General features: G+C 42.5%; 2 protein-coding genes across 3 annotated transcripts; one reads left to right on the forward strand and one right to left on the reverse strand.

Moving 5' to 3' along the window:
- Nucleotides 1-1,294: 1,294 nt before the first annotated feature.
- RFFL (ring finger and FYVE like domain containing E3 ubiquitin protein ligase) lies at nt 1,295-44,674 on the reverse strand. Its single transcript, XM_075264926.1, has 7 exons — nt 44,566-44,674; nt 21,463-21,638; nt 19,617-19,952; nt 16,123-16,200; nt 15,569-15,779; nt 6,777-6,794; nt 1,295-1,990 (listed from the first exon to the last, which is right to left on the reverse strand). Exons 2-7 carry the CDS (start codon nt 21,628-21,630, stop codon nt 1,812-1,814), a joined length of 990 nt encoding a protein of 329 aa, XP_075121027.1. The 5' UTR covers nt 21,631-21,638; nt 44,566-44,674; the 3' UTR covers nt 1,295-1,811.
- Nucleotides 44,675-52,364: 7,690 nt separating this feature from the next.
- On the forward strand, nt 52,365-54,272 carry NUPR2 (nuclear protein 2, transcriptional regulator). 2 transcript variants are annotated; one of them, XM_075264837.1, is made up of 2 exons: nt 52,365-52,716; nt 53,999-54,272. In XM_075264837.1, the coding sequence occupies exon 1, from the start codon at nt 52,464-52,466 to the stop codon at nt 52,692-52,694; it is 231 nt and encodes a 76-aa protein (XP_075120938.1). In that variant the 5' UTR covers nt 52,365-52,463; the 3' UTR covers nt 52,695-52,716; nt 53,999-54,272. The 2 variants fall into 2 exon arrangements, with proteins under 2 accessions (XP_075120938.1, XP_075120937.1); XM_075264836.1 differs by having other exon boundaries at nt 52,367-52,716; nt 53,912-54,272.
- Nucleotides 54,273-72,089: the final 17,817 nt, after the last annotated feature.

Raw genomic sequence — 72,089 nt, forward strand, 5'->3', positions numbered from 1 at the left:
AGATACTAACTTCTTATGTAATTTATATTAGGAAATGTTTATTACAATGCAACCCTATTCTTTCACATTTCCTGATGTTTCCCTTACTTGAAGGGGCTCTATCAGCAAAATTATGCTGTAAGAGTCCCACATATGCCTGAATAGGCTATTCAGGCACTGCTAATGTTATTTTAACCACACACATCCCCCCCCCACACACACACACACACACACACGTTTTAAAATAATATTGCTGTCACACCTTCTTCTTTCAGCAACGCCATCCTGTCTCTTCCATACCTTGATCTTCTGTTCTTCCAGAATGAAGAGGTTCGCGAGCGTACTGTGCAAGGGGAACTTAGTACTACAAAAATGGCCCCGGAGCATGCACTGGATTTGAGCCAATCCCGCCGGAATAACAGAATATCAAGGAGAGTAAGAGCCAGGACAGGAGGGTGTCGCTGGAAGTAGAAAGAAGATGAAGGCGTGACAGCAGATGACATCCACCAGTGCATGAACCACTCACCGTGCACGGTAAGTATAATTTGCATATTCGTTTTTAGGGTATTATTTTAACCCCCCCCCCCCCCCTCCCAGTTTTAAAATAAGATTAGCGGTGCCTGAATAGCCTTTTTAAAGGCTATTCAGGCATATGTGGGGCTCATACAGTATAATTTTGCTGATAGAGCCCTTTAAAGGCATGGTCTTGACTCCTTGGTGGAAGAAAATAGAACTTCTCTCTTTAGTCCCTTGGTGATCCAGTGCAAGTGCTCAGTCGGTCTTTGCGTACAACCTGAGAGCAATGATAAGGTGTACAAGCACGTGATTGTTGCAGCGAGTCACTGGTCTCAGTAGTTACACTAATACTTACTGCCATAAACGAGCAGTAAGACAGTAGTATGAAATATTACCGCTAAGTGTGCTGACTGGCTGCAGTAGTCACATGCTGGTACAATATTATACAGGGTGTTAACAGGATTGGGCTACATTAGAGGGGAAAAAAAAAAAAGGCACATACTGTGTTTTGCAAATCAGTGTACATTCGAATAAACCTAGTCACATAATTACCAGCTTTAACAAAATATTAAAATATCAGATCTGTTTAAAAGTATTTTTTCTAGGTTTGTGCTTAGCAAAAAACATCTTTAACAATATATATATAAAGCAGCATGAGACAGGAAGATAATTATTCTTCAGGTATTAGCTTCATACACTGAACGGTCTTACTGCTGAATAGTGTTTTCCATACAGTTCTTAAAGAGCACAAAAAAGGTACTCTTGGCTTAAAAAAGAAAAAACAAAAAAAAAAAAAAAAAACACCACTTCAAAATGAAGGGCATATTACATCTTACACTGCAAATATAAGGTAAAAATAAGTCATTAAAAGAGAATTAGACTCTCATCAGCGATTACTCACCTAATTAAAAAGAAAGTCCAACTAAGCCAAATATTACCCTTTGGTATCCAAAAACATGACGTAAAAAAATGTACCACTTTCTATTCAAGAGCATTTATGGTCTATCACAAATCATTTTAGGAATAAAAACACACTGTAAGAAAGCTTAGCCAACAACAAAATGGCTTAGGCAAAAGTGTCAAGGCACTAGCTACTTGATCATGTCAAAATGAGTTGCATATTTAAATTGTACCATAAAGGTTGGTTTGCACTCATACTTGGATAAAACTCTCAGGTACAAGTGCCACAAAAATTTCCAGAAAATAAAAAATAAAATGAAGATTCCACATAAGTCTGTGCACCATTAATTCTTGTTTCATCCAGTATTGATTGATATCATTTATGCTACATTATAGCTCAACAATGTCCCTCTAAATCAGGATCGGAAGACGTGTACAGCCCTCACTACGTACTGTCGACAGATTGGGCATTCACTCATACGCTTGCCACACTTTGTGCAGGTCACCATGTGACCACATTCTAGAAGTACACAGTCAATGGGGGAATCCATGCAGACCTTGCATAAGTTTTCTTCACCAGCCGGTCCGAATTTGCCTGTAAGACAACAAGTACATGGAGCCAATATTAAAGCAAACAGTCACATGCTGCATCGTGAAGAATCACACTGACCATTGTAGGTTAAAAAATGTAAAAGAATTATGGGGTGTAGATTTTGGAAGAGGCACATAGAAGGTAGGTGAAGTCACAGTAACAAGGAAGACTGTTTATCACAGGGTTGCTCAAGTTTTAAGAGTGGTTTATATTGTATAGGAGTATTACCATATTACCAACATACAATGCAATACAATGATCATTGGGACAGTCTACCTTTCCTCTGCCAGAATTAGCTGTACAATAACCAATAAAGTTTATCCAAAACAATGTAACATTGGAGAAGCAAAAACAAACACATACCTAAAGTCATGTTGATAAGATAAGATTAAGGTGGAGCCAGATACAACACACAGGGAGGAAATAGTGCTAAAGCCCAGCGCCAACATTAGCACTATTCCCTCCCTGTGTTTTGTATCTGGGTTCATCTTATCTTATATTTATCCACATGATTTTAGGTATGTGTTTGTTTTTGCTTTTCCAATGTTACTTTTTGATTATTGATTATTGTGGTCTATAACTTAACATCCTTCACATACAATTAGTGGGATTCATAGTTGTTCTATCTGCTAACTGACCCTACTCCCCAACCCATCATACTTGCCCATCTTCCTGCCTTCCTTCCTGAGCATGGGAGATCCTTCTGTTCTTATCCTTTTCTCGTCTACAGACACCTGCACAATAGAGCAGGAGTGCCAGCTCTATTGTACAGGCATGGGATGCTGGCTTATTCTCCTCTTCATGTCTGCAGGCACTGACAGAAGTGAAGGAAGACTTGAGATGCCAGCAAACAGCTCCATTGCGCAGGCACCAGCAGAACTCAAGGGAGTGACGATTCATGCTCAGAAGATCACATGAAGACAGGCAAGTATGATGGGGTGGGGGGTGGTATTGGTGACACTCCATTTCTGAAGACAAGGACATGAAACATCACTGGATAATTAGAAAATGTGCCTGGGGCAGTAACATGACCACCCCAAGGATATGGGTAAATGATTTTTTTTTTTTTTTTCTTTTTTTTTTTTTATATAAATATAGACGTGAAAAAGCAACAAAAAAAATCTTAGAAATATACAATACAGACCAAAAGTTTGGACACCTTCTCATTCAAAGAGTTTTCTGTATTTTCATGACTATGAAAATTATAGATTCACACTGAAGGCATCAAAACTATGAATTAACATGTGGAACTATATACTTAAAAAATTGTGAAACAACTGAAAATATGTCTTATATTCTCAGTTCTTCAAAGTAGCCACCTTTTGCTTTGATTCATGCTTTGCACACTCTTGGCATTCTCTTGATGAGCTCCAAGAGGTAGTCACCGGAAATGGTTTTCACTTTACAGGTATGCCCTGTCAGGTTTAATAAGTGGGATTTCTGGCCTTAGGACCATCAGTTGTGTTGCGCAGAAGTCAGGTGGATACACAGCTGATAGTCCTACTGAATAGACTATTAGAATTTGTATTACGGCAAGAAAAAAAAGCAGCTAAGAAAGATTAGTGACCGTCATTACTTTAAGAAATGAAGGTCAGTCAGTCCGAAAAATTGGGAAAACTTTGAAAGTGTCCCCAAGTGCCGTTTGAAAAAAACCCATCAAGCGCTACCAAGAGACACATGATGACCGCCCCAGGAAAGGAAGACCAAGAGTCACCTCTGCTGCGGAGGATAAGTTCATCCGAGTCACCAGCCTCAGAAATCGCAGGTTAACAGCAGCTCAGATTAGAGACCAGGTCAATGCCACAGAGTTCTAGCAGCAGACACATCTCTACAACAACTGTTAAGAGGAGACTTTGTGCAGCAAACCTTCATGGTAAAATAGCTGCTAGAAAACCACTGCTAAGGACAGGCAACAAACAGAAGAGACTTGTTTGGGCTAAAGAACACAAGGAATGGACATTAGACCAGTGGAAATCTGTGCTTTGGTCTGAAGAGTCCAAATTTGAGATCTTTGGTTCCAACCACTGTGTCTTTGTGCGACGCAGAAAAGGTGAACGGATGGGCTCTACATGCCTGGTTCTCACCGTGAAGCATGGAGGAAGAGGTGTGATTGTGTGGGGGTGCTTTACTGGTGACACTGTTGGGGATTTATTTCAAAATTGAAGGCATACTGAACCAGCATGGCTACCACAGCATCTTGCAGCGGCATGCTATTCCATCCGGTTTGCGTTTAGTTGGACCATCATTTATTTTTCAGCAGGACAATGACCCCAAACACCTCCAAGCTGTGTAAGGGCTATTTGACCAAGAAGGAGAGTGATGGGGTGCTACGCCAGATGACCTGGCCTCCACAGTCACCAGACCTGAACCCAATCGAGATGGTTTGGGGTGAGCTGGACCGCAGAGTCAAGGCAAAAGGGCCAACAAGTGCTAAGCATCTCTGGGAACTCCTTCAAGACTGTTGGAAGACCATTTGCGGTGACTACCTCTTGAAGCTCATCAAGAGTATTTTTCCAATCCACTGAACACACTGGCTGATTGACCAATCCCACATGACCCCATTTAGAATTCTGGCAGAGGAAATCTGGCCCTACAAAATCAGGATTTTCCTTAGTAAAAATTTTCATGGCCAGGAAAACTATTTCTAAACGATGGATGGAGGCAAGACCCCGCCCCTCAACTCTCCTCATGGAAGTGTACTGTAAATACCTGTTGATACAGGATGGTATAACAATTTCTGAAGTTAGGCATATATATATATATATATATATATATATATATATATATATATATATATATATATATATATATATACACACATACACACAAAGAAATGGAGTGTTAGATGCAAAATCGATGGAAAACAGAACATGTAAATAAACAGTTTAAAAAAACATATCAGTTCACAGGAAAGTTCTCTGGGTTTATAGCTTCTTTGATTAGTGACGCGTCTAGTGGTTGTAAAAGGCCATAAAACCCTGTGCCCGATTTAACCCCCGTTGGAGAGTGTTAAAGGTCGTCATAAGTTTAAACTCCCATATGCGGCGATCTTTTCTGTGCCTAAAATTCCCTCTTAGTACCAGGATCTTCATATCCTGGGTCATATTATGATTTTCATTGCAGAAGTGTTTTGGCACAGGGAGGTCCAGTCTCTGTTCTCTAATCGTATGTCTGTGTGAGTTCATCCTCATCCTAAGTGACTGTCCTGTCTCACCTACATACAGGCCCTCAGGACACTTAGTACACAATATTAAATACACTACATTAGGTGTGCTGCAGGTGAAGTTACCTGGGATCTTGTAGTGTCGATCAGAGTTCTGGATCTTTATTTTGTCCGTAGACAGTATGTGGGGGCAGGTTTTACACCTCTTATGTCCACATGGAAATGTTTCTTTGTTAGTTGGAGGTGACAGTGAGCTGCTAATCATATTCCTGAGGTTTGGTGGCTGTCTATAGCACAGGAGAGGGGGTTCTGGAAATATGGATTTTAGATGGTGGTCTTTTTGCAGTAGTGGATGTAATTTGCATGTAATTCCTCTAAGCCTCTCCAGGTGGGGGTTATATGTGACAACCAGGGGCACCCGATTGTTCTCCTGTTTGGTATTGTATTTTAATAACTCCGATCTTGGTATTCTCGTGGCCCTGTTAATTTTTCTCTGTGTATATATATATATATATATATATATATATATATATATATATATACACACCTAACTTCAGAAATTGTGTTATACCATCCTGATGAAGAGACCTCTATAGTAGTCTCGAAAGCTCGATATGTCATCCAAAAAACTTTTTAAGTTAGCCATTAAAAAAAAAAGGTATCAACTACTGAGGGCTTCTCTCAAAAAATTTCTTTCATAGCTAACACGGTACAAGGATATTTTTTCAGTGACTTTCCAATTTGCTCTGAGTAACCATGCTAGTAGCCAAGGACCCCTGGAAAACTAAGGCTCTATTCAGAACACAATTTCTTACATTCATTTAACGAACACAAAAAATACAGAAGCCAAAACAGACATAAATGGATAAAAACGGATAGCCATCTGTGACACAAACCGCAACGTTATTTTGGAAAAAAAAACAAACAAAAAAAAAAAACAACCACACAACACACCACACACACACCGCGTGCAGAAACTGATCGGCTTTTTTTTCTTTTTAACATTGATGTCTATGTAAACTGATCACTGTTAGTATGCATTGGTTCGCAACTATTTTTGTTGCCTTTAAAACAGAGGTAAAAAAAAAAAAGCAAAAAACCATGAAGTGAATACAGCCTAAGATAGGTATTCAGGATGACATATGTCACCATGACATTATACGATACTATACTTCCATTAGGTATAAGGTGTTACTCAAATGCCAATATACCTTGCTGATGGTTGACAATGGACGGAGACCAAGTTTAATGAAATATTTCGCTAAAGCAGACATTCGCCAGCATACACATATCTACCTGCTTTATACTGCAGTATTAGGCAATACATACATAGCACAGATTATATAGATGGCGATACATATGTTGCAGCTATTAACAACCAATGTATGTCTTACATGCACATGCTCAAGCACAATTCCATGTGAGCTTAAGTGAATCTTTCTGCCCCCCTAATCTTCCTGAAATACATACTTGCGTATGACAACAAGAGCCCTTACGGCTCAGCACCAGCTATATGACACAGCTAGGCATGACATTAAATTGCCCTCACTAATCCTCCTTAAGGGATACGGAGTCAGTTCATAAGGTGACAGTGACACTGCAGATTAGGTATGATTGGGTTCTTACCTTCTTCTGCCATGGTAACTAAGAAGGGAGAAAAAAAAAATACATTACACAAATTGCAGCATTCGTAATCCAAAGCAATTTCTTCAAAGTTGAAAAGTAGTCAAGTCATAATTTGGAAACCCACTGTACAGCTTACAGCTCTTAGACACTCTTAACTCTTAGTTAACATTAAGACTCCTGGTATGCCATACAGAATTACTGTATGGGGTCATATAATCAATTAAATAATGGAAAAGTAGATCATATACAGAGATGAGAGAAAGCATGCAATTAAATGTTACAAATTGATTCCTTATTAGAGATGAGCGAACACTAAAATGTTCGAGGTTCGAAATTCGATTCGAACAGCCGCTCACTGTTCGAGTGTTCGAATGGGTTTCGAACCCCATTATAGTCTATGGGGAACATAAACTCGTTAAGGGGGAAACCCAAATTCGTGTCTGGAGGGTCACCAAGTCCACTATGACACCCCAGGAAATGATACCAACACCCTGGAATGACACTGGGACAGCAGGGGAAGCATGTCTGGGGGCATAAAAGTCACTTTATTTCATGGAAATCCCTGTCAGTTTGCGATTTTCGCAAGCTAACTTTTCCCCATAGAAATGCATTGGCCAGTGCTGATTGGCCAGAGTACGGAACTCGACCAATCAGCGCTGGCTCTGCTGGAGGAGGCGGAGTCTAAGATCGCTCCACACCAGTCTCCATTCAGGTCCGACCTTAGACTCCGCCTCCTCCGGCAGAGCCAGCGCTGATTGGCCGAAGGCTGGCCAATGCATTCCTATGCGAATGCAGACTTAGCAGTGCTGAGTCAGTTTTGCTCAACTACACATCTGATGCACACTCGGCACTGCTACATCAGATGTAGCAATCTGATGTAGCAGAGCCGAGGGTGCACTAGAACCCCTGTGCAAACTCAGTTCACGCTAATAGAATGCATTGGCCAGCGCTGATTGGCCAATGCATTCTATTAGCCCGATGAAGTAGAGCTGAATGTGTGTGCTAAGCACACACATTCAGCACTGCTTCATCACGCCAATACAATGCATTAGCCAGTGCTGATTGGCCAGAGTACGGAATTCGGCCAATCAGCGCTGGCTCTGCTGGAGGAGGCGGAGTCTAAGGTCGGACCTGAATGGAGACTGGTGTGGAGCGATCTTAGACTCCGCCTCCTCCAGCAGAGCCAGCGCTGATTGGCCGAATTCCGTACTCTGGCCAATCAGCACTGGCTAATGCATTGTATTGGCGTGATGAAGCAGTGCTGAATGTGTGTGCTTAGCACACACATTCAGCTCTACTTCATCGGGCTAATAGAATGCATTGGCCAATCAGCGCTGGCCAATGCATTCTATTAGCGTGAACCGAGTTTGCACAGGGGTTCTAGTGCACCCTCGGCTCTGCTACATCAGATTGCTACATCTGATGTAGCAGTGCCGAGTGTGCATCAGATGTGTAGTTGAGCAAAACTGACTCAGCGCTGCTAAGTCTCTGCATTTGCATAGGAATGCATTGGCCAGCCTTCGGCCAATCAGCGCTGGCTCTGCCGGAGGAGGCGGAGTCTAAGGTCGGACCTGAATGGAGACTGGTGTGGAGCGATCTTAGACTCCGCCTCCTCCAGCAGAGCCAGCGCTGATTGGTCGAGTTCCGTACTCTGGCCAATCAGCGCTGGCCAATGCATTCTATTAGCCCGATGAAGTAGAGCTGAATGTGTGTGCTTAGCACACACATTCAGCTCTACTTCATCAGGCTAATAGAATACATTGGCCAATCAGCGCTGGCCAATGCATTCTATTAGCTTGATGAAGCAGAGTGTGCACAAGGGTTCAAGCGCACCCTCGGCTCTGATGTAGCAGAGCCGAGGCTGCACAAGGGTTCAAGCGCACCCTCGGCTCTGATGTAGGAGAGCCGAGGGTGCGCTTGAACCCTTGTGCAGCCTCGGCTCTGCTACATCAGAGCCGAGGGTGCGCTTGAACCCTTGTGCACACTCTGCTTCATCAAGCTAATAGAATGCATTGGCCAGCACTGATTGGCCAGAGTACGGAATTCGGCCAATCAGCGCTGGCCAATGCATCCCTATGGGAAAAAGTTTATCTCACAAAAATCACAATTACACACCCGATAGAGCCCCAAAAAGTTATTTTTAATAACATTCCCCCCTAAATAAAGGTTATCCCTAGCTATCCCTGCCTGTACAGCTATCCCTGTCTCATAGTCACAAAGTTCACATTCTCATATGACCCGGATTTGAAATCCACTATTCGTCTAAAATGGAGGTCACCTGATTTCGGCAGCCAATGACTTTTTCCAATTTTTTTCAATGCCCCCGGTGTCGTAGTTCCTGTCCCACCTCCCCTGCGCTGTTATTGGTGCAAAAAAGGCGCCAGGGAAGGTGGGAGGGGAATCGAATTTTGGCGCACTTTACCACGTGGTGTTCGATTCGATTCGAACATGGCGAACACCCTGATATCCGATCGAACATGTGTTCGATAGAACACTGTTCGCTCATCTCTATTCCTTATAGATAATTCCTTGCTGCGCTCTCAATAGGAATACAGAGAGGCTACACAAAGATTTAGAACTGCTCCTATTACAGCAGTTGAACAAGATTAAATAAACATGGCTCATTTCTTCCAGATGGAGGAACTGGGCGCTGGAAAAGTTCTTTGGTGCAATGAGGGCGGTACTGTTGCACCAAACAGCTAATGAACATATCAGGTAAACAGCTAATATATCAGCAAGAGGAATTGATCAGGATGCAGAGAAAAGACTTAATTTATGTGAACCCCGACTATTTGACTGTGCTTCTAGTCACTTCAATAGGGATTGTTCTAGGGACTTTGGGATAGGGATTTTTTTTTATTTTTTTTTTATGTAGATTGTGAGCCCCACATTAGGGTTCACAATGTACATTTTCCCTATCAGTATATCTTTGGAGTATGGGATGGAATGGGATAGGGATTTTGCTTAAGCCAGTTGGCCTGCTAGCCCTTACTGAGACTTGGATCCAGCAGTCAGATACGGCCTCCCCTGCTGCTCTGTGTCATGGTGGCCTACAATTCGCACACACCTCTAGGCCTGATAATAAGCAGGGTGGTGGGGTAGGATTACTTCTGTCACCGCAGTGCATTTTTCAGTCCATTCCCCCGGTCCCCTCACTTACATTCTCCTCATTTGAAGTCCATGCTATCAGACTTTTCCGCCCACTCTCCTTACGTGTAGCCGTGATCTACCGTCCACCTGGCTCACCCTACCAATTTTTGGACCACTTTGCTTCTTGGCTTCCCCACTTCTTATCCAGTGAAATTCCTACCCTTATTATGGGTGACTTTAACATCCCTATTGCCCCCCCTCACTCCCCGGCTGCCTCACAGTTTCTCTCATTAACCACTTCTCTTGGTCTCTCACAATGTTCTTCTTCCGCCATATAGATGGTAACACGATTGATCTAGTCTTCCATCGACTCCTCACAGTCTCTAAATTTACTAACTCTTCTCTGCCGCTCTCTGACCACAATCTTCTATCTCTCACCATCAGTGCTCTCTCCCCTTCACAAGACGCCCCTACCCATCACACATATAGGAACTTGCGTGCTATTGACACCCAGCACCTCTCAGATACTCTACAGTCCTCCCTGTCCCCCATCTCTTCAATCTCCTGTCCCAATCTGGCCACCAGTCACTATAATGAAACCCTCAAAAATGCATTGGATGAGGTTGCTCCCCCCTCCACTCGTAAAGTCCCACATAGGAGGCAGCAACCCTGGCACACGCCACAGACACGATTTCTCCAGCGATGCTCTAGGTGTGCCGAACGTCTCTGGAGAAAATCACGCTCACCTGCAGATTTCCTCCACTTCAAGTTTATGCTTAAAACACATAGCTCTGCCCTTTACCTCGCCAAACAAGACTATTTCACCGCCCTCATCTCTTCTCTCCCCAGCAACCCTAAAAGGCTTTTTGAAACCTTTCACTCCTTACTCACACCCAAGGTACAGACGCCATTCACAGACCTTAGTGCTGATGACCTGGCCATGTATTTCCATGATAAAATTGATAAGATCCGTCAGGAAATTACTGCCCAAGCCCCAGGTGGCATTGACTCCCACACCTACGATAGTACTGATCCCCTCACCAGCCGCACCTCAGACTGTCCATTCTCATCTTTTGAACCTATTACAGAAGAGGAAGTCTCCCAGCTACTTTCTTCATCTCGCCCCACAACCTGCAGTAGTGACCCCTTCCCCTCACACCTTCTCCAATCTCTGTCCCCTGCTGTCACTACTTACCTTACTAAAATATTTAACCTCTCTCTCTCTCTTCTGGAATCTTCCCATCCTCCTTCAAGCATGCTGTTATAACCCCTCTACTGAAAAAACCCTCCCTGGACCCATCCTGTGCTGCTAACTATCGACCCGTCTCTAACCTCCCCTTCATCTCTAAACTTTTGGAACGCCTGGTTTATTCTCGGTTAATCCGTTATCTCTCTGCTAGACCCCTTACAATCTGGTTTCCGCGCTATGCACTCTACTGAAACAGCTCTCACAAAAGTCTCTAATGATCTACTAAAGGCTAAATCCAATGGTGACTTCTCTCTTCTTATTCTTCTGGACCTCTCTGCAGCTTTTGACACTGTTGACCATCAACTTCTCCTCACTATGCTCCGCTCAGTCGGCCTCATGGACACTGCGCTCTCCTGGTTCTCCTCTTATCTCTCAGACCGCACTTTCAGTGTATCATTCGCGGGCTCTGTTTCCTCCCCTCTTTCCCTTGCTGTTGGGGTTCCTCAGGGCTCGGTCCTCGGCCCCCTGCTCTTTTCTCTCTACAGAGCCCCCATTGGACAAACCATCGCCAGATTTGGCTTCAGGTACCATCTTTATGCTGATGACACCCAATTATACACATCTTCCCGTGACATCACCCCTGCACTAATACAGAACACCAGTGACTGTCTCTCTGCTGTCTCTAATATCATGTCCTCACTCTATCTGAAACTAAATCTCTCTAAGACTGAACTACTACTGTTTCCACCATCTAACAGATCTGTCCCTGATATATCCATTGCAGTCTCAGGCCTTACTATAACTCCTAGTGAAAATAGATTTTGCTGCACACACTGTTTTGTGATCAAAGGAATATAGAGATTTATTTTACAATATAGTTAACGCCTTTTGACACAATGCAAAATATTGGCATAGAAAGACAGGCTAGATCAATTGGATATGACGTTTCGGTCCTTAGACCTTCCTCAGACGCGATCTAGGAGCAATAAACACAGGTATATATCAATGACATGTCAAATATAGTGTCATAGTACAAGCAGAGTACATAAACATAAATTTGCCAAGAAGTAACAACAGAGAACTATATAACAAAAGGCAAAGGAATTAAAATAAAAGAATAGAGAACAGAAGTAAGCCAGATAAATCTAAGAGACAAGATGTGATGAGGACAAAACACAGGAGGTAACTATGATGTCAAGAAATAGGATAGAGAACAAGCCAGCGTGTAAATAAGGGAGAGGATGAGCATGGAAAATAGCCAGAGGTATGGAGAGCTGAATATATGGAACACTGAAAGGTGGAGGTGTAAAGGGGATGAAGTCTTACCTAGTGTGGTAGCAGGATCAGTATAAGTGTCAAGGCATGAACAGTACTGTGGAAAAGTGGGGTTTAAATAGTGTGAGCCCGCCCAGAGCCAAAGGTCAGAACCCGGAAGTGATGTATTAAAGATGGCGATGTGTTCCACAGTGGAACGCAAGGAAGAAAAGGAGGAGAGAAGGGTATGTATGAATAATGGAGGATAAGAGAGCCAAGAATATATGAAAATCAGGAGGTAAAGGGCAGGTTGAAATGGAAAATTAAGGGTATAAACCAGAATAGGCTGACATAGAGGCTATGGTATGTGATAACCTAGAGGGATGCCGACAGGAACGGACATCAGCGGAAGTGAGGTATGTGTTCCACTGATGTGTTCCACCAGGGCCAAGGTAAGAAACCAGAAGTGATGTAATAAAGATGGCGATGTGTTCCACAGTGGAATGCAAGGGAGGGAGGGAAAGAGGGAGGGAGGGAGGGAAAGAGGGAGGGAGGGAGGGAAAGAGGGAGGGAGGGAGGGAAAGAGGGAGGGAGGGAGGGAAAGAGGGAGGGAGGGAGGGAAAGAGGGAGGGAGGGAGGGAGGGAGGGAAAGAGGGAGGGAGGGAAAGAGGGAGGGAGGGAGGGAGGGAAAGAGGGAGGGAGGGAGGGAGGGAGGGAGGGAAAGAGGGAGGGAGGGAGGGAGGGAGGGAGGGACGGACGCACGCACACACACTAGAAGGAAATGAAAGTGAAATAAATAAAATATAGAAAGAGAATATAGAGAAAAGACCTTAACAAACATACAAACAAATTACATGGTGGGGATAAATGGCATAGGGCAAATAGTCTAAAAAAAAATAATTTTTAAACAATAAAAATACCAATACAAGAAATGACAGAAATGACAACCCTTCGCCGGCAATGGGTATAGTACAGATACGGTAGCATAAGATAGCTTCCCCCTTGTTTTTTCTTGTATTGGTATTTTTATTGTTTAAAAATTAATTTTTTTTAGACTATTTGCCCTATGCCATTTATCCCCACCATGTAATTTGTTTGTATGTTTGTTAAGGTCTTTTCTCTATAATTCTCTTTCTATATTTTATTTATTTCACTTTCATTTCCTTCTATACAATCAGCCTGTGTGTGGTTTTTTTTTTTGTTTTTTTTTCTCCCCTCTTTCCTTTACTTCCTTGCATTCCACTGTGGAACACATCGCCATCTTTATTACATCACTTCTGGTTTCTTACCTTGGCCCTGGTGGAACACATCAGTGGAACACATACCTCACTTCCGCTGATGTCAGTTCCTGTCGGCATCCCTCTAGGTTATCACATACCATAGCCTCTATGTCAGCCTATTCTGGTTTATACCCTTAATTTTCCATTTCAACCTGCCCTTTACCCCCTGATTTTCATATATTCTTGGCTCTCTTATCCTCCATTATTCATACATACCCTTCTCTCCTCCTTTTCTTCCTTGCGTTCCACTGTGGAACACATCGCCATCTTTAATACATCACTTCCGGGTTCTGACCTTTGGCTCTGGGCGGGCTCACACTATTTAAACCCCACTTTTCCACAGTACTGTTCATGCCTTGACACTTATACTGATCCTGCTACCACACTAGGTAAGACTTCATCCCCTTTACACCTCCACCTTTCAGTGTTCCATATATTCAGCTCTCCATACCTCTGGCTATTTTCCATGCTCATCCTCTCCCTTATTTACACGCTGGCTTGTTCTCTATCCTATTTCTTGACATCATAGTTACCTCCTGTGTTTTGTCCTCATCACATCTTGTCTCTTAGATTTATCTGGCTTACTTCTGTTCTCTATTCTTTTATTTTAATTCCTTTGCCTTTTGTTATATAGTTCTCTGTTGTTACTTCTTGGCAAATTTATGTTTATGTACTCTGCTTGTACTATGACGCTATATTTGACATGTCATTGATATATACCTGTGTTTATTGCTCCTAGATCGCGTCTGAGGAAGGTCTAAGGACCGAAACGTCATATCCAATTGATCTAGCCTGTCTTTCTATGCCAATATTTTGCATTGTGTCAAAAGGCGTTAACTATATTGTAAAATAAATCTCTATATTCCTTTGATCACAAAACAGTGTGTGCAGCAAAATCTATTTTCACTAGTATATTTGGGTCGAAGGACCTTTTTTCGCTAGCACCACATATAATTTTAGAGTGTGCGGTACCATTGACTTTTTTGTTACTATAACTCCTAGGAAGCATGCCCGCTGCCTCGGGGTCATATTTGACGCAGACCTTTCCTTCACCCCTCATATTGAATCACTCGCACGTTCATGTCACCTCCACCTCAAAAACATCTCCAGAATACGTCCTTTCCTTACCAGAGATACACTAAAGACACTTATTGTCTCTCTGATTCATTCTCGCCTTGACTACTGTAACTCCTTACTAATCGGTCTTCCCCTCACTAAACTCTCCCCTCTACAATCTATTCTGAATGCAGCGGCCAGGCTCATCTATCAGGCTAGACGCTACAGTGATGCCTCTGGTCTGTGCCAGTCACTGCATTGGCTGCCTATTCATTATAGAATAAAATGTAAAGTTATTACTCTCATCCACAAGGCTCTCCATAATGCCGCACCTCCCTACATTTCTTCCCTCATCTCTGTCCACCGCCCAACCCGTGCTCTCCGCTCACTCAATGACCTAACACTTACATCCTCTATTATCAGAACCTCCCACGCTCGTATACAAGACTTCTCCCGAGCTGCACCACTTCGCTGGAATGCTCTACCCCGGACAATTAGATTAACTCCCAACTTCTACAGTTTCAAATGCAAACTAAAGACACATCTTTTCAGACAGGCCTATCACAATTCCTAATGCTAACCCTTCCGTTCTTGATGCCTTTTCAGCCTAACATAGTTGTCCAAGCTCTATCCACATGTTAAAGGACACGACTAGTGACTGCTCACAAAGTTTTGTTTGTGTAATGACTGTAACCTCTATTACAAAATTGTCCGAACACTGTATAAGCAATGCCGCCCCTGCTACCTCTTGTGTCACCCCCTCTACCTCAGATTGTAAGCTCTTTTGAGCAGGGCCCTCAGTCCCATTGTGTGAAATGACGTTCTTTGTTATGTATGTCTGTATCTGAACCCTATAAATTGTACAGTGCTGCGGAATATGTTGGCGCTATATAAATAAAATGTATTATTATTATTATTATTACCTTTTTGTTGAAGATCCTTCTGGCTGTGGTATAATCTGGTTACACGTTCCATTAGTTCCCACTTTTCACAGCAGCCCTTGTAATCCACAAAGTTTCTGGCCAAAATCTCCTTTAACTGACGCACAGACAAGAATTCAATGTCCTCCACGCTGTTGATGTCTGAGAGTGAGGCTCTTTTTCCAGGCACAAGTACCTCTTCTGAGTCTGTGGACTGAGAATAGGAGAATGAATTAGACTATATTCACATGAACGTCAAAAACTGCTTCACATGGACATTTTCTTGAGTTAGTTGGACCATAGGGCATGTTTTGTCTATCTTCATGGATCAGTCTATATAATGAAGTCAATCCATGAAAACATACCACAGTTGCAAAATAGCATATGTTTTCAGTTTTCATATGAAATGTAGCCTTACCAAGAAGAGTCAATGTAATTTATAAAAAAAAAAAAAAAAAAAAAAAAAAAAAATTTCCAGTGCACCCACTTGCTCTTAATATAACCCTGAAACTGTGGTTTCTAAAAACAAGTTTGTTACAAAGGTTAAAACACGCTACCTCATCCTCTTCTTCAGGATGTTCATCTGTCACTACTTGTGGCTCATCTTCTGGTATTGAGGATGTGTCTTGGTTTGTCTACATTAGCAAAAAGAGAAAACATTATCATGTGCAGTTATTCTACTGATTTACAGACAAAAGGCTGCAATAAATGTTGAAGCATACCTCCAATTATAAAAATCTGCATACATGAATAGAACAGGTTAACAAACTTTGTAATAAATCTTATCAAAGAAATCAGTTTCCTTTTGCATTTCTCAGGTTGAGTTACTTATCACATAGAAGTCTACGGAGAGGACAGGGAAGGAGGCGCGGGCTAGAAAGACACAAATAACTGCAGCTGCTATACTCCTAGTCCATGAATGATATAACTCCTGACACTACTATCGTTCAAGATAAAACTACCTTTATACATAATGATGCAATAAATCAATTAAAAGCCACCTCCTCTCGTCTCCCCTTTATATAGACTTCTATGTCCGAGGCGAGTATGGAGAAAGATTCCATACCATTAAACAGGATGAATGAAAATAAGGAGGAAAGAAGCCCAATAAGTTGAGAAGGAGACATTTTTAATAAGGTATATTACAAAGCTTCTGATATTCAACTGTACTATTAATTTAAGAAAATATTAGGAGGTACATGTCAAAGTGTGACATATATGTACATATAATGACAACTTCTGAAAAAAAAGCACACTTTTTTTCTGATTTCAGCCATACCCTTTATCAAACAATTCATTCCTCTAAGTAGGGAAGATTATCCCATGAGTGGTAAGTCTCATGCATATTTAATTTGAGGAGACATACTCTTACTTTTGGCTCTGGTGGACCATGACTATATAATAGTTATATCACCCGCCTGGATATGATACATACCACATCTGGGATTTGTATTTCAGGGCACAATTATACTTCTTGGGCAACTAGGTAGCCTCCAAGATTGATATTATTCTTATTACTTGGGCTCATTGTGGTTTCATGTTAAGTTTAATAAAAGTTACGTTTTATTCTATTTCCTTACTACAGGGAACCAATCCCTTCTGTGATACATGTTCCTCTGATATGCCTCATAGATATGTATTAATAAATGGACAGCTGGTGCTACTTCAACGGCAGAGTTTTTTTTAGGCACACACTGATCTTTGAAGGGGTTATTGTGACTGGTGCATTCTGTGTCTTATCTACATTTACATGACAGATGTGATCTTCAGTGTGCTAATAAGGAAGTCTCAGCATATTATAGGAAGTAAAATATCGATGGTACAGTGCTCTAGAGATTTCTGGTTCTAGTGTAGTAGGGTTCTCCAACCCAATGCACCCAAGAGAAGAAACCACAGTATGCGCTCTTTAGTAATGCAAATTATCAGATTTTTTGGACAATTTACATATATTAAGGAATATATTATTCCTGTTCCAGGATGTAAGCATAGCCACCGTCCAGCATGTGAGAATTCAAAAAGACAGTAACCAGAATCGCATGCAATGTTTCAGTGCAATTATCACCTTTATTAAGCGAACATTAGTATGTAAATTAGAACCATCACATGGTTCTAATTTGATGATATTCCGAAGTCTACTCTTATTCAAGATGTCTAATTAATATAACAATACGAAAATACAAACATTAATACATAACATTCTATTACTCCACAGATTTTGCCTGACAAGTGTCAACTTGACCGAAACGTTGCACATTAATATGGTTACTGTCTCACTGAAGTATCTCCCAGATCGTGGATGGTGGCTAGGCTTATATCCTCTGGAACATTACATGATCTATGCCTTACACAAATATATGTGAATTGTTCAATAAATCCAACTGATAATCCACAGTACAGGTCATCAGTATGTAATCAGTCAGACCCGCAACGATCATTTGTTGCAGCAGCCTCTGGACAAGCAGTATATGCAGAACTGCTCCTATTCAAGTAAAAGTGGTGCTGCAGTTCACCAAAATCACTATTATGCAGTGGATGGGGCTTCTGCGCAGTACCTATTACTTGAATAGGAGCAGAGCTGTAAGCATCAAATATCCACTAGCAGCTTCCAACAACCGAAGGTAATTGTAACAGGTGATTTGTGCTGTGACCCCAACACATCACAAACCGATGACCCCGGATAAGAACTAAACAAGTGCTTCTATTATTTCAGTTTGGAAGCATGCTATTTGCATGAGCTTTACAGGCTAAACCCTCTCTCCAAATGGTCACTAAAACCAAGGAGTGTCTCTATGTGGTGGCCAGACTTCAGTCAATACACAGAACTGCCTGCTTCCTGTTCTATTCTATGTGGTTTCACTATTGGGGTGTCAATAGGACCACCACCAATCTGATGATAACCGATTTTTAGGAATTCCAGATTATACAAGGAAAAGGAATTTTAGATTTTTAGCTTCATGCACCTTTGCAGGAAATTAAAAGGACAATCATACAGATAAGCACTTCACATTAAAAGTGCTTGAATTTGGTATTCTGCAAATCATCTTTATGTAGTGTACAGTCAAAGGGAACCTGTCAGTTAGATTTGGGACACAAAACCACCGATCGGTCCTTATAGACCAGGGGTTAAGTGTCCTGTTTTAAAACCATCCATGCCCCCAATTTAAAAAAAAATAAATAAACCTTTATATTCACATAGAGAAGAGTCTGAAGAATCCCCTCTGGTGCTCCAGGCCCCTACGCAGCTCTTCAATGAAGCTGAGGCATCACTGGGCAAGTGCCAGGTGTACGGGACATGCGCACTGAAGAGAAGGTGTAGTCCTCTGACTTCAGTAAAGAACTGTGCTGGCGCGAGGAGAGTGACTATAAAGCTTTTTTATTTTTATTGTGAGCACAGATGGCTCTATTACAGGGTGATTTCGGAGACTAAAACACCCGGTCCATAAGGGCCTGTATGTGGTTTTGTGTCCCAAATCACTGACAGATTCAGTGTAAGGGAAAACTGGCAGCACCCCACGTGGCATCCTGCAGCTAAAAGGCGCTGACTGTTTTGGAAATCACTACGTGGCTGCACAGCAGTTTTTACTGCAAAGTGGGCATGGGATTTGCTAGAATACCATCCACTATGCTGACTGTAAAACATCACAATTGTTCAGTTTATGCCAAGTGAGGCCCCGACCTAAAGAGGTTTTCCTTAGGATAGCGCATCAGCATCAGAGTGGTGGAATTCGGACACCCGGCACCCCCATGATGAACTGTTTTATGAGGCTGCACTGTTCAGATGAGCACTGTGGCCTCTTCACTACTTACCAAGTAGTGAAAAGTATATAAGTAACACTGCAGGTAAAGTCATTAATATTTTAGATCTGAAAACCCTTTTATGGCTTTGTACATATATGCAGTATGGTTTCCATACAGAATGAGGGCCCTGTCACAGTTCAGTTATGACTGAAAGAACAGAGCTGGATACTGGAGTATTCTTGCCTTCCTGGATACTGGAAAGCTTTAGGGAACTTCAAAAAAGTAGACACAGGGGGTTCATCTGATCACTTACTGTTGGAATGTTTTGTTCTGTATGTACTTGACTTGAACCTGTCATTTGGCTGTTCTGATTAGATGAAAATGATGGAACGTTTGTCACATCTGGATAGGAAACAGGCCTCAGAGATAATACTAGTTGGACCAGGTCTTCTTTCTCTCGGCACAAGTCTGTGGGTATATCTCTCATTGATAAATAGTCCCGAAGATCTTTTATTTTGAGTTTGAGTAACTCCTCACGAATGAAAGAAGTGGCTCGTATCCTCCGGCATAGTTGACAAAGAGATAGACCATCACTTAATTGTGTTAGACATCCTATGCAGAACTCATTTCTACAGTCCATGCAGGGGCTCTAAAAAACAAACAAACAAACAAAAATAAATAAATAAATAAAAAAAAATAAAAAAAAGCGTTCATGAGGTTAATATATTAAACATAATAAAACTATAAGTAAGCCTATATAAAAGCTGATGAAATCAATTGCAAGACAGGCACTAGTACAGCGATACGTTCTGTTACTTTCATTGTATGCAGCCGCATTGCTAGGATATTGTTTACAACAAAGCATATGAAAGAACCATGCTCTATTTAACAAGGTTGAGGATGAACAAACAGTAACCTGATTGTTGAAGTGACACCACTTTGACTGTGACAGTTAAACAATACATGGTTGATGTGACAACTTGGTCAGCAGATCACAAAGCAAACAAAGAAGTGTTTCTGTAGAGAAAGCCATATACTTTTGGATACAGCACAGAATTGTTTTCAGAAAGATTTCATTTTCTAGGGACAAAGGTTTTATTTTTCTAGGCCACAATATATTATAAGCATGGGAGGTGTATTCCTATCAGAAAGAATCTGTTAGGAAGAAATAAGTCTTTAGTTGAAAGCAAAATAAGCATTACCATGATGGACAAATACCATTTCCAGAATTATTTATGAATAATAGAATTAAAATATTAGTATTCCAAGGGAGCCAGTCACCAGGGTGAAGCATATTAAATCAAACACAGTTCAGGTCAGGCTCACCGAGTCCAACACCTTTTCCCTCTGATGAACAATGTTGCCTTGATATTCATTTATTCCACAATATGTAAATGAGCAGTCTGAAACACTGAAGGCAGCTCCATTGCTCCAAACTGCTATCCCCACAGTTCTCTAATACACTGACACAAATGGGAGTTTGTCACTTAAAGAAGGGAGGGATTGCATATTAGAGCAATGGAGCCGCCTTCGCTCCTCCAAATTACTTATTTGAATATTGAGAAATACATGAATATCTTGGCATAACATTTTGTGTGAAAAACAGCAGGACATTTGGTTGAGCCTGAACTATATAACAGTGTTGCCAGGTAAAACTATTTATTCTGGTGACAGATTGACTTTCAATTCCTCAAGTGTATTAATTTAGCAGTCATTTTTATTTGACAATTTTTTTCTAGCTTTGCAAGGAGAATAGTTTTCACAACATCAACTGTGGTATAAAAAAAAACAAACAAAAAAAAAAAAACACAGGAACTTTTCTTCAAGTTATCACTCACTTTGCAAATCATTGAGGAGGATATGTGCCTAGACTGTCACATTTCTTTATAATAGAGGGGTGGGTTTATGATCAGTTAGCTGTGTAATCACTTGACCATCAAATGACTATGTGACCTAAAATTTGACTAGCATCATGGACACCTTTTTATTGGAGCATAATAGAGACCCTTCTAACAAAAAAAACAAAAAAAAAACAAAAAACAAACCATCATGTCTATCAGGTGGCTCCTTTATAGAAATGTGTGACCTGTTTGTATGTGCCTGTATTCTTCTCAGTGTGTACACTGAGCTTTAATGAGTGAGGATAGTTAAGTGCTTACTTTTCTACTGGTGCTTTGTAGTCTGGTACCACAAGCTTTGCAGGTAATTTCTGAAACTGGAGGAGACGTTCGGACGTTCTGATTGGGGCGATCATGTGTTCTTGTACTCTGCTGGAAGTCTTCAGGCTCAGCATCTACACACAACCAGTTACAGCACGCAGCCCACATAATCACACCTGCTAAAAAGAAATTATAAGTATGTTAAAAACAAGTGTGTTTTGTGAGATTTCCCTTTAAATAGAAGTTAACTATATTCCCATAAAAACCATAAAATCTAAATATCCAAAACCAATTATATATAGTAGGATACGCATAACAGAAGTTCCCCAAATTTCTCTCTCAAGTGTGAAATAACAAATGCGAATACTTAAAGTGAAAGTGTATGTTCCTCTTTAAACATGGGATTAATCTACATGACAGTAAATAGGGTAAATCCTTTGCGTTATAGGTTTCTTCTGTTGATTCTGTATTATATCTCAAAGCTGTAGCCTCCCATCATTCCTTGCTGACTCAATGTCTGCTTAAGACATGCCATGGTGATTTAAAAGTATAGTCTTTCCACCTTTAATAAATCCCAATGACCATCTTGGTTCACGGATGGGATACAGAAGGGTGCTGTACACAGTGTTCCGGGTGCAGCACTTTTGTGATGTGGATGCTGATGCTTTACTTACAAGTCATTGAAACACTGGCCTATTATCAGCTATTTCTCATTAGTGGCAATGCTGTAACTGCCCATAAAGAAAGAACCCAGAATTAATCAGAGTTTCATATTTCGCAAGTAGAAGCAGCAGCAGCTACATCACACAGTGCCGCTACGCTGTGGCCAGAACACTACAAGGTCGCACCCATCCTTAGCAATTACCTAGAATTTAATGTGTTGGAAGGAAGAAAAATGAGTAAGCGCATAGCTCTAAGTGACTGTCAAAAGCCAAATCATGGCTTGACAATCGGGTCAGAACATCTCTATAGCAAGTCTAGTGGGGTGTTCCGCATTTTTCGGGTTGAAACCCGGCGGACTCCATTACAGTCTATGGGGTCCACAGGTTTCCGTAGGTAACCACTTTTTAAGCAGATTAGGTTTCAGTTTTTCGGGTGCACACGCTGACCCAAAGATCGGAAGAGTATTTAAGGGAGTGGGTGGTTATCAAACTTTGGGTTTTTAAGTCTGGAAGGAAAAAAAACAAAAACAAAAAACCCGACAGCTCAAATGCGACCCCATTGAAATGTAGAAATAGAACAATGGAGGGTGCACAGATCTTTCTAATGATCTTTTTACACTTTTTTGTATTTATTTTTAAGAGCAGTAAGACTGACTTCGTGCCACAACATGTGATTGTTGATTTTCATGTGCAAGAGGAACCTGGATGCCTTTCTATAATAAGCATTATGTGCAGGAAGTGTACAACATAACTATTTGTGATTATTAGATATGGTAATGACGTTTACATTACAGTAACAATCATAGTGCACTCTGTGAACCAGATTGGCCTAGCAAGACCATTGACCCGTTTTACTTTTCATAGAAGGATTTGTGGAAGGACTGATCTTTTTTCCAGTCATGAAGAGTTACAATAATGATTGACTTAGTAAAGTAATCAGTAATCTGCAAGTCTTTACATGTTGAGATGACTAATCAAAGGACATAAACCCACTAACATCTTGGTACCAGACTCACAGACAATTTAGTGTAACAGAAGTAATGTATATCTTATACTGTAAGGTACACCTGGTCAAATGTTTGGTTATAGGGAGCCTGGCAACAAGATCAGCTTTTTCAGGAATATACAAATTAGCCACAAGTGCTATTTGAGTCATGTCTATCAGGTTGAAGTAGCAGAACTCTTACAGGCCCTTGTCCCTCTTGCCTTCTCATATACCACCTTCCTGCCTCCAGCCCGGTCTCAGATACACTGCAGCACTTCATAATTCTGGCATAGATCTCCAGCAATGCCACAGGTGACTTTACAGCACATGCACCAGAATTAGAAAGCCCTGCAATTTGAGGCAGGGCTGGAGGCGGGAAGTAGGGGCCTGAGCAGGCAGGGACATTTAAAGGGGATCTATCATTGGGAAAAGTCATTTTTAGCTAAGCACATACTTGCATAGACTTTAGAAAGGCTATTCCACGCATACCTTTTGTAATTCAGTTTTCGAATAAGTCCATTTTTAGTCACATGCTAATTAGCCTTCTCCGAGCACCCGGAAGGGTCTGTGAGCGCCCTCTACTAATCTCTGATGTGTCAGAGCAGAGAGATGAGTCATCAGCACAGCAGCCTCTCTGCTCTCATACACAGAGCAGACGGTGCCCACAGACACTTCCGGAGTGCAGGGAGAAGGCTAATTAGCATAGGAATAAAAAAAAAATAAAAATGGATTTATTCAAAAACTACTGAGGCAATTTACATACAAAAGCTGTATGTGTGAAATAGCCTTTCTAAAGGCTATGCATGCATGTGCTTAGCTAAAGATGACTTTTCCCAATGATAGAGCCCCTTTAAATGGTGGAAGACAATCCCAGCACTTCCACCTGATAAAAACGCCCAAATAGTACCAGATTGCTAAAGCGCTAGATTTCTGTGCATAGGAGCATTGATTTGAATAAAAAAATGGTATTGTTTGAATGGGTGTGGAATGTTGTATAGGATGGTGGGGTTTAGATTAGTACGGCTTATTCTGCGATGTTCCTTTTAAGTTATGTTACATATAGTCACAAGAAGAAGCTTTAGTGGCGTGTAAAGCCAGTTGAAAAATGTAACATTGGTCTCAAACTAAATAGCAGTCTTGGTTATACCTTTTAAAGGGGCTCTATCACTAGGAAAAGTCATTTTTAACTAATCACACCTTTGCATAGCCTTTAGAAAGTCTATTTCACACCTACCTATAGTATGTAGATTGCCTCAGTGGTTCCTGAATAAGTCCGTTTTTATTCATATGCTAATTAGTCTGGTGCACGATAGATCGTGCACACCTCTCTCTATTGTTTTCTATGGGAGACTGCTGCTGATGATGACTCAGCTTCCTGTTTGCTTCACACACATAGAAGATAATAGGAGAGAGGAGGCTGCTGGGAACTCCCTGAGCTGGCTGGAAGCTCATTAGCATATGAATAAAAACAGACTTATTCAGAAACCACTGAGGCAATCTACATACTAAAGGTAAGTGTGGAATAGCCTTTCTAAAGCCTATGCAAGGATGTGTTTAGATAAAAATGACTTTTCCCAGTGATCAAGCCCCTTTAAAGGCTAACAAATAAAAGAGGTTACAAGCTTTCGAGATTACTTAGGTCATGTGAGTGAGCTTGGCAGTATATATATATATATATATATATATATATATATATATATATATATATATATTTAATATTACAGCACTTTGAGGATATGAATTTATATTATTTTAAATCTATTTTCTTATACCATTCCTGATATAAAGACCCGAGTACTCACCTTGTAACATCTTTCAGTTAGTCATTAAACATTACCAAGGTTGCTACGTTGTGTTCATTAATGAGAGCAATATGACATTTAGTCACAGTGACTAAACAGTTTGCAAAGTACAAGCAGCCTCATCATGACTAATTGTGTAAGAAACAGCAAAAGAGAAGTGGAGCATGGGAAATACAATAAAATAAGCCCTGTGCACATAATACAAGTCAGAAAGGCCAGGTAATAGCAACCTAGTTTCACTTTCCCTAGAACCTCTTATCTCTCACGACCAATAAATGCAGTAGTAAGTTTTAAGGGTAATAACCGATTAACACAAATTGCCATTTCAGGCAGTGTCAAGCACTGGAATCAGCCTACAGTGTTAGTAAATATCTTGCAATGGAACAATCTCAGGAGATCTACATCCTGCATTGTCAAATGACTCAGCAACATAGTCATCAGCTTCTAAGTCAGTCACAATACCCAGTAAGTAGGACTGAGACATGGCCTCATTTTTCAAAACTGACATGTATCACTTTATATGGTAATAACTTTAAGACACTATAACTTACACAAGTGATTGAGTCACACAAAAAAAATCTCATTGTAAACACTAACCAATATTTTGGTTTTTATTTATATTAAAACAAAGTGAAATTCTCTGAGCCATACCACCAATTACATTATTATCTATGATATCTCTGCTTTATATCATATCAGCATCATCTTTTAATTGTCGTTTCATTTATTTTGGGCATTAGAAAGCTTACAAGAGCAATTCTCCAGATTTACAAGGAAATTTCAGTTCTGAAGGGGATTATAAAGGCCTATATACTGTATTAGAAACCCCCATGAATCACCCCAATTTCAAAACACACCCCTTATTTAATTAAAAACAGCATTTGGGAAGTTTGTGAACACAGTATTTCATAGGAATTAAAATAATATGGTGGTGACACTTCAATTTTTTCAATGCTACATTCATTTAGCCCTAAAATTAACCTTTTAATAAAATTAGAAGAGAAAATGAAGCAACTAGGCACAGAAAACCCCCAGATGTGGGTGTAAACTGGTGTTCGGGTACACTGCAGCGCACTGCACCCCTGCGTGTTTTAAGAGCAGATTTCAGCAGCAGTTTTCAAATGCCAGGTGTCATTTGAAGAGCCCTATAGAGTACCAATACAATGGAAGCCCTCCAAAATTCATTAAGGTGTCTAGTGAGTATTTTGACCCCACAGCTGTTTCACAGATTTTATTAGCAATGAGATGTGTATATGAGAAATTACTAAAAAGTCACTTTATTCCCATAGTTTTCATTTTCACAAGGGGTTAAAAAGGAGAAAGCTCCCACAGGTTGTTAAACAACTGCTCCTGAACACTGCAATATCCCATATGTGGTTGACTGCTTTATCGGTACATAGTGTGGCTAATTGATTTTGAGGGCAGATTTTGCTGGAATAGTTTTCAGGTGCCATGTTGTATTTTCAGATCCCCTAAATTACCAGAACAATGGAAGCTCTCCCAAAAGTGAACCCATTTTAGAAACTACACCCAGCCAAGAAATAATTCTCAAGGTGTATTATTTTGAACCCAAGAGTGCTTCCCAAAAATGAATGAACAAAGTGGAAATTGAAATCTTTGAAGAAATATGTAATCTCAGTGCTCAATATGTTACTATGGGTGGAAGAAAGTTCTTTATGTAGGTGTAAATAATATGAGCACACAGCAGGGCTCCGTAGGGAAAGAGCACTGTGCCTTTTAGCTTTAGGAGTATCGATCTAAGGGACTTTCTGGATGTCATGTTGTATTAACAAAGCCCTGGAGGTGCCAGTAAATTGAAATTCCAAAGAGACCCCATTTTGTAAGGGCTATTTTAGGGTCTCATAACATGGCTTCCATAAATTGTAGTAGAAACTATTAGTGTTGCCATCAAAAAGTTGTACAAATTATGTACTTTATACACAGCTTTAATTGTGAGTGATCAGTTTAAGGGTGCATTCACACTGAGTAAACGCTGGCTTATTTTGTAGAGTAAAATTACACTTGTAAATTTTGCTATCCCATTGACTTCAATGACATTTTACAGGCGTATTTTTACAGGCGTATTTTTTACAGGCGTATTTTTTACTGGCGTATTTTTACACTTGTAAAAAAATATCATTGAAGTCAATGGGATAGCAAAATTTACAAGTGTAATTTTACTCTACAAAATAAGCTAGCGTTTACTCAGTGTGAATGCACCCTAAAGGAGTTGTGCAGGACTTCAAAAAACAAGGCTGCTTTCTTCTTCATAGGGGACCTCATGTCCATTAATCACATGGCAATGCCACATCTCCGTACCATTTAGAACGGAGCTGCGGCATGTGACCATTTCGGACTGAGCTGCAGCATGGCCATGTGACCAACGGACATTATGTCACTTTTAGGAGAAGAAAGCAGCCATTTTTGAAGTCTTGCACAACCTCTTGAAAAAAAACTAAGAATTTCCACCTGAACCTTATGCCAACAATAAATGCTGAATAACCCCCTAATTTCTACCATTAAGTTAGGCTTACAAGTACATACAACCTGTCTGGTTTATCTTTCTGAATAATAATTAACCCTCTATTTACAAAAAAGTTTATGATCAGAGCTAGTTGTGTCATCTCCACTTCCCAGTCAATACATGCCTTTGAAACAGTTGCTAAGGTAATCACCAAAAATGTGACTTCTGATCCTGAAGGCCCCAAATAACCTTGTGCTAAACCAGCAAATGATGTGCTAAAACACAAACACCTTCTTTCTCTGCTCGCCCTCATCACATCACGTAGGTTGACAAAGACTTGCTCGAGTTCTTTGCTCAATGTGTCTGCATTGTATGTTTACTGTATTCAAAGGGTAAACTCTCCAGGGGAAGAAGAAGAAAAAAAAAAAAAAAAAAGTTACTAAATAGTATAATCTTAAAAAAGGACCTTTCATGGTTTGAGGCACAGGCAGTTCTATATACTGCTGGAAAGCAGACAGTGCGCTGAATTCAGCTTTCCCAATCTGTGCCCCGGGTAAAGAGCTTTCAGTCCCGCTACCGTAGCTCTTTCCAGTCAGAAGGGCGTTTCTGACAGTCTGTCAGGTATGTCCTTCTTCAAAGCAGCACCTATCGCTCTGTACACTGTGAGCTATAGGCGCTGCTTGTACAGATGGACATACCTGACAGACTGTCAGAAACACCCTTCTGACTGTAAAAAGCTATGGTACCAGGACCGCTAGCTCTTCACCCGGGGCACAGATCGGGAAAGCCGACAGTGCGCTGAATTCAGCGCACTGTTGGCTTTCCAGCAGTGTATAGAGCTGCCTGTGCCCCGGACCATGAAAGGTCCTCTTTAAGTGAGTCTGTCACCTCCAAGGGTTGGGAAATTGTCCAGGGCCCCCCTCCCCATGGGGTCCTCTGAGATCAGGAGCATCAGCTCCGGATCCTGGGAGCTCACGTGCTGTGCACGTGGATACTGTTTAATCCTAGGAAAGAGTAGAGAGCTGAAAGGTTCCTGTTCTGACAGAGAACCGCCGGTAACACATAGGACGTAGTGGGGCAGGTGGCATGATTATGTCACTGCATCGCGCCACCTGTGCCACTACTACAGGAAGAATCTCCAGGTGCTCCACTCATTTTGGTAGCATGGTAAGGCGAGTAGAAGAATTATTGTTTTCTGGTAAGGGATTACCTGCTAAGGGGAAAAACTTATTTTTAGGAGGGCTAGTATTTATAATGGAGGAACTATTATACATAAGGGGCACCATTATAGGAGAGAAATTATATATTGGGTTGGGGGACTATTGAATATAAGTGGGCTACAAGGGGGAACAATTATATATATGAGGGGGGGAGACATAAGGGGGCTATTATTCATAATGGGGGAACTGTTTTATATAAGGAGCGTTATTATAAAAGGAGGAACAGTTCTATATAAGGAGGTGTCTGTTATACATAAACGAGGAACTGTTATTCATAAAGGGGGAGACTATTTCAAATATAATGGGGCTATGAGGGCTAGTTTACACAGGGCAGAATGGTCACTGTGCAGTGACAAGGCAACAAGGGCAACAAGACCAGTGCTCACAGGGCTGAAGGCCTGCCCCCAGTGCACATACTGTCTAAACTTCAAAACTGGTCTTCTGCAAAAGCGACATACATAACAAAGGTATTTTACTGTATCACTAATGTGCTCTGTAATAAAGTGGTAGCAGTTGAATATACTTGGGGCAGGTGCAATAAGCATTATGGTAGTTGTAGGATAGAAGCTATATCATGTAAACAAATACAGAAGATGCCAGGAGCAACCAGAGAAACACACCTCATTCAAAACACTGCTAAAGGTATATGGGTGTACTTACGGTATTAACCAGAAAACCCCCTTTAATGGTTACCTCAGTATGGAATAGCATTGTCTGCTAACTATTTCATACAGTGACTAGAGGGGGAACCTCCAACATATACCACTAAATGGAGGCCACAAGTACACCTCTCCAAGATACTGCAATTAGGTTTAAAACTAAAGGGAGTCTGTCAGCAAGAAAATCAATATTAAACTAATGACAGTACCTTGTAGGACGACTTCTAGACTTAAGAAAGTAATCTTTGTAATTTGGCATCACTCTCTGCTCTCACCCCTGCCACCCAGCTCTTCCCCCATTATATGTGTGACATCTTTGTCGGACTTTGTCTGTAGTTAGGGGCGATTAGGAAATTTTTTTATTTTTATTTTTTTTGGGAGGGGGGAGGGAGAAAAAAAAAAAAAAAAAAAAAAAAAGCGTGTCAGAAGCAGGAAACTGGTGCAAATTATATCTGTAATCTGCAGCAGCTCTTACCCAGGAAAGACCCCTTATTTAGCAAGAGGCATGAAACTCTTAATAAATTAGGCACTTACTCTTACTCCAGTGCAGGAGAGATCAATACTGGTGTAGAACACAGTGTAGATAAATACCCTGTATTGTTTCCATGCCAAAAGTCTCATATGACACCTAAAAGTCATCAACAGTCATCTGACACTAGGCATTGATCATACCCTAAGGCCACTGAAACTCAGGAATCAATTTTAGGTATTTAATACAGCTAGACTAGACCATTAACAAATGATCGATGTAATTACTTTATCACATACACCAAGGAAGGGAGGGGGGAGAGCAAGCAATAGAAACTATACGTAGCAGTAGGTAACAATTCATAGTTCAGTGGATATAAGTAAATATTACAGTGTGCACAGAAAGGTATATAACACCCATTCATTTACTTTGACACAAATACAGTGTCAGTATAATTAATTACCAAACCACAGCTGGAACCAAATGTTTCAAGGCATTGAACTGTAAAAAACCCAAACAAAAATAGTTAAAGGGATCCTATCAGTCAGACAATTTTTTGTAGGTATCAAGTCGGAATAGCCTTAAGAAAGGCTAGTCATCTCCTACCTTTCGTCGTCTTCTCTGCACTGCCGTTCGTCTACAATCCCGGTTCTTGTCGGTATGTAATGAGTTCTTTCGCAGCATTGGAGGCAGGCCCCAGCGCTCAGGCAGCACTGAGGGCGTCCCCAATGCTGCGAGAGAACTCTCTCCAGCAGCATCATCTTCAGCCTCTTCTTCCGGCGTAGGTTTCCGACTTCTAGGCCTCAGGCCGAGCAGACTGTGCATGCTCACAGGCCACGAGAAAATGGCCGCTTACAATACTGTGCAAGCAGCCATTTTCTCGTGGCCTGTGGGCATGCGCAGGTAGGAGACTAATAGCTTTTCTTAAGGCTATTCTGACGTGGTACCTACAAAAAAAAAAAAAAAAAAATTGTCTGGCTGATAGGATCCCTTTAAAAAGAACCTTTAACCACCTCCCCCAGTTCAAAGTTCTTATATATTAATAGGCGCCGCTACACTGATTCCAGCACTTTCCACTCAATCCACTGTTTTTAATCAATGATCTACCCTCATCTTACAGAATCAATAAATCATGATTGGGAATCTGACACTCGGGACCCCCGCTGATCAGCTTTGAAGATTCCATGGCATTAATGCAAGTACCATGACCCCTTCACTGTTGACATCCAATGCCATCTGCTTCATGGTACCCATGGTCATGTGATCACACACAGATGCACAGCTTGTTACAGCCACAGCACGGTAGTCTGACAGGTATTGGAGCTGTGCACATCACATGACCATGGACTGATTTTTATCCACTGGAAGCAAACAGCATGAATGACATCTAGGAGAAATCTAGAAAAGGAATTGATACAGAAAGTAAAATCGGAAAATTATACATTGTGCAATACCATTTGTTTGCTGAACCTGGACAACCCCTTTAAATAATGGAAGATTTCCATCATTACTTACTATTGTCTCCTCAAGAAGGAACATATAAATCGACGTGAAAGAACTGTGCACAAAATTTATAGTACACGGCTATTGAGAGTGGTCACACAACAACCCCCTCCTTGCAATCTCATTACGTCCTTTGAAGAAAAATCATGAGAATGTGTTAGCTCAGTCGTTTCCAATAATACAGCTCTGATGGGACAGTGTACACGTGATCTGTTCTAAATAAATCCTACTAATATGATCCTTTTAAATAACACCTAGGTTACAAAGTTAGCATCAAAACACTATTATAGTCATATGAAATAGAAGATTCACACTATATACATTCCTTTTAACAACTATAATATATACTGTATGTATATCTGAAGCAAATTGTACATTTATGGAAACAGAATACTTGTTATACTGTACTGCCAAAAGCTACGCCTTTCATTTACTGTAAAGCACTGTAACTGTACAGTAAGATCCGGTTACATGGAACGCCTATGACACTGTCAGATGATAGCAGCTAATGTCCACAAATCCTCAGCTGGGAGTGGAATTCAGGTTAAACCAGTTGAGCAAGCAAGAAAAGAAAACCCTCAAGTAACAATGTACAGTAGCCTTTACATCATCACATGAACTGCAACTGATATAGTGGCAGCCAGAATGGAAGGAGGAAAACTTTGTAGTGGACCTGCTATGTAGGAGATATCTGAAAGTCATCTTTACCATCTAATCACAGTCAAGATGACTTAACCACAAGACAACCGTAATCTTGTAAGATTCTTAGAGCAAGTCCTGACATAATATGCCGTATGCCAAGTATTAAACATTTGCTCGTTTCCATGGTCAATATTGGCATATTGTAAAATATTATATTGGAGTGTGGGTATTTCCTTCCTGTTGATTTATCACCATGAAACTGCAAATGTCCCTACAAATTACATACTAATAAACTGTCCATTATCCAATAATAAGCCAGGTAAAGGTATATTCACACAGGTGTGTCCTGTCCAAGAAACATGGTCCATGAGACAGCCGCAGTCCTCAGGGTGACGAAGACAATGTGAATGGAACTCACCGTATCCTAGTCAGTTATAATTGAGTGAACTCCTCATAACTCATTATGATGCAATGAGTTTCATTTACAGCTGTGGAGTTGGAGTGAGGTCAAATTTTGGGTTAAGTCAGGAAAAAAAAAAAAAAAAGTTACCGACTCCATTTTCAAAATAAAATGATTTTTATTTATATTATACAGTTATTAATATTGTATAGTTGGTAGATGTATATTTTGTTGCGTATATACACCTTCATAGGAATTTGGTCACTAAGCCTATATTGAATTACAGGAGCTTAATTGTCTGACTGTGGCAGGAAGCCGGTTATGAAGGAGTCAGAGTCAGAATCAGGCTGGGGAAAAATTAAGTTTGGCCTAGCCCATGTTTCATTCACACCGCCGTGGTTAGTCCGAGAAATAAAGCAGGCACACAATGCTGGTTTCTGAGATGGGAAAGGACCATGTGAATATAACCTAAGCCAGATCAAAGCCAAAGGGGAATTTATGAAACACTCTAAAACAAACCTGTCCTGGCTCCCCATAGCAACCACATACAGTTGTAGCTTTCAATATGTACTGTATTCTGCTTCTGAAAAATGCACGGTGATTGTTATTATGGACAAAATGTTTTTCTATCAGATTATTTTTAGAAATATGCCCTAATGTCTCCTTATTGGGCAGCTAATCCCTGCTCTAAAGGTCACAGATATTTGTTGATGCATAACAAACGTTATTGTCCCTCACAGGAACCATGGCAGTAAGCGGTACATAAGAGTACTGGATACAACTTCTTAAATAGGTATAATACCTTGATGGTCAGTCACTCTGGTAGGGTATAAACATGAAAAATATAGTAGAAATGTACATAGTCTTTTACTGAAGCCAGGAGAACAGCACACCATCAATCCTCCATGCATGAGGCCATGTCCAAAATGGCTGACAGCTGTTGCCCAAACCTTTTTGTGCAGCTTTCAGTGGCTACCACCTATCACAGTATACCCAGACTAAATGTTATTTACATGATTGCGCCAGCCTCTTGTATAATCATTGGCAGTAGGCTCTGGATGTCTCTGCAACTACTAGGCCACAACCTATGCAAGTGTCACTGACTATTCACAATCAGATGCATATAGCATGCATACAACACTTGTGTTCATACAGAGATCAGGGGCAACACCTCTTAAAGGATACTGCTTTAACTCAAACTTGGTACAACTCAATATTAAGGCTGAGATCACACCAGTGTTTGAGACTTTCGAAGACTGATTTCACTTGGAGAGCCAAAATCAGCAAAAACTGATTTTGAACGGTTCATTTTAAAACCCTTTGACTTCAATGGGTGGTAAAAACCATCTGCAAGTGTGCATTTGGAGCATTTCTATCTAGTATCCTTTCTTTTGAATGGAGAAAGAAGTCGGACTCGCAGGACTTTTTCTCTATCCAAAAAATAAAGATACCAAATGGACAGCAATGAGGTCCGGTTCACATCGGTGCAAGGGTTGCTGTTCGGGAAGTACACTTGGGGACCCCCCCTAAGAGCCTGTGCACACAATGTAACGCGCCGCTGATTCTGACACGTAAACTCGTGTCAGAGTCAGCGCTTAAAAACAGAATCCAATTGACTTCAATGGGTTCTGTTTAACGCCCGTAACACATTGAAATCAATGGGTTAAAAAGCCTCCCATTGATTTCAATGTGTAGCACGCGCAAGCCGGAACCCATTGAAGTCAATGGGATTTGGTTTTGAAGCTCTGACTCTGACATGAGTTAACTAGAGATGAGCGAACACTGTTCGGATCAGCCGATCCGAACAGCACGCTCCCATAGAAATGTACGGAAGCACTTGTGACGCCGGCCGGCGGCAAAGTCAGCATCACAGGTGCTTCAATTCATTTCTATGGGAGCGTGCTGTTCAGATCGGCTGATCTGAACAATGTTCGTTCATCTCTAGAGTTTACGTGTCAGAATGAGCGCTACGTTACATCGTGTGCATGGGCCCTAATGAAAACCTAATCCACAATATATATATATATATATATATATATATATATATATATATATATATATATATATATATATATATATATTATAAAAAAAAAAAAAGCCTGGTTTGTCAAAAACAGACACAAAGACAGTTTTAGCTGGACACCCATTGATGGGTTTATATAAACTGGGGGTTTAGATAAACTGTTCAGCAGCAGACAAATAAAAGCCGCAAGAGTAAGTTCGTACATATTGAGAAGCAGGGGGACAGCTCTCAAAGATGCAAGGGAAAGCGTAAAAAAAACATATATATATATATATATATATATACACATATATATATATATATATAATTTTATATATAACACATTTTCACAGAAATTTGTTAAAGTGTATTACAAAATTTATCAAATGAAGTAAATGCTGCCAGAAAAATCAAAATTTGTCCGTAAGTTTATTTACCGTTTAATACACAACTGGACAAATCCTTGAAGACTGTCAACCAATGCTCACACATTTGCTGATGGAGCCTAACTTTTTAGGTTGTTTTCTACCAAAGTCGATACAAGTTATTAAAAGGTCAATGTAACAATCCAAAAAGTCAGGAATCAGTAGCAGCGAGTTGGCCATTTATAGCACTACACACAATAACACGTAGAGTAATTGTTTGAACTATTCAGTATTAGAACAAATAGGAATTAAGTCCCTTGAGGCTACTAACAGCTTGTCACATTTCTAAATTACACAATCCATTCTAATCCTTTTATCCCTAAAGTATCCAGATTACTACAGGTCTATCTTTTAGAAACATACAACCAATACATACAATAATATACAACAACGTTTCTGTAAACTATACTTTTATACTCTCCAGATATCAATCTGTAGTCAAATATGGAAGAATCCTTCCTCAATCTAGTAATAACTCAGTTCCGTACTAGTTTGAAAGGGTTAATATAAAGCTATAATAAAAAAATAAAAAATTCCAAGAATAAAAACAAAAAACATTCACTGATATCCAGAAATTCTAGATGTTTGCACCAGATCAATGGGGTTTTGTTGTGCCAAGCTTTGCAGAATATGCCATCTGTGTGCTGCTGTTTCATTCACTAGGGTATTGTCTGGAAGCACAGACACTTCACATACAGTTTAGAGACATACTGGTGCATTTATTGCTGTCTGAATAAACCTGACACTATGCGACTAAGGGGGAAACAATTGAGACAACTGTAAATGAATATGCGCAAACACGTGACAACTATTTCTTCCGACAACACCCATGAACATTCACTTAGGGAAGAGTCGAATCTTATACATAAAACACCCTTTAGCAAGCATAAAATTTTGAGCATGGCAGATGGCCAGAAGGTGGTAAGCGATTGGTTACATCTGACAAGCGATTTGCTATAGTTTCCTATATATTTGATATTTACAATGTACAAAATAAAAAAAATAAAAAAAAGATACAGGCTGACAGTGAAAGGTCTGAGCTAAACAAGTGTGATCAGGGTTATGAAGCCACAGAAAGAAAAATGATAACCCATTCAGTCCACTAATCCTGGTAACTGAAACCTTTCATATGCCAGTTTCATCCTCTAAAGATAGGATGCTCCAATGTTAATGAAACTTGGCCAGTATACTCAGTTCATGACCTGCAGTCAACCCCTAAAGCAAGTGCCATTATCTTGCTGCAATAAAGTGCAATGTAACACATTAAATATCATCAAAAAAAAGTTAAAATGTTTAATGTCAATCCAGAATGCATACTGTATATAGAGTAACCACATTGGCAGAAAAAAGTTTAATTTTCAGATGCATTGCTTAAGTGAAAATATACGCATGCCACCCTTTCGCTCTCCTCAATACATCATGTACAAGTTCTATGCTTTGTACAGCATATACAAGGCACTCTGGGGGTGGCCTACAAAAGTACTTGTGCCTCTTCTCTCCAGTGATCTGTTATCTTAAAGAGGACCTTTCACCTCCTGTGGAACATGCGGTTTCATACACTGCTAGAAAGCTGACACTACTATCAGCTTTCCTGTTCTGTGCCCCCGGTGAAGAGCCATCAGTGCTGGTACCGTAGCTCTTCACTGTCAGAAGGGCGTTTCTGACAGTCAGGAACGCCCTTTTTCACAGCAGCGTCTATAGCGCTGTACTGTGAGAAGGGAGGGGGGGGCCTTGGTTATCACTCAGCCATGACGCTGAGTGGTGAAGAACACCCCCCCAGTACTCATCCATCGACGAGTACTATCAGGAGGGGAGGGAGGCATTCACCGCTCAGGGTCATTGCTGGGCGGTAAGCAATGCCCCCTCTCACAATACAGCGCTGTAGACGCTGCTGTGAGGAAGGGCGTTCCTGACAGTGTCAGAAACGCCCTTCTGACAGTGAAGAGCTACCATACTGGCACTGATAGCTCTTCACTGGGGGCATAGAACGGGAAAGCCGATAGTACACTGAAATCAGCGCACTGTCAGCTTTCCAGGGGTGTATAAAATCACATGTGCCCCAGGAGGTGAAAGGTCCTCCTTAACACCTGGACCCCCACCAAACAAAACTTGGCATGTCTGACATGTCAGCAGTTTCAGAAAATGCTAAGTGCCCTTTAAATATACACCCACAAAGCAGGGTGTATATGTAAGATATAAGCTATAGTTGAACTGTGCTGACCTGACATTGCATACAGAGCACAGTTCACAGGAGCATATCCAGCAAGGGTCAATGTACAGAAGATAAACTTCTACAGCTCAGTAAAGGGACTGTCACCAGCGCCGACCCCACTAACATATTAAGGCTAAGGCCCCATGTAGCGAGCCTCAGCAAAAAAAAAAAAAAAAAAAAAAAGTGCTATGGAACCACGGCGGAAATTAATCCCTTTTTCCCCTCAGAGTTTTTCTAGGCGGATTTTCTGTCTCTATTATATCTATAAAGAAAAGTCCAGTGTTTAAGTAGGTATAACTGACATTTACAAAAACGCAACATTTTTGTTGTGGAATTTTTCTAGAGTGTGTAGATGGGATTAGCCAGAATCACATCCACTTTGCAGGTACTGTAAAATGCCATTTTTTTGCCATGGCATTTCCACCACAGCCAAAATGCTGCGTTTATGCAACGTGGGCCCACGGCCTTAAAGAATTTGCTACTTTCAAGTTAAATATAAATTTCCCTAAACAATTCTGACACTGTCAGCGCAGCTTTCCTAAGCTTTTGGACTCAATATGGCAGTGGTGATGTGAATTATGATGGTTCCCCATGTGTCTTCTATGCAAGTGCTGTTCAACCCTTGCATGGATACAGGGGATTCTGTTGCCTGCATCTGCATGCTCTGGATGCGTTCACCCACTGTCCAGAAAAGTCTTCACAAAGGTAAATCAGGTAACCTACAATATGAGACTACCAAAATCCAATGTTTACACAACTGATCATGAGCAGTAGGGGTCTGGAGCTAAAGAGCTGCAGCAAGGAATGACAGGATATAGATTCGGCAGTGTCAGAATTTTCTAAAACGAATTAGTGGCCAAAAAGGACCACATTTCCAACATGGGATCAAGACCAGCTTGACTACTTTTCATCTCCGGCACTAAACTTTCAGTGCTGTAAAAGACTATTATGACTGCTTTATTTTTCAGAACCGCTGACCAGTCTACATAAATCATCAGGGTTCAGCGAAAGATTAATAAAGTCACAAAATATGAATACTGTAACTGCATACAACAGCAACAATTCACAAAAAAAAAAAAAAAAAAAAAAAAAAAAGGTACACTACTTTTCTGTCCGCTTGAGAAGTCTGACATCTTCACTTGCGGACAGGGAAGGACGGGCACGGAGTGCAAAAGAACGCACCCGATGCCCATTTAAATTAATGACAGGTGTCACGGACACAGCTAGTGTCCGCTCCTAATGGCCGTGCCAGATTTTGAGCGGACACTACCTGTCGGAAGCCGACGGTAGTGTGAACGCCTCCTTATATTTATAGTTAAGCATTTTAGACAATTTTCTAAATTGTGAAAATAAGGGTGGTGACCTATCAGGAAATGTACGTGACTTAAGTTGCAATTCCTTGCACCAAAAATGCCAAGAACTTTTAAGCCAAGTAATAGGAGATGTAAGGTTAACGCCCCACACAGTGAATTGCTTAAAAAAAGTTAAAAAAAAAAAAAAAATGCTGCGGAAGAGACCGAAGCAGAAAAATTGTGTTTTTTTCTGCAGCCTTTTTCACAGACAGTCCATAGAGTTTTTATCTGTAGACTGCCTCTATTATATCTATTCAGAAAATGGCAGTGTTCGTGTAGGTATGATTGACATGCTGCGATTTACAAAAATGCAAACGTATTTGAAATTGTGGCATTTAAGCTGCGTGGATGGAAATTAGCCCAAATCCCTTCCACTTTGCAGGTAATGTAAATGCAGCGTTTCTGCTGCAGCATTTCAGTCGTGGCTAAAATACTGCATTTTCGCAACGTGGGGCCCCAACCTAAGATGGACCTGAAGGATGAAAACCTAAAAGCTAGTGTGACTCTAGCGTAACATTACACCAGACACAGGCTCTCTTTCAAACAGGGTAGACAACAAGTTACTGGAGTGTTTCTTTAAATTACCAATAGAATTATGTTGCTGCTGGACCAAACGTACAAAGACCACATTTGATGGTGGTAACCTGTTTCTTATTCTTCCGTAGTTGTCACTTCAGGTTTACATTTTTCTAGTTCTCAGTGCACTATAGCTCAATAAGCAGTCCTCATACACAAAGTTGTGCTAAATATTTCATAAGTGCACAGATGGAGCATTTGAGTGTTCAGCATTCCTATTACTTTCCCGCTACTTTTCTTCTGTTCTTTCTTATAATCAAACTGACTAGTAGCAACTCGAATATAAAATATACAGTACATAGCTGTGTTCCCAATTATTGATAATAGGTTTTGCATGAAGTCAAGCATAAAGTACATGTGAAATGATTCTTAAACCATTCTACTTAGAAATCTTAACTACGGTAGCTAAAGCATAGCTTACAGACTGGTCAAACTTGTTTGTGAGGATTTTTTGCCAAACCCAGTAGTGGAATTATAAGAGTTTTACACAGTGTATCTCTGAACAAGCCAAAATATTAATAAACTTTAGTTTATTAAAAATAAGGGGAACCACTGCTGCAGTCCAACATGACCTTACGTCAGATTCACAGCATATGTGGGTCATATACTAGAGTTATACATTTATTATTTTAATTTAACATTAAAAAAGGCAAAAAAACATTTCAGGCATATCAGAAATGCTTTTAGGGGTCTGCTCTTAGCAGTCAGACTCCCCCAACACACATTTCTAGCATTGCTTCTGGCTAGAATGCAACTTAAAGTTTGGAGAGTAGCATTTATTTCCATTTTTGCTTAAAGAGGACATTTCATGTTTTCAGGCACGTACAGTTTTATATACCACTAGAAAGCCAACAGTGCGCTGAATTCAGAACACGGTTGGCTTTCCCATTATGTGCCCTGGGAGAAGAGATATCTGTGCAATTACCAATAGCTCTTCACAGTCAGAAGGGCATTTCTGACAGTCCAGCTGGGAACGCCCCTCCTAACAGTCTGTCCATAGTGTTATACTGTCAGAGGGGGCGTTCCTTACTGTCCAGCCATTACACCGAGTGGTGAACGCCCTGCCTGCTAGGCAGTAAGGAACACCCCTCTGATAGTATAGCGCTACGAACAGTACTGTCAGGACGGGGCATTCCCAGCTAGACTGTCATATCTCTTCTATTAATGCCGAAAGTATTTCTGTAGAATATTAAGTTGTTGCACTTAAAAAAGGGCCAAGTGGAGCCCGAAATGCTTTGAAGTTCTTTAGCGTTGTGCCATCTGTTTATCTAAAAATAAAGATTCTCGATTTTGACCAGAGAGCGCCGCCAATACATCTTTTTTGCTTTGTTTTTTTTCTCCATTATTGTTCCCGTGTTTCCATTGGTTACCGGTGTTTGTAAGGCGTGCTGCTTCCTTCATCCGCTCTCTTCGCCTATTGTGACGAAACCCAAAACGTGGTTGTGAGCGTAACTGTCACAACCAGAGCAGGTGAGAGGCCATCTGGTCCCATAGTACTACTATTTGCTCTTCCTTTTGTATATTAAAATCATTATACAAAAATACTACACTATCATTGGTTTGCTCGGTGTCGCTTTGTGTTTTCTTTGAGATATCTCTTCTCCCGGGGCACAAAACGGGAGAGCAAACAGTGCACTGAATTTCGCACACTGTAGGCTTTCTTGCGGTATATAAAACTGCATGAGCCCGAGGACATAAAAGGTCCTCTTCAGTGAAGACCTTTCGTGACCTCCAATGACTCCAACTTCAATAGATCCACTTACTCAGGCACAACAGAATTTTTTCTTCTTCCCCTTACCATCCACGAGCTATAAATTTTTGTTATTTTTAGGACAATTATGTTCTCTTCTGTCAGATGGGTGGACTCTTCTGCCTGCTCCAAGCAAGGACTTTCCACTTGACAGAAAAAAAAAGTATGCTTGTTCATAAAAGTAAGGGCCCGTGCACACGGTGTAAACACACGCTCATTTTTGCATAATACACATGTAAAGAATACACATGTAAAAATAAGACTTTTTTACAAGTGTAAAAAAAAATTCTCATTGAAGTCAATGGAAGTCTGATTTTTACACATGTATTCTTTACATGTGTATTATGCAAAAACAAGTGCGCGTTTACTCTGCGTGCACGGGCCCTAACAAATATGAATACAGAGGAACGGTGAGGGCTTGAGAACACTATTCCAGTTGCACCAGAATTTGATTTAGGCTATAATCACATGAAGGTTAGAAACATAGAAGCCATCCCACCGCCATTTTTAGAAGACACTAATTTCAAGGGAGCAGATTTATTAAAATGGTCTAGAAAACAAAAATGCCACAGGGGCCCAAAGTTAGGGGGCATTCACACTACCGTTGGTGTCTGACAGCTAGTGTCTGCTGCTAATGTCCGTGCAAAATCTTGTGTGGACATTAGCATCAGACACTAGCTGTGTCCGTGACATTTTTCATTGATTTAAATGGACACGGGGTGCGTTCTTTTACAGTCCGTATCTGTCCTTAACTGTTCGTTCCCAAAGATGTACGACTTCAAGCGGACATCTTTGGGAAATGACAGTTAAGGACAGACACGGACAGCAAAAGATCGCACCCGATGTCCATTTAAATCAATGCAAAATCTCACGGACACAGCTAGCGTCCAAAGCTAATGTCCGCATAAGATTTTGCACGGACATTAGCAGCAGACACTAGCTGTCAGACATCAACGGTAGTGTGAACGCTCCTTAACCAATTAAAATGCAGCTTTATTTTTGTGAGAACCAGAATTAAAAATGAAAGCTGTGTTGGGATTGGTTGCTATGGGCAACTAAAACAGTTTTGCTTTTAGACCATTTTATTAAATCTGCCATGTGTTTAGTCATATGGGTTTTTTTCCCAATAGTTCATTGTAATGTACCGTCAAACAATATAACATATCTTTTTCTGTTTTCACGGATCACTCTAAAGACTAAAATCTATGAGGGATCTGCAAAGACAGGTCCCAGACAAAAGCAAAACAGCCATTAAAAAAAAAAAATTGAGTGCTTCAGTTTTTCACAACCACTACTTTCCACAATGATGTGACTATAGCCTTAGGGTGCATTCACACAGAGGAAAACGGTGAGGAATTTGGTGTGGAATTTCAGTGCTGGAAAAAAGCCTCCCATTGACTTCAATGTATTCCTTTTGCTAGCAGAAAAAGGAACCTATTGAAGTCAATGGGAGGCTTTTTTCTTTTCAGCGCTGAATCTGATGCAGATTCCACACCAAATTCAGCGCCATTTTCCTCCATGTGAATGCACCTTTACCAGCTATAGTGACCCAATAGGAAAACTTACAGGTAAGTGGATAAATCCAAATCCAATTTTCCGGTCCTCTTATTTTATCTGTTTATGCCATGTTCACACATGCTATATTTCTTGCAGAACTGAGAAAGTGTTAGGGCAAGTTCACACAGGGATTTTTGGTCAGGATTTTGAGGTCGTATCCGCCTCAAAATCCTGAGCAAAATGACGGCTCCCATTGAAATCTATGGATGCTGCTCAGGTCTTTTGACCAGGAGCCATTTTTGATGCTCATTCTTCAAGCCGTTTTGCCTCGCTATTCGGCCTGAAGACACACCCTCCTCCGTACTAGGCCCATTCATTGGGTCTAATCCAGAGTGGAGTGTGCAACTGGATGCCAGTGCAGTGCACCGGCTTTCAGTCGCGGCTACCTGGTTTTTGGTCTGGAACCTGAGGCCTCCGCCTCAGGTTCTGGACCAAAAAAACCCATATGAACTTACCTTTAGGCAGTAAACTTTAAGCCTATGTGAATAGGATTTAAAGTCACAGCAGGTAAGATCCACGCTGGTTTGAGGGCATGTTGCTGATATCTCATAGTAATAACAAGCATGTGATAAGAAGTTGATCATCTCTTCATGTACATGTAAAAATAATATCGAATTTTGTGCTTAACTCTGCTAATATTCATTATGGAGGCCCACTGTACAGCTACATGAAAATTTTACCTTGCATCCCATTGACAAATTCCTAAATCTTCCTAAAACACTTTTTAGCTGGAGCTTGTTGCGTAGTCCTAGTCATGGACTGATTCTGTCTTAGGCGTCTGGTCAGTTGCCTTCTGACTGCCTTAAATTAAAGGGGCTCTATCAGCAAAATCATGCTGCTAGAGCCCCACATATGCGTGAATAGCCTTTAAAAAGGCTATTCAGGCACCGTAAAAGTTATATTAAACTACCCCCCCCTCCCCCGTTTTAAAATAACCTAAAAAAAAGAATGTGCTCTACTTACGGATCGTGCACGCTGGGCGAGCATTCTGGGTGTGTCTTCATCTTCTTCCACGCCTCTTCTTCCTCCGATGTCCTCCGGTCCCGTCCTCCTCCGGCGTTCGCGAGCAGACACTGATATAAAAAAACGGCCTGGGCGCATGCGCAGTAGCAAGCGGCTTCTACTACAGCTACTGCACATGCGCCTAGGCTATCACTGTCCGTTCGCGAGCGCTGGAGGAAGACGGGACCGGAGGAAGAAGAGGCGTGGAAGAAGATGAAGACACACCCAGAATGCATGATCCGTAAGTAGAGCACATTCTTTTTTAGGTTATTATTTTAAAACAGGGGGGGGGGGGGTAGTTTAATATAACATTTACGGTGCCTGAATAGCCTTTTTAAAGGCTATGCACGCATATGTGGGGCTCTTTAAGGTCTTCTTGACACTGTGAATTGGAAATTCATGCTCACAAAGAAGCAAGAGCCTTTAAGATGAATGGTGACTGGGGCCCCCACAGACCTTGGGTAGAAGGATACAGACTGAATTGCCTATGCACAGACAACCAACGCATCTAGAAAAAAATAATTTGGGTATTCTAAATAATAGGCTAGCTGAGGTCACTCGCAGCTGTGATGTTTCATTTGTAAGCTCACTCACCCTGTGAGCAGGAAGATGAATCATGGAAATGTAGTTTGTCCACATATTCACAAGGTGTAAATAAGAGATACAAGGAGCGGCAAGTAAAATAGATCTAACTCAAGCTACTTTTCTAGCAAATGACAAGGGCAATGGTCCACCTTCATCTCCACCCTATTCACTTTTCATAAAAGTGGCACATATAAAACCGCCTGTGCCTGAGGACATGAAAGGTCCTCCTTAAAGGGGTATTCCCAGTGAACATAACCACATGTAAATTAGGAGGCAATTAAAAGGTAAATATTTTTGCTAATAGAAATAATTACAAATTTTGCAGCATTTTAAAGATTTTCTCTACCCATCTTCACGGTGACAGTCTGCTGTCTTGTTAGGTAGGCAATGGATACGACCATGAATGAGGAACTTTCTACATACAGTGACACTAATGTTTTAACTTTTCATTTTCTACAAATGTGAATACGGTTATGTTCAAGGGAACCTCTTTACATTGGGAAAAGCAATGGCCAATAATCATATATGAAGTCCACTGCCCCCCCAACTACAGAATGTGAACCCCACCTTTGTAATAGGTCTATGACACTTCAGCTCCTCCAAACTTCTATAGCTCCAGTCACAGAGCAGGCTGTCCAGTAGTCAGTGTCCGCACCTAGCCTGATCAGTCTCTGTACCATGTAACATTCGGGTACAGCTTTCCTTGTGCAACATCTAACTTTAACCCCTATTACAAAGTATGGTGCGAAGAACACAGAGCTCTTCCTGGTCCAGCTCCTTCCTACAGCCTGCCGCTATGAGGACAGCACTTCTATGTGTGTAACATGGTATGGTACCTGTGGAGATGGCAGGAGCACAGACAGGAGCCCCTCACTCCCCCTCCCTGGAGTTCTACCTCTTACAGATCCTCATAGGTCCCCACCAGCGGCATGATCCGACCACTAAGCAGCAGGAAGCACTGAGCGGTGGCTAAACGTAGGCGGGAAACAGCCACGCCCTCTGCCGAGCCTCAGCCCTATAGGAAGAGCACCGACTTCGAGACACGCCCACTAGAGGTTGAGCTAAATTTAAAAGGAACATCACTTCCATAAGAGAGCGGAACAGTAGCAACTTAGCGTTCTGGCTGTAGCGGTCTCGGTCTTATCAGTTGCCGTTAAGGGGCGTTTCACATCATAGTTATCAGCTTTTACGGAATACAAAAACGGAACTGTGGAAACTGGTGGCCATCTATATACTAGGACTGAAAAGTATATACTGTGCGTCAGCTATAGCCAGCATTCCCACTGAGTTACACGGGGTGGTGCACACGTAGCACGACCACAGCTCTGATTAGAAAGTCCCTCCTCCATTCTCTCAATCCCCGGGCGTCTGAATGTAAAACCAAAAGTTGTCTCCCTCCCTATGGACAGGGAATAACTTGCTTTTGTTTGAAACCCCCTTTAACTTATATAGACAGTAGAGATGAGCGAACACTAAAATGTTCGAGGTTCGAAATTCGATTCGAACAGCCGCTCACTGTTCGAGTGTTCGAATGGGTTTCGAACCCCATTATAGTCTATGGGGAACATAAACTCGTTAAGGGGGAAACCCAAATTCGTGTCTGGAGGGTCACCAAGTCCACTATGACACCCCAGGAAATGATACCAACACCCTGGAATGACACTGGGACAGCAGGGGAAGCATGTCTGGGGGCATAAAAGTCACTTTATTTCATGGAAATCCCTGTCAGTTTGCGATTTTCGCAAGCTAACTTTTCCCCATAGAAATGCATTGGCCAGTGCTGATTGGCCAGAGTACGGAACTCGACCAATCAGCGCTGGCTCTGCTGGAGGAGGCGGAGTCTAAGATCGCTCCACACCAGTCTCCATTCAGGTCCGACCTTAGACTCCGCCTCCTCCGGCAGAGCCAGCGCTGATTGGCCGAAGGCTGGCCAATGCATTCCTATGCGAATGCAGACTTAGCAGTGCTGAGTCAGTTTTGCTCAACTACACATCTGATGCACACTCGGCACTGCTACATCAGATGTAGCAATCTGATGTAGCAGAGCCGAGGGTGCACTAGAACCCCTGTGCAAACTCAGTTCACGCTAATAGAATGCATTGGCCAGCGCTGATTGGCCAATGCATTCTATTAGCCCGATGAAGTAGAGCTGAATGTGTGTGCTAAGCACACTCATTCAGCACTGCTTCATCACGCCAATACAATGCATTAGCCAGTGCTGATTGGCCAGAGTACGGAATTCGGCCAATCAGCGCTGGCTCTGCTGGAGGAGGCGGAGTCTAAGGTCGGACCTGAATGGAGACTGGTGTGGAGCGATCTTAGACTCCGCCTCCTCCAGCAGAGCCAGCGCTGATTGGCCGAATTCCGTACTCTGGCCAATCAGCACTGGCTAATGCATTGTATTGGCGTGATGAAGCAGTGCTGAATGTGTGTGCTTAGCACACACATTCAGCTCTACTTCATCGGGCTAATAGAATGCATTGGCCAATCAGCGCTGGCCAATGCATTCTATTAGCGTGAACTGAGTTTGCACAGGGGTTCTAGTGCACCCTCGGCTCTGCTACATCAGATTGCTACATCTGATGTAGCAGTGCCGAGTGTGCATCAGATGTGTAGTTGAGCAAAACTGACTCAGCACTGCTAAGTCTCTGCATTCGCATAGGAATGCATTGGCCAGCCTTCGGCCAATCAGCGCTGGCTCTGCCGGAGGAGGCGGAGTCTAAGGTCGGACCTGAATGGAGACTGGTGTGGAGCGATCTTAGACTCCGCCTCCTCCAGCAGAGCCAGCGCTGATTGGTCGAGTTCCGTACTCTGGCCAATCAGCGCTGGCCAATGCATTCTATTAGCCCGATGAAGTAGAGCTGAATGTGTGTGCTTAGCACACACATTCAGCTCTACTTCATCAGGCTAATAGAATACATTGGCCAATCAGCGCTGGCCAATGCATTCTATTAGCTTGATGAAGCAGAGTGTGCACAAGGGTTCAAGCGCACCCTCGGCTCTGATGTAGCAGAGCTGAGGGTGCACAAGGGTTCAAGTGCACCCTCGGCTCTCCTACATCAGAGCCGAGGGTGCGCTTGAACCCTTGTGCAGCCTCGGCTCTGCTACATCAGAGCCGAGGGTGCGCTTGAACCCTTGTGCACACTCTGCTTCATCAAGCTAATAGAATGCATTGGCCAGCGCTGATTGGCCAGAGTACGGAATTCGGCCAATCAGCGCTGGCCAATGCATCCCTATGGGAAAAAGTTTATCTCACAAAAATCACAATTACACACCCGATAGAGCCCCAAAAAGTTATTTTTAATAACATTCCCCCCTAAATAAAGGTTATCCCTAGCTATCCCTGCCTGTACAGCTATCCCTGTCTCATAGTCACAAAGTTCACATTCTCATATGACCCGGATTTGAAATCCACTATTCGTCTAAAATGGAGGTCACCTGATTTCGGCAGCCAATGACTTTTTCCAATTTTTTTCAATGCCCCCAGTGTCGTAGTTCCTGTCCCACCTCCCCTGCGCTGTTATTGGTGCAAAAAAGGCGCCAGGGAAGGTGGGAGGGGAATCGAATTTTGGCGCACTTTACCACGTGGTGTTCGATTCGATTCGAACATGGCGAACACCCTGATATCCGATCGAACATGTGTTCGATAAAACACTGTTCGCTCATCTCTAATAGACAGTATACTTCCCACAGGTATTCACTAGGTAAATGTGCCCCCTACTGGCTGCTCCAGTTATGTCGCCTCCAAGGCAGGGAAGAATTGCATTATTAGATTTTTATTTACATAGTCAAAAAGTTTCAGAACACTTTACAGATATTGTCATCATTCACTGCCCCAAGTAAAGCTCACAATCTTAATTCCCTACCAGTATATCTTTGGATGATAGAAGAAAACCAGAGTACCTGGTGGAAATCAACATAAACACAGGCAGAACACAAACTAATCATGCTGCCCTAACTAAGGGCTAGTTCACACAGTTTTTTTGCAGCGGATTTTGCTGCGGAATCCACCTCAAAGTCCACCTGCCAAAACGGCTCCCATTGACTAATTGGAACCACACGCTGGTGGACTTTGAGGTGGACTGCTGCACTGCACCGGCATTCCGTTGCGGCTAGCCACGCATATGTTCACATGCAGAATCCATTTTCCGCTGTGTGAACATACTCTTAGGGTACAGTACGCTCTCGCTGTAGTCAAGATCTCTGTTGTCTGACTGGAATTTCTCCCAGTGTATACCTCTAATGAGATGTATACAAAGACATAAGAAGCTGTAATACAGCTGAAGGCCTTCTGCAGCATCCACTGTTGGAGCTAACCTCTGATTGTAAATGTTAACCCCTTGTAGGGTTTTCCTAACATGTCCTTTTCACCCTACTCTGGGGGAAGGGGGAGATATGTTTGGATCAGGATCAATTAGTTAGAGCTTCAATACCTATGGAGCATATATATCACTGAACCAGTGATCAGATGATTGCTGGTTCATGTTCCTTAAGTGGAACTTAAAGAAAAAAAGATTGTAAAAGTTTAACAAAAAATTCGGAAATGCAAAATAAAATTCTTTACCTTATAAAAATGCTTTTTTTATGAAAAGGTCTATAAAGGAAGTGCTGCAGTACTTAAAGCCACGGCTACACTTTTTATGGCTAATGAGCAGCATGGCTCCCAACATATAAACATTGCCTGTAGCCGTGCTGAAGAAGCTGATGGGGAATGTACAATGACAAATGTGCAAATGGTCGTGAAAAATGAAAATTGCAATTTTTCCAGAAATGCATAATTTAAGTGCCCAATATGTTTTGATCAGCTTGTGCCAGGTACGAACACCACAAAAATCGTTATAACCATGGGCTATTTCTTTAAAAAAATTAAAAATTATAATTTTCAATTTGCAGATTAATTTTTGAACAGCCATCTTGGGCTCAAAATGATCACTAAAAGTTGTGGTAAAGTGTATGGTAAAGTGGTGGATGGGGTGTATATCTCACCTGGTTTCCTCAGCCAGGCGAGATAAAGGAAACCCAGAATGATAACATAGTCTGCTAGGGCTCTTTGGCTTAAGTATGATGGGCTGGATTGTCTGGACTGGAGGGCAGGTTGGTAGTGGGAGTCTTCCACTCCACACCTCTGGTCCACTACCAGTTTTTTCCTTAGTCCCAGGTGTTCACAGGTGAGGCTTCCTCATGGTCATTACTGAGGAAGGAAGCCTGGGAAACGGAGGGCGGAAAGTCTTTTTAGCCAGTGACAGAAAGCACTCCAGGGACGGTCTGTACAGTTTGGCCACTACATTTGGTCATGTGTTTGACCTGTTCTAGGCTAGAGAGGTATGCTGGTGTACAGTTACAGCCGGATAGGCTTAGGTTTTTGTTTCTTTTGAACTATGTTTTGTGCTGAAGCTACTAAATAAAACACACCTGGATTTTAAATATACTGCCGTTGTGAACTGTGTTATTGCCGACTCCTACGGTGTGAGCTGGACCCCCTTACAAAGCCTTGAGAAATTCCTTGTGGGTGTAGTTTCTAAAATGGGGGAGGGGGTTATTTTTTTATTTAATTTTAGTTTACCTTAGAACCTCTGCAGTTTCCCATCAAGGCAGTGTAAATAATCAAATTAGTTCTCAAATACACATGGTTCTCTTTCACTTCTAAGATTTGTGGTAGTTCCAGGCAGAAGTGTAGGGCTGCATGAAGAGTGTTTGTAAAACCAGAAAACAGACCGTAATAACTGGAGATCTGACTTTGCACAGTGTGAGCCTCTGGGCGGCAAATCCTCAGTGGGCCTCCTTTCAATCATGGTAAAAAGCATTTTAGATGCCGTAAGTGCTGCAATTCAGAAAGAACAAATATGATGTTCTTTCTTAGTGGACAAAGAAAGTTTTGTCCTTTTTAAAGAGGACCTTTCCGATCCTTGGGCATATGCGGGTTTTATATCCCGCTAGAAAGCCGACAGTGTGCTGAATTCAGCGCATTATCAGCTTTCCCGTTATGTACCCCTGGTGGAGAACTATCAGGTCATTGCTGTAGCGCTTCACTGTCAGAATGGCGTTTCTAACAGTCTGTGAGGAACGTCCCTCCTGACAGAGTCCATAGCGCTGTACTGTCAGAAGGGGCGTTCCTCAGCGCCCAGCCATGACACTGGAATTCTGCATAGGCAGTCAGGAGTTCTAGCTGCCATGGCAAGCCCTCTGATCATCCAAGGGGTTAAACCGCCAGAGTCAGTATCTTAAAGGATTTATTTCCAGCAATAAATGCACAGTAAGAAGTTAAAACTACAATTTTCGCAGAGATACACCATTTCAGTGCCCGATATGTTGTATCCAGCTTGTGTCAGCAAAATGGTTAAGCAGGTCCATATCTTATCCTTGGTACAGCAGCTTTTGGAGTGTTCATCTCTGACATAAGCTAGACACAACATACTGTGCACTGAAATTATGTATTTTTGGAAAAATTGCGATTTTCAATTTGCGCAGCTAATGGTGCATTCATTTCTGGAAAATAAATTAATGCAACATTTGGGAGGTAAAAATGCTCACTGTACCCCTCAAACTCCTTCAAAGGTGTAGCTACCAAAATGGAGTTACATGACAAGGAATTCCACTTTGTTAGCATTTCAGGGACTCTGTAAAAGTGGCATGTCATCCAAAAATCAAACTGTCTAAATCTGTGCTTCAAAACCCAAACGGTGCTGCTTCACTTCTCTACCCTGCTGCAGTTGCCACAGACCAGATGGAAGGAATGCAAGGATGGGAGTAGTAATGGTGGATGACATGCCACCAGCTAGGACGAGCACACTCTGAGCTGGTTTGATGGTATTTGGAAGGGCCCTGATGGTAAGGCAAGAACGACTCAGTTGTGCAGTTGAAACAAGGTGGTACTTTCAGCAGCAATCAAACAGTAATACATCAAGTAGCTTTCAAATGGGGGTTGTAGTTCTCCAGTGTTCAACTCCCTTAGCCATGGTCTTGGGAGAATGCCCAGGGATGTTAAGGCTCTAGTATCAAATACCACTCAAACTCCAGTCCTCGGCCTCCTCCAGCAGCAAATACTGCGGAAATACTTCAGGGTAGTACTGACAGAGGTCTGGTTACCTTCTAGAAGACACTGGGACAATACCTACTGTCAATGGACTTCACTGCTGTTCCTGGTCCAAAATGACGACAACTGGTCTTCCTTGTCTCAGGACTGTCTTATTAGAGTGTTGGGCTGTATACTTTCTCCTCAGGAGCTGTGTAGGAAACCGTTAGGCCTCAGTGTGCAGAGCAGCATACCCTCTCACTCCACCACTGTTCTCCCAACACTGCACTCGACTGAGGCAATAACCACTCCCTCAGGAGACCTAGGTCTCCAAGACCCTGCCCAGTGGCCTGTGATAGGTCAGGGCTGTATCAAGGGTAGTGGTTTAAAACACAGGTGGCAAGTACAAATTATGCTCAGAGAGCACAAGGGGCATTATTCAACTGTGCATGAGTGCCATTTAAAGCCAGAAGAAGCTATCGGAAGAAGACGTTGCGGAGAAGGCATGCCAGAAGAAGAAAGAGGCTGTCGCTGGAGAGTTTTCTCGCAGCATTGGGGACGCCCTCAGTGCTGTTTGAGCACTGGGAGCCACCCCGAGTGCTGCAAGAAAAATCATTAGCATACCGAAAAAAATCAGGATATCTATGGAATGGCGGTGCAGAGAAGACTTCTCAAGGAAGGAGAAGAACAGCCTTTCTTACGGCTATTCCAAAGTGTTTGGGAGAAAAATTTCCATTTTAATGATTAAATCCCTTTAATCATCTTGAACTTTATACAATAAAAAGAGTATGTATCTATGGATCAGTATAGGATGATCAGTGTAATGAACGTACATAATGGGGTGAATGTATTATTACTAGATGCGTTGTGTGTCAGTCTTAAAGGGATCCTATCATTAAAACTCATTTTTTTCTGCCTATCACGTCAGGATAGCCTTAAGAAAGGCTATTCGTCTCCTACTTTTAGATGTCTTCTCTGCGCCGCCCTTCAGTATATAATCCGTTTTTTGTCGGTATGCAAATGAGTTCTCTCGCAGCCCTGGGGCCGGACCCCCGCGCTCCAACAGCACTAGGGGCGTCCCCAATGCTGTGAGGGAACTCTCCAGCGCCGCCTCCATCTTCTTCAGGAACGGGTCTTCTTCCGGCGGTGGCTTCAAACTTCTAGACCTGGGGCAGCTGACTGCGCATGAGTTCATTAAAGGTCTTCTTTAAGTCTTCATATGATTCTGTAAACAGAAAATAAATATGAGGCTTGGAATAGGAGGTGTCGATAAAGAAAAATGTGTCAGGAAGGGGTTAAAAGTTTGACACAAAGTGGGCGCCAAGTATTAGGAACTGAAATGGCATATTTCTTTAAAAGTTCAAGTTTCAGTCTACATCTGCAGGTAAGAAGCACGATTGCAGCTCTAGGTGTTCTGGTCCTTTGGGTGTCTCCCATAGAGAGTCTTGTTTGCAGTCAATAAGGAGCTGTATGTATAGGAAGACTGCAGTAACTACACTACTAGAAGTGTCAGTGCAAGAGCCAATCGCCTTCCCTGTTTGCGTCCGAGGACGTGACAGTCTATGCTACCTGCTGATTGGACAAGAGAGCGTGTCACGTGCCCCGCCCTGCAGCCCAGGCCGTTTGCAGCCAATCCCACAGAAGAGCCGTGTGTTTACAAACTTACGCAACCGCCTGCGCTCCGTGCTTGTTGTTGTCTGTGGTGCTCGTGTAAGTTCCGTCATGTCTGCAGACGTGGAAAGCTTGGTCGTGTTTGAGAATGATCACTACGACGAGTACGAGTACTACAACTTGCGCGAATACAGTTGTGGAGCTGGAGGTAAAGGGAGGACCAAGAAAGAGATCGAGCAGAATGGAAACCGCCATGTTCCTGCTGGCCATGAGAGAAAGATCGTGGAGAAGCTGCACAACAGCGAACTGAAGCGTCGCAGAAGCCGTAGCTCGTCCAACTAGACGACAGGCGCCCTCCGTTCAGGTAAATAGTGTTACGGGCTAGAGCCACTGCTAGACGCTAGGGGGCGCATGACGTGCACTGACAACATGGATACAGAGACGTGTTGCTGCATTCCTCCAGTTCCATCCAGTTCCATATGGCGCCGCATGGCGTGTGATGGCCCACAGCAGTTTACAGTCAGGTGGAGAAGAAGAAACCCAGGGCGCGCTGCAGATGTACTCACGTCAGACTCTGCATGTAACAAGCAGTTTATTGTGGCTGCCATGCTCTGATAATAAAGTATGCTGTAGAGGGTTTTTTTTTTTTTTTTTTTTTTGCTTCTATTAGGGTATGTTCACACAACGGATAATGAAGAGGAATTCCTCTTCATTTTCCTGCGCTGGCGTTTTTGCCGTGGTCTAGCAGAGACAATAGGAGGCAGATTCTGGGAGGAATCTGCTCCGGATTTGGGGGCGAAATGTGCAGCAAATTCCTCCAGGTGAACAGACCTTTAGGGCTAGTTCACACGGGGGGCAATGAAGCCGAATTTGGACGCGGATTTTGCCTCAAAATCCGCCTCCATACAATGGTGGTCTATGGAGACCGTTAGCGTTCGTCTTTCCGCTAGCGTTTTTTTTGCTGCTAGCGGAAAAAAGAAGCGACACGACCTTTCTTCAGGCGGATTCCGCCTCAGGAAAGCAATAGAAGTGAATGGAAGGCTGAAACCGCATTGCGTTTTTTTTTTTTTTTGCCAAAAAAAAAAAAAGCATCATGTTTTTTGGCGCATTTTTTTACGGTCCATTCACTTTAACGGAAGGGGAAACCGCCTGGCATTTTCTAGCAGAAACCTGGTGGCAGTCGCACCTGCTACTCCAGAACAGATGCCATATTTAACAACCCTGCTTCTGATGTGTATATATGTATATCACTATAAGGGTGCATGCACACTACGTAACGCCGGGCGTGTATGAGAGCCGTACACGCCGGCATTACAGCAGGGCTGCCGAACACTTCCCATTCACTTCAATGGGAGCGCTCGTAAACGCCGCTGTTACGAGCGCTCCCATTGAAGTGAATGGGAAGTGTTCGGCAGTCTGCTGTAATGCCGGCGTGTACGGCTCTCATACATGCCCGGCGTTACTCAGTGTGCATGCACCCTTAGACTACTATTCCCCATGTGATTATGATGGCAAGAAAAATGTCCTCACTTACATCTGTTCTGTTGGGTTTTTTTTAGGTATTTGACTCTCGCTGATCTGACTTCGAGTTTTGTTTCTGACGTGTTTACGGTTTGGTTACTTAAGAGAAGCGCTGTGCCTTACAGATGAATGCAAAGGCGAGATATTGTTGCAGCAGTCTCCCCAGAGCTGTAAGCCATGACTGGTGTTCCACGTACTTCGCTTATGGTTTTGCTACGAAGATGACTGTTCTGCATGATTGAAGCAACTAATGGAGCTGCAACCAGTGCAATAATGATTTTAGTGCTACACATTTTATTGTACTGTAATTTCTGCATTTATATGCAGAAATGTTGTATGAAACTCATTTTACGTATTGCTTGGTGTAAAAATAAAATAGTACATTTTAAAATGATCAAAGTAGTCTGTCTATAACTGTTCATGTCGGAATCAATCGCTTCCTATGTACTATCTCTATCTACTATCTTCCTGTGTACTATCTCTGACTATCTACTATCTTCCTATGTACTATCTCTGACTATCTACTATCTTCCTATGTACTATCTCTGACTATCTACTATCTTCCTATGTACTATCTCTGACTATCTACTATCTTCCTATGTACTATCTCTGACTAACTAGTATCTTCCTATGTACTATCTCTGACTATCTACTGTCTTCCTATGTACTATCTCTATCTACTATCTTCCTATGTACTATCTCTGACTACTATCTTCCTCTGTACTATCTCTGACTATCTACTGTCTTCCTATGTACTATCTCTAACTACTATCTTCCTGTGTACTATCTCTGACTATCTACTATCTTCCTATGTACTATCTCTGACTATCTACTATCTTCCTATGTACTATCTCTGACTATCTACTATCTTCCTATGTACTATCTCTGACTAACTAGTATCTTCCTATGTACTATCTCTGACTATCTACTGTCTTCCTATGTACTATCTCTATCTACTATCTTCCTATGTACTATCTCTGACTATCTACTATCTTCCTCTGTACTATCTCTGACTATCTACTATCTTCCTATGTACTATCTCTGACTAACTAGTATCTTCCTATGTACTATCTCTGACTATCTACTGTCTTCCTATGTACTATCTCTGACTATCTACTGTCTTCCTATGTACTATCTCTATCTACTATCTTCCTCTGTACTATCTCTGACTATCTACTCTCTTCCTATGTACTATCTCTGACTATCTTCCTATGTACTATCTCTGACTATCTACTATCTTCCTATGTACTATCTCTGACTATCTTCCTATGTACTATCTCTATCTATCTTCCTCTGTACTATCTCTGACTATCTTCTATCTTCCTATGTACTATCTGACTATCTACTATCTTCCTATGTACTATCTCTGACCCATGTGAAAATCAGTCAGAAACTATTGGTAAGCAGACCCGCTTTTGCACTACCCTATTATCATTTACACATCAGAACACACTGCCTTCATATAACGGCAGAACAATTTATGTTCTATTATTATTATTGTTTATTTACCATGGTGCTTTACGTTTGGGGGTTCTATTTAGGATGGTTTTTATTAGGGTTGGGCAATTAATTTCAAAATAGTATTAAGTTGGCTCAATTGATCAATGTGAACTTACAATCATTTCAATTATTTTGCACCCGTGCAATCCTGTCTCCCGCTGCCATTGGCTAATGGATATGTCATTAACTGTACGCTATCTAGTTAGGTTACTGAAACCAAAATTCAGTGTCCTAAAGCAAAAGCTTGGAAGTTGGGCCAATCTCTAAGTAAAGCTAATATGAAGTCCATTGTGGAAGCTAGCCGATTTCAGCTGGGTCCTGTCCCAGGCAGGAAATCCCACTGCAGACCTGACCCATGGGACCTTAGCCTAAGACCTTTAGGCCGGGTTCACATGGGTATTTTGGACCAGAACCTGAGGCAGAAGCCTCCTCAGGTTCCGGTCCAAAATATAAGTAGCTGCAACTGGATGCCGGTGCAGTACTCGCGCACTCCACTCCGGATTAGGCCCAAATGAATAGGCCTAGTCAGGAGGGAGGTGTCTTCAGCCATGAGCATGTCCGTTCTTTTTTTCGGGAGCCGGAACAAACTGCCCCCGGAAAAAAAGAACTGGCCGTCTCCCATTGATTTCAATGGGAGGCTGTATCCATGTGAACTCATCCTATAGTGTCTCTGTACCATACCAGACAACAGATGCCATGTATATGTGGACAGCCAATTTATTGCATGCTGACCACTCTTATAGGGCTTTTCCCATCTGTTAAGGTAATCGCTTGCTTACAAATCAGTGGGGGTTCAACAACTCATAACTCCAGGAAAAAGGGATTTTTGTCCCCTATTGTTCATGGAACAGTCAGTGCTTACTAGTTGGGTAGCTGTACTTCCACTATCTCTGGGATTGTCAATGCAATGATGCCAAACCATTACTCCATTCTGAATAGGGACAAAAATTCTCATTCTCTTTATGGGTTGGAGTCTAATTCCAGGGCTCCCCACTGATGAACAGAACATGGGTTCTTTGATTTGCATCTATATGGTGTGTGGTCAAGCATTTCTGCTTTCACTCTATTTAAGGTCTATGGGCCCGACAAAGCTGACAATGCTGTTTCCAGCAGTTTGATACATTTTAACCCCATAGAGACACAGCCCAAAAGTGACTTAAGGACCAGGCCTCTTTTTTCAAAACTGACATGTGTCACTTTAAATGTCAATAACTTTGAGACGCTTTAACTTACACAAGTGATTCTGAGATTGTTTTTTCGTAACACATTGTACTTCATGTCAGTAGTAAATTTTCGACAATATGTTTTGTCTTTAATTATGAAAAAATAGGAAATTTGGTGAAAATTTTGAAAAAAATGCAGTTTTCAAACTTTGAAATTGCAAGCCTTTCAAATAGAAAGTCATACTACCCAAATTTTTTCATAAATATAATTAACCATGTCTCATATTTATGTGGCAATCAAATTTTAATCACCCTTTCATTTTTTTCAGAAATTATAAGGCTTACAAGTCAAGCAGTAATTTTCCAAATTTTCAAGAAAATTTCCAAAACACATTTTTCAAGGGACTAGTTCAGTTCTGAAGGGAAATTGAAAGGCCTCTCTAATAAAACCCCCCAAAAGTCACCCCATTCTAAAAACTGCACTCCTGAAAGAATCCAAAACAGCAGTTAGAAAGTTTCTTAACCCTTTCAGCATTTCACAGCAATTACAACAAAATGGAGGTCAAATTTCCATTTTTCAATTTCTGTCACTAATATATTCATTTAGCCCTAGAATTTACACATTTACTAAGGGTTAAAGGAGAAAATGCACCCCACATTTTGTTACACAATTTCTCCCGAACACGACAATACCCCATATGTGCTGGTACCCTAATGTACGGGCACACGGTCGCTCTCAGAGCGGATGGAGCGCTAATTGGATTTTGTAGGCCAGATTTTGCTAGAATACTTTTCAGGCACCATGTCCCATTTGCAGAGCCCCCAAGGTGCCAAAACAGGGGAAACCCCCAAAATGTCACCCCATTTTGGAAACTAGACCCCTCAAGGAATTTATCAAGGGGTATAGTGAGCCCTTTGACCCTACAGGTGTTTCACAGATTTTTTTACCGTTGAGATGTGAAAATGAAAAATTACTCTTTTTATAATAAAATGTCACTGTAGCCCCAAATTTTTCATCTTCACAAGGGGTTAAAGGAAAAATTGCTCCCCAAATTTTGTTACACAGTTTCTCCCGAACATGACAATACCACATATGTTCTGTTACCCTAATGTACGGGCACACGGTCGCTCTCAGAGCGGATGGAGCGCTAATTGGATTTTGTAGGCCAGATGTTGCTACAATACTTTTCAGGCACCATGTCCTGTTTGCAGAGTCCCCAAGGTGCCAAAACAGTGGAAACCCCCAAAATGTCACCCCATTTTGGAAACTAGACCCCTCAAGGAATTTACCAAGGGGTATAGTGAGCACTTGGACCCTACAGGAGTGTGGCCCAACAAAAGGAAAAGTGACATTTTTTGCTATAAAATGTTGCTTTAACCTCAAATTTTGCATTTCCACAAGGGGTTAAAAGAGAAAATGCACCCCAAAAATTGTCAAGCATTTTCTCCCAACTACAGAAATGCCCCATATGTGAATGTAAAGTGATGTATGGGCACGCTGTGAGGTCCAGAGCTGAAGGATCTCTATTGGGATTTTGGAGGGCAAATTTAGCTGAAATCTGTTTCAGGCACCATGTTGCATTTGGAGAGCCCCTGAAGTGCTAGAACAGTGGAAACCCCCCCCAAAATGACCCCATTTTGAAAACTAGACCCCTCAAGGAATTTATAAAGGGGTTTAGTGAGCACTTGGACCCTACAGGTGTTTCACAGATTTTTTTTACCATTGAGATGTGAAAATGAAAAATTACTTTTTTTCCAATAAATCGTCCATTTAGCGCCATATTTTTAATTTTTGCAAGTAGTTAGAGAATTAAAAGCCCCCCAGTTTGTCACACCATGTCTCCTGAACACGGCAATACCCCATATGTGGCCATAATCTGCTGTATGGGTAAATGGTGGGGCTCAGAATGGAAAGATGGCTATTTGGCTTTTGAGGGCAGTTTTCAGGTGCCATGTCGCATTTGCTGAGCCCCTAAAGTACCAATACAATGGAAACCCCTCAAAAGTTACCCCATTTTAGAAACTACACCCGTCAAGGAATGAATCAAGGGGTATTATCATTTTGAGCCTAAAAAATGCTTCCCAAAAATTAATGTACAAAATGAAAATTTTAATTTTTAAAGAAATATGTCATTTCGGTGCCCAATACGTTGCACCCACTTTGTATTGTCAGAGACCTGCACTCCTAAAACTATTAAGTGGGCGATCCCGAGGGGCAAAAAATTATATATGTGGGTGTAAACTGCTGCTTGGGCATACAGCAGGGCTCAGAAGGGAAGGAGCACTGAGCTTTTTAGCTTTTGGGGTACAGATTTAGAGGGACTTTCTGGGTGCCATGTTGTTTTTGCAGAGCCCTGGAGATGTCAATGAACTGGAATTCCCCAAGAAGTGACCCCATTTTGTAAGGGCAATTTTAGGGTCTCTGCAAAAGTGTCATGGCATCCAAAAAAAAACCCCAAACCGTCTAAGTCTGTGCTACAAAAACCAAATAACCCTTCTTCCCTTCTGTGTCTGGCTGTGCCCTAATATCAGTTTATTCCCACATATGACATTACGTGCATTATCCTGGGTACACCAGTGTCATACATGTGTCATACATGTGGCATAAACTGCAGTTTGGGCACACAGCAGGGCGCAGAAGGGAAGGAGCGCGATGAGGCTTTTGGAGTACAGATTCAGATGTTTGGTATCTGGACGCAATGTCATGTTTGTAGAGACTGTAAGGTACCGGAAAAGTGGATTCCACAAAGGAGTGACCCCAGTTTGAAAACTGCACCCCTCAAAGAATTTCTCAGGGGGTGTAGTGAGTATTAGTATCCCGGACGTGACTGCACAGCGGATGGCGAAGAGGGAATATATAAGCAGTGCGGAGAACATTGCAAACACCAAATTGCCTACTATGTCCCAGTAGCTCCTATGATTGGGGGAGTCACTCTGGGGGGGTCACTTTGGGGTCACTTCTGGTGTCTTTTCGCTCATAATCTGTAAATCTGGGGTGTCCCCTGATATCCGCTCACACAGCTTATATATTCCCTTCCTGACGCAGCCAGTCGTGTTCTAATAATTTGGCGATTTTGCGGGATTTTGTCTTCACATTACTAGATGCTATATTTTCTTTATTTTTCTGGTGACGTGGCCATATAAGGGCTTGTTGTTTGCGGGATGCGATGCATTTTGTAATGACACCATTTTTGGGTGCCTACAACTTACTGAATACATTTTATTAACTCTTTTTTTGCTGGATAAAAAAAAAAAAAATCAATTCCGGTATTGCGTTTTACCTTTTAAATTTTTCGCCATGCAGCGTACAGTATAAGTAACATATTATCTTTATTCTGCGGGTCGGTACGGTTACGGCGATACCTCATTTATATTATTTTTTTATGCAATACTAATTCTGCAGAATAAAAACACATTTGGAGACATAAATCAATGTTTTTTGCATCGCCATATTTTGAGAGGCGTAACATTTTTATTTTTTCTTTGACAGTGTTGGTTGAGGGCTTATTTTTTGCGGGACAATGTGTGCTTTTTATTGGCACTGTTGTGAGGTGCATTTGACTTTTTGATCACTTTTTATAGCACATTCTGTAAGGTGAGATGGCGAAAAATCACTACTTCCGGCGGGTTTTTTCCGTTTTTTTTTTCTGTGGTTCACCGTGTACATTAAATATTGTTTCAGTTTTATTGTACAGATTGTTACGGACGCGGTGATACCAAATATGTATTGTTTTTATTAATTTTTAGGGTTTTTTTCTATATAATTCATTTTCTATAGAGAAAAAGGGTTTTTGGGCTTTATAACTTTATTAATTGTTTCAAAACACTTTTATTTTTTTTTTTCCACTTTTTTTTTAACTTTTTCATGTATCCCTTTAGGACACTTGGAGGAGTGATGATTGCATCACTCATCCACTATCATAGAGTGAGACACAGGCTGCAGTAACAGCCTGCACGTGTCACTCTAGAAACAGGAAGTGAGTCGTACGGACGGCACAGACTCACTTCCAGAAGACGCCGGCCAGGATACAAAGGTGAGTGGGACTCAGGGCTGGCTGGGGTCACTAAACAGACCCCTGGCCACTTAGTAGGGATACCAGCACCCCCCGATCTCGCAGCGGGGGGTGCTGGGGACCCCTACACGATCGGGCAACCCGTTGTTTGCCGTGATCATGTTTGATCACGGCAATCAACGGGTTAAAACCCAAAATCGGCACTCATGTCCGATGGAAGGTGTTGGAGCAGGGTGTTAGGTGTCAGATACAACTAACACCCGCTCCTAGAACGCCCGCACTGCGCTGCGGGGATTGTTTACATCCATGTGGTACTATTACCACATCGGTCGTGAAGCACTAGACATCCATGTGGTAATAGTACCACATGGGTCGGGAAGGGGTTAAATGATGCAAACGTTTGTAAACAAAGAAAACCACCAAAACAATTCAAGACAGCATTTGAGAAGTTTGTTAACCATGTAAGCGCTTCACAGGAATTGTAAAACAAAAGGTGAAAAATATACATTTCAATACTATATTCATGCAGCCCTAAAATTTGCACATTCACAAGGGGTTAAAGGAGAAAATACATCCCATATTGTGATGTACAATTTCTCTAAAGCACAAAAATGTCCCATGTGTTGATGTCACCTGCTCTTTGGGCACACAACAGGACGCAGAAAGGGAAGGAGCGTCTTGGAGCTTGCGGAGGGCAGATTTTACTTGAATCGTTTTCAGGTGCCATGTTGCATTTGCAGAGCAAATGAGGTACCAGAACAATAAAACCCCAATTAAATTATCCGATTTAAGATAATACACCCCTCGAGGAATTTATCAAGGGGTATATGAGCACTTTGAGGACCCTTAGGGCTATGAAGATGACCTTGGATACATTTTAAGATTCTCCTCTCTAAAATGATACCAAGATCTTTATGATAGACCTTACAGATTCAGAGCGATTTGCTGTTGAAGACGTGGTCAGGAATTGAGATCTGCATTAGGATCTCAATGCCAAATAGCATTTTCCCCAGTGAATCGCTCTGGTTCTGTAAGGGCTATCATAATAGCCCTAAAGGATCCTGAGAGGATAAAAAAAAGAAAAAAATAATAATACCTCTCCTCTCCCTTGCTGTCTCGCTGGTGATCGCTGACAAGTAAAGACTGCCAAAGGTCCCTTGCCAATCAGATCAGAGTATCAGCTGTTTCATACAGATGATACTCCAATCTCCCTGTTCGGGGCACTGTCAGTTATGACTGTAAAACCCTGATCAGTACTATGCATAGCTGCACTTTGAATGGTGGATGTGTACAGACCCAATAATCACAGCTATCACCAGGGAAGGGAAGCTTGTAGTGGTCCCTCATCGGTCACACACACATGGGAGTCTCAGCTGCCAGCAACAGTTGTGCTCCCGATCCCCAGCCATACCCCCTGCTAGAAAGGAGCTGGGATGTAATTGTACGTCCTGGTGCATTAGTGAAGGTCTCGCTAGCTCCTGGTGCACCTAAGGGTTAAAAGAACAATGTTATACAATTTTCCAATATACATTTTGTATTAATTCCAGTTTTCTAGATCTCTGCCTGCTGTCACTCATTCTGCTTACTGCCAGTGGATAAAAATCATTCCTTGGGAAAAGTCATTTTTAACTAAGCACATCCTTGCATAGGCTTTAGTAAGTCTATTCCACACCTACCTTTAGAATGTAAATTGCCTCAGCGGTTTTTGAATAAGTCCATTTTTATTCATATGCTAATTAGACTATGTGCACAATGCATCGTGACCCCTCTTTGCTATTGTTTCCTATGGGTGTATACAGCACAGGCTGCTGCTGACTTCCTGTGCATACACACATAGGAGATAATAGCAGGGCCGAGTGCTGCAGGGAACTTCCTGTGCTGGCTGGAGGCTAATTAGCATATGAATAATAATGGGCTCATTCAAAAACTGCTGAGGCAATTTACATACTAAAGGTAGGTGTGTAATAACCTTTCTAAAGGCTATGCAAGGATGTGATTAGTTAAAAATGACTTTTCCCAATGATAGAGCCCTTTTAATAAAAAAAAAAAGTATATTTACTAGAGATGAGCGAACAGTGTTCTATCGAACTCATGTTCGATCGGATATTAGGCTGTTCGGCATGTTCGAATCGAATCGAACACCGCGTGGTAAAGTGCGCCATTACTCGATTCCCCTCCCACCTTCCCTGGCGCCTTTTTTGCTCCAATAACAGCGCAGGGTAGGTGGGACAGGAACTACGACACCGGTGACGTTGAGAAAAGTAGGCAAAACCCATTGGCTGCCGAAAACATGTGACCTCTAATTTAAAAGAACAGCGCCGCCCAGGTTCGCGTCATTCTGAGCTTGCAATTCACCGAGGGCGGAGGTTTCCGTCCAGTTAGCTAGGGGTTAGATTCTGGGTAGGCAGGGACAGGCTAGATAGGAAGGAGAAGACAACCACAACAGCTCTTGTAAGAGCTAAATTCCAGGGAGAAGCTTGTCAGTGTAACGTGGCACTGACGGGCTCAATCGCCGCAACCCAGCTTTCCCAGGATCCTGAATGGAATACACTGTCAGTGTATTCCCGTATACCCGATATATACCCCGATACCCGTTCCAACGGTGTGCCCCCCCACCTTCACCCCAGAAATACCCTGCAAGTCCCCTAGCAATAGAATTGGGGCTATATACACCCACAATTTTTACTACTGGTATACAGTGCCATTGTCTGACTGGGAATTCAAAGAATATATTGGGGTTATAAATACCCTCATTTCTTGCTACTGCCATATAGTGCCAGTTTCTGACTGGTAATTCAAAGAATATATTGGGGTTACGTGCACCCACAATTTTTACTACTGGTATACAGTGCCATTGTCTGACTGGGAATTCAAAGAATATATTGGGAATACAAATACCCTCATTTCTTGCTACTGCCATATAGTGCCAGTGTCTGACTGGGAATTCAAAGAATATATTGGGGTTACGTGCACCCACAATTTTTACTACTGGTATACAGTGCCATTGTCTGACTGGGAATTCAAAGAATATATTGGGAATACAAATACCCTCATTTCTTGCTACTGCCATATAGTGCCAGTGTCTGACTGGGAATTCAAAGAATATATTGGGGTTACGTGCACCCACAATTTTTACTACTGGTATACAGTGCCATTGTCTGACTGGGAATTCAAAGAATATATTGGGGTTATAAATACCCTCATTTCTTGCTACTGCCATATAGTGCCAGTTTCTGACTGGTAATTCAAAGAATATATTGTGGTTACGTGCACCCACAATTTTTACTACTGGTATACAGTGCCATTGTCTGACTGGGAATTCAAAGAATATATTGGGAATACAAATACCCTCATTTCTTGCTACTGCCATATAGTGCCAGTGTCTGACTGGGAATTCAAAGAATATATTGGGGTTATGTGCACCCACAATTTTTACTACTGGTATACAGTGCCATTGTCTGACTGGGAATTCAAAGAATATATTGGGAATACAAATACCCTCATTTCTTGCTACTGCCATATAGTGCCAGTTTCTGACTGGTAATTCAAAGAATATATTGGGGTTACGTGCACCCACAATTTTTACTACTGGTATACAGTGCCATTGTCTGACTGGGAATTCAAAGAATATATTGGGAATACAAATACCCTCATTTCTTGCTACTGCCATATAGTGCCAGTGTCTGACTGGGAATTCAAAGAATATATTGGGGTTACGTGCACCCACAATTTTTACTACTGGTATACAGTGCCATTGTCTGACTGGGAATTCAAAGAATATATTGGGAATACAAATACCCTCATTTCTTGCTACTGCCATATAGTGCCAGTGTCTGACTGGGAATTCAAAGAATATATTGGGGTTACGTGCACCCACAATTTTTACTACTGGTATACAGTGCCATTGTCTGACTGGGAATTCAAAGAATATATTGGGAATACAAATACCCTCATTTCTTGCTACTGCCATATAGTGCCAGTGTCTGACTGGGAATTCAAAGAATATATTGGGGTTACGTGCACCCACAATTTTTACTACTGGTATACAGTGCCATTGTCTGACTGGGAATTCAAAGAATATATTGGGAATACAAATACCCTCATTTCTTGCTACTGCCATATAGTGCCAGTGTCTGACTGGGAATTCAAAGAATATATTGGGGTTACGTGCACCCACAATTTTTACTACTGGTATACAGTGCCATTGTCTGACTGGGAATTCAAAGAATATATTGGGGTTATAAATACCCTCATTTCTTGCTACTGCCATATAGTGCCAGTTTCTGACTGGTAATTCAAAGAATATATTGTGGTTACGTGCACCCACAATTTTTACTACTGGTATACAGTGCCATTGTCTGACTGGGAATTCAAAGAATATATTGGGAATACAAATACCCTCATTTCTTGCTACTGCCATATAGTGCCAGTGTCTGACTGGGAATTCAAAGAATATATTGGGGTTACGTGCACCCACAATTTTTACTACTGGTATACAGTGCCATTGTCTAACTGGGAATTCAAAGAATATATTGGGAATACAAATACCCTCATTTCTTGCTACTGCCATATAGTGCCAGTTTCTGACTGGTAATTCAAAGAATATATTGGGGTTACGTGCACCCACAATTTTTACTACTGGTATACAGTGCCATTGTCTGACTGGGAATTCAAAGAATATATTGGGAATACAAATACCCTCATTTCTTGCTACTGCCATATAGTGCCAGTGTCTGACTGGGAATTCAAAGAATATATTGGGGTTACGTGCACCCACAATTTTTACTACTGGTATACAGTGCCATTGTCTGACTGGGAATTCAAAGAATATATTGGGGTTATAAATACCCTCATTTCTTGCTACTGCCATATAGTGCCAGTTTCTGACTGGTAATTCAAAGAATATATTGTGGTTACGTGCACCCACAATTTTTACTACTGGTATACAGTGCCATTGTCTGACTGGGAATTCAAAGAATATATTGGGAATACAAATACCCTCATTTCTTGCTACTGCCATATAGTGCCAGTTTCTGACTGGTAATTCAAAGAATATATTGGGGTTACGTGCACCCACAATTTTTACTACTGGTATACAGTGCCATTGTCTGACTGGGAATTCAAAGAATATATTGGGAATACAAATACCCTCATTTCTTGCTACTGCCATATAGTGCCAGTGTCTGACTGGGAATTCAAAGAATATATTGGGGTTACGTGCACCCACAATTTTTACTACTGGTATACAGTGCCATTGTCTGACTGGGAATTCAAAGAATATATTGGGGTTATAAATACCCTCATTTCTTGCTACTGCCATATAGTGCCAGTTTCTGACTGGTAATTCAAAGAATATATTGGGGTTACGTGCACCCACAATTTTTACTACTGGTATACAGTGCCATTGTCTGACTGGGAATTCAAAGAATATATTGGGAATACAAATACCCTCATTTCTTGCTACTGCCATATAGTGCCAGTTTCTGACTGGTAATTCAAAGAATATATTGGGGTTACGTGCACCCACAATTTTTACTACTGGTATACAGTGCCAATTTCTAACTAGGAATTCAAAATGCGCAAGGCTCCCGGAAAGGGACGTGGACGAGGCCGTGGGCGAGGTCGGGGGAATGGTTCTGGGGAGCAAGGTAGCAGTGAAGCCACAGGGCGTCCCGTGCCTACTCCTGTGGGGCAGCAAGCATTGCGCCACTCCACAGTGCCAGGGTTGCTTGCCACATTAACGAAACTGCAGGGTACAAACCTTAGTAGGCCCGAGAACCAGGAACAGGTCTTGCAATGGCTGTCAGAGAACGCTTACAGCACATTGTCCAGCAGCCAGTCAGACTCTGCCTCCTCTCCTCCTATTACCCAACAGTCTTGTCTTCCTTCCTCCCAAAATTCCGAAGCTTTACAGAACAATAACCCAAACTGTCCCTGCTCCCCAGAGCTGTTCTCCGCTCCTTTCATTGTCCCTCAACCTGCCTCTCCACGTCACGATTCCACGAACCTAACAGAGGAACATCTGTGTCCAGATGCTCAAACACTAGAGTCTCCTCCATCTCCATTCGATTTGGTGGTGGATGACCAGCAACCCACCCTCATCGACGATGATGTGACGCAGTTGCCGTCAGGGCATCCAGTTGACCGGCGCATTGTGCGGGAGGAGGAGATGAGACAGGAGTTGGAAGAGGAAGTGGTGGATGATGAGGACACTGACCCGACCTGGACAGGGGGGATGTCAAGCGGGGAAAGTAGTGTGGATGTTGAGGCAGGTGCAGCACCAAAAAGGGTAGCTAGAGGCAGAGGCAGAGGTCAGCAGCTTAGGCGAAGCCAGGCCACACCCGGAATCTCCCAAGATGTTCCAGTTCGTACCCAGCCCCGAAAAACTCCCACCTCGAGGGCACGTTTCTCGAAGGTGTGGAGTTTTTTCAAGGAATGCGCCGAGGACAGATATAGTGTTGTCTGCACAATTTGCCTCTCGAAATTGATTAGGGGCTCTGAGAAGAGCAACCTGTCCACCACTTCAATGCGCCGTCATTTGGAATCCAAGCACTGGAATCAGTGGCAGGCAGCAACGGCAGGACAAAGGCCGCCTGCCGTTCACGCCACTGCCACTGCCTCTGCCACTGCCTCTGCCTCTGCCACTGCCACTGCTGACTGTGCTGGCGATGCACTCCAGAGGACGAGCCAGGACACCACTTCATCTGCCTCCACCACTTTGTTGACTTCTACCTCATCCTCCCCTGGTCCTGTCTTATCTCCTTCTCCTGCACCATCAAAGGCACCATCAGGCGTTTCTTTACAACAACCCACCATCTCTCAGACATTGGAGCGGCGGCAGAAATACACTGCTAACCACCCACACGCGCAAGCCTTGAACGCCAACATCGCTAAACTGCTGGCCCAGGAGATGTTGGCGTTCCGGCTTGTTGAAACTCCCGCCTTCCTGGACCTGATGGCAACTGCGGCACCTCGCTATGCCGTCCCTAGCCGTCACTACTTCTCCCGGTGTGCCGTCCCCGCCTTGCACCAGCACGTGTCACTCAACATCAGGCGGGCCCTTAGTTCCGCGCTTTACACAAAGGTCCACTTGACCACCGACGCGTGGACAAGTGCATGCGGACAGGGACGCTACATTTCACTGACGGCACACTGGGTGAATGTAGTTGAGGCTGGGACTGCTTCCCAAACTGGCCCGGTGTACCTCGTCTCCCCGCCTAACATTCCTGGCAGGGACACGAGAAGAACACCCCCCTCCTCCTCCTCCTCTACCGCCTCCTCCTCCGCCACCGCCTCCTCCTCCGCCACCGCCTCCTCCTCCGCTGTTAGATTGACCCCAGCTACGAGTTGGAAACGTTGCAGCACTGGCGTTGGTAGACGTCAGCAGGCTGTGCTGAAGCTGATCAGCTTGGGGGACAGACAGCACACTGCCTCCGAGGTGAGGGATGCCCTCCTCGATGAGACGGCAATATGGTTTGAGCCGCTGCACCTGGGCCCAGGCATGGTCGTTTGTGATAACGGCCGGAACCTGGTAGCAGCTCTGGAGCTTGCCGGACTCCAACATGTTCCATGCCTGGCCCACGTCTTCAACCTAGTGGTGCAACGTTTCCTAAAGAGCTACCCCAATGTTCCAGAGCTACTGGTGAAAGTGCGGCGCATGTGCGCCCACTTTCGCAAGTCGACAGTAGCCGTTGCTAGCTTAAAATCTCTCCAGCAACGCCTGCATGTGCCACAACACCGGCTTTTGTGCGACGTCCCCACACGCTGGAACTCAACGTTTCAGATGTTGAATAGAGTGGTTGAGCAGCAGAGACCTTTGATGGAATACCAGCTACAAAACCCTAGGGTGCCACAAAGTCAGCTGCCTCAGTTTCACATCCATGAGTGGCCATGGATGAGAGACCTTTGTGACATCCTACGGGTCTTTGAGGAGTCCACAAGGAGGGTGAGCTCTGAGGATGCGATGGTGAGCCTTACAATCCCGCTCTTGTGTGTTCTGAGAGAATCCCTGATTGACATCAGGGATAACTCAGATCACACAGAGGAGTTAGGGATAGCATCCGATCCGTCACAGCTGGAGAGTAGGTCCACACATCTGTCCGCTTCACTGCGTTTAATGGAGGAGGAGGAGGAAGAAGAGTTGTCCGATGATGTGATGGTGATACAGGAGGCTTCCGGGCAACTTCGAATCGTCCCATTGTTGCAGCGCGGATGGGTAGACATGGAGGATGAGGAGGAAATGGAGATTGAACTTTCCGGTGGGGCCAGAGGAGTCATGCCAACTAACACTGTGGCAGACATGGCTGAGTTCATGTTGGGGTGCTTTACAACCGACAAGCGTATTGTCAAAATCATGGAGGACAACCAGTACTGGATCTTTGCTATCCTTGACCCCCGGTATAAAAACAACATCTCGTCTTTTATTCCGGTAGAGGGGAGGGCCAATCGCATCAATGCTTGCCACAGGCAATTGGTGCAGAATATGATGGAGATGTTTCCAGCATGTGACGTTGGCGGCAGGGAGGGCAGTTCCTCCAAAAGGGCAGTTCCTCCACCTTTCCGACCACAGCCCTGTCCTCTCCGACCCCTCTGCGCCCTACACGTATTGGGTGTTGAAGTTGGACCTGTGGCTTGAACTTGCCCTATATGCCTTGGAGGTGCTGTCCTGTCCCGCCGCCAGTGTCCTATCTGAGAGGGTCTTCAGTGCAGCCGGTGGCATCATCACTGACAAGCGCAGCCGGCTGTCAGCTGAGAGTGCTGACCGGCTCACTTTGATAAAAATGAACACCCACTGTATAGAGCCTTCATTTTCGTGCCCACCTGTCATGACCTGGTTGTTTGTGTATGGGGATTTGATCCGGGCTCCTATGTTCTGCTGGTGGTTGCTTTACCACTGAACCATTTGGTTTGGTATTGGTGCCAGTCCTCCTAGCAGACTTGAGGTTCCAGGAATCGAACCTCAGGTGGTTAATTTGCCATCACCCTATGGGAGGATTCTGGGGCCTTTTTAAGGAAGAGGGCTGGCTCCACATGTTGCCGGTTTTCGTGGTTTACACCCTAGGATTCTTGGCTTTTGGAGGAGGATTGTATTGGTGAAGGTTCCAGCAGATTAGGAAGTGGTGTGCAAGTTGCCTGTTGTGTGAATCTAGTTGGTTCCCTCACACTTCTTCTCCACCCTGTCCTTCTGCTCTGTGTGTCTGGCACTTTCTTGTGGTTTGAGAAGTTTTGGGTTCCAGTGTTTTCCCCCTGTCCTGTGTTTACCCTTACCTCACCTCTCCACTGTCCCTCTCCTCATTTTCTTGTTTTGTTTTGTGTTGTGCTGCGTGTCTGTTGTCCAGCACCTCCCAGCCCGTTTGTCTGTCTGCAGCTGCACCTGGATTTCCGTAGGGGTCACCACTTTAGAAACCCCAGTCCCTAGCTCTTCTATAGCTCTTGCCCTATCTGTCTGCTAGGTCATCGTGCTAGAGAGCCAGGAGTTGTCTGGGCCAAGGCTAGCTTGGGGACAGCTGATCACCACCCGTAGGCAGGGCCTAGCTAGCCACCGTAGTGCCAGGGATAGTCTCCCTTCCCTGTTTCCTTAGCGGTGCACCTGCAATCCGGAATCTGGGTCTGGACTCAGACACGAACGTAACACCACCTGTGTAAAGCACCCCAACATGAAAGTCGATGTCTGTGCTCAACCTCTCCAATTCCTCCTCCGCATCTTCATACTCATCCACCATAAGCGTTGCACAATTCTGCTCCTACTAGGCTCCCTCCACCCTGATTTCCCAAAACTCTGCTGGTTAGAGGCTACCTCCACCCTGATTTCCCACAACTCTGCTGGTTAGAGGTTCCCTCCACCATGAATTTCCCAAAACTCTGCTGGTTAGAGGCTCCTTCCACCATGAATTTCCCACAACTCTGCTGGTTAGAGGCTCCCTCCACCATGAATTTCCCACAACTCTGCTGGTTAGAGGCTCCCTCCACCATGAATTTCCCACAACTCTGCTGGTTAGAGGCTCCCTCCACCATGAATTTCCCAAAACTCTGCTGGTTAGAGGCTCCCTCCACCATGAATTTCCCACAACTCTGCTGGTTAGAGGCTCCCTCCACCGTGAATTTCCCAAAACTCTGCTGGTTAGAGGCTACCTCCACCATGAATTTCCCATAACTCTGCTGGTTAGAGGCTCCCACAACCATGAATTTCCCAAGACTCTGCTGGTTAGAGGCGCAATCCACCCTGATTTTCAAAAACAATGCTGGTGCCAACCTCAACTCACTACAAGGGCCAAATAGCCTGCTGGTGCAAGGCTCTCTTCACTCCAAGTACCCAATACAATGCTGGTGACAGGCTATCCTCACTCCAAGGGCCAAATACATATGTTTCAAGGTGTTTTTCCACTGTCTGAGAGGTGGTATTGAGTGTGTAAAGTGTGTAGTTGTTAGGCTGTGATAGTGGGGTAATACAGGGTCTTGGGTGTGTTGGATGCCCCCAGACATGCTTTCCCTGCTGTCCCAGTGTCATTTCAGTGGGTTGTCATCATTTCCTGTGGTGTCAGAGTGGACTTGGTGACCTTCCTGAGACGGATTTGGGTTTCACCTTACCGAGTATACATATGTTCCCCATAGACTATAATGGGGTTCGAAACCCGTTCGAACAGTTGAACAGTGAGTGGCTGTTCGAATCGGATTTCGAACCTCGAACATTTTAGTGTTCGCTCATCTCTATTATTTAGCTTTGGTTTAAAAAAAGAAAATCTAAAGTATTATTTAGTTAGGTTGCTTGTATAGCGTCATCATATTACACGGATTTGCTAATGTGATTAAGGCACAGCTGGAACCATTACTACTGTTGTCTATAAAATAAAAAAAAAAAAACAACCTGCGAGTCTTCAGTAGATGATACCTTTTTTAATGGCTAATTCATAATGATGACAGATTATAACATTTCGAAGCTCCCAGCTTCTTCTTCACATATGAAGAAGAAGCCGGGAGCTTCGAAACGTTATAATCTGTCATCATTATGAGTTAGCCATTAAAAAAGTTATCAACTACTGAAGACTCTCAAGTTTTTGTTTTTTTTATATTTCCTACCCACTGGCTAACACGGTACAAAAACAACATTTTCCTTATACTGTTGTCTATGCTATTGATCTAATTGTTATCATATCCATTTCATCCTATTGGTTATTTGGGAGATTTCTTCAAAATCAAAACAGACGCTGTATAGATACAAAAGTATACAGCCAAGATTCAGCCCACTCTTCCTAAAACTCCTGGTTCATGTGCGCTAACATTACATTGTGTCATTGGCATAAATAATAAGTTTTAAATATGGAAAGAACTGAAGCCTCTATGTGTGATTATAATTAATTAACATTATTTTATTAATAGTAGGGGAAGGTGCAAGACGCTACCTTCTGGAAGTCTATGGACGGAGGGAGAAGGCGCAAGACGCTACCTTCTGTGCGGTCCATTTTCGGTAGGAGAAGGAGCAGCCGCTACCTTCTGGAGGTCTATGGACGGAGGGAGAAGGCGCAAGACGCTACCTTCTGCGC

Source organism: Leptodactylus fuscus, chromosome 2 (assembly GCF_031893055.1).
Source record: "Leptodactylus fuscus isolate aLepFus1 chromosome 2, aLepFus1.hap2, whole genome shotgun sequence".
In the NCBI taxonomy this organism is placed as follows: Eukaryota; Metazoa; Chordata; class Amphibia; order Anura; family Leptodactylidae; genus Leptodactylus; species Leptodactylus fuscus.

Excerpts from the sequence above, each read along its gene's own strand:
- RFFL (XM_075264926.1), bottom strand. The coding sequence starts at position 21,630 with ATGTGGGCTGCGTGCTGTAACTGGTTGTGTGTAGATGCTGAGCCTGAA. Across the intron at positions 19,953-21,462 it reads TACAAAGCACCAGTAGAAAA|AGCCCCTGCATGGACTGTAG; the intron begins GTAAGCACTTAA and ends TTTGTTTTTTAG. Across the intron at positions 15,780-16,122 it reads ATCCTGAAGAAGAGGATGAG|TCCACAGACTCAGAAGAGGT; the intron begins GTAGCGTGTTTT and ends TCCTATTCTCAG.
- NUPR2 (XM_075264837.1), top strand. The coding sequence starts at position 52,464 with ATGTCTGCAGACGTGGAAAGCTTGGTCGTGTTTGAGAATGATCACTAC.